This window comes from Talpa europaea (genome assembly GCF_964194135.1).
Source record: "Talpa europaea genome assembly, chromosome: 9".
NCBI lineage: Eukaryota > Metazoa > Chordata > Mammalia > Eulipotyphla > Talpidae > Talpa > Talpa europaea.
This window is the reverse complement of record NC_140076.1, coordinates 14,952,585-15,023,647: the sequence shown is the minus strand read 5'-3', so window position 1 is coordinate 15,023,647 and position 71,063 is coordinate 14,952,585. Positions and strand designations below refer to the sequence as shown.

General features: G+C 48.1%; 3 protein-coding genes across 6 annotated transcripts; all 3 read right to left on the bottom strand.

Annotated features, from left to right (window-relative positions):
- Window positions 1-15,957: 15,957 nt before the first annotated feature.
- Window positions 15,958-18,947, bottom strand: HMGN2 (high mobility group nucleosomal binding domain 2; the record flags this gene model as incomplete). The annotated part of the gene is made up of 6 exons (XM_084243421.1): window positions 15,958-16,186; window positions 16,621-16,716; window positions 17,144-17,194; window positions 17,811-17,840; window positions 18,014-18,058; window positions 18,933-18,947. 6 exons carry the CDS (start codon window positions 18,945-18,947, stop codon window positions 16,151-16,153), a joined length of 273 nt encoding a protein of 90 aa, XP_084099547.1. The 3' UTR covers window positions 15,958-16,150.
- A 3,218-nt stretch (window positions 18,948-22,165) lies between these two features.
- DHDDS (dehydrodolichyl diphosphate synthase subunit) lies at window positions 22,166-49,594 on the bottom strand (the record flags this gene model as incomplete). Of its 4 annotated transcripts, none has more annotated exons than XM_084243009.1 (8): window positions 22,166-22,572; window positions 28,684-28,791; window positions 31,951-32,065; window positions 41,175-41,276; window positions 41,837-41,953; window positions 44,635-44,777; window positions 47,111-47,227; window positions 49,532-49,594. In XM_084243009.1, the coding sequence occupies 8 exons, from the start codon at window positions 49,592-49,594 to the stop codon at window positions 22,333-22,335; spliced, it is 1,005 nt and encodes a 334-aa protein (XP_084099135.1). In that variant the 3' UTR covers window positions 22,166-22,332. The 4 variants fall into 4 exon arrangements, with proteins under 4 accessions (XP_084099135.1, XP_084099136.1, XP_084099137.1 ...); XM_084243010.1 differs by having other exon boundaries at window positions 22,166-22,569; XM_084243011.1 differs by lacking the exon at window positions 41,175-41,276 and having other exon boundaries at window positions 22,166-22,569.
- A 4,880-nt stretch (window positions 49,595-54,474) lies between these two features.
- Window positions 54,475-66,801, bottom strand: LIN28A (lin-28 homolog A; the record flags this gene model as incomplete). Its single annotated transcript, XM_084243008.1, has 4 exons — window positions 66,550-66,801; window positions 65,894-66,078; window positions 55,364-55,548; window positions 54,475-54,691 (listed from the first exon to the last, which is right to left on the bottom strand). Exons 1-4 carry the CDS (start codon window positions 66,578-66,580, stop codon window positions 54,475-54,477), a joined length of 618 nt encoding a protein of 205 aa, XP_084099134.1. The 5' UTR covers window positions 66,581-66,801.
- Window positions 66,802-71,063: the final 4,262 nt, after the last annotated feature.

Below are 71,063 nucleotides of genomic sequence, written 5' to 3'. Positions count from 1 at the left end.
TATACTGAAGAGAGCTAGCCAAGAGTCCAGAACCCACAGATCAGTCTGTAAAAATGTTTCAATTAAGTAGTATGTGACATGGGCCTCCCTGGTGGCGCAGCGGTTGAGCCCGCAGCCTCTGCAGCGCCAGTTCGATCCCTGGCTGCTCCCCGGCCACCGAAGGTGGGTCCCACATGGCGCGCAGACCTCTCCTGCCGCCCGCTGCTCCCCTCAGCAGTGTACTTCGGTCCTTCTGCCTGCTCTGCTCCCCGCTCTGGCTCTGGTGAATTCCCTCACCCTCCCGCGCTTCTGACTATACCCAGTGCTTGTATAAATAAATAAATAAATATTTAAAAATAAATAAATAAATAAATAGTATGTGACATATTAAAAAGAATACAGCAATCCTGCCAAAAAATATTAAACTTGAATTTGATCTAACTTTCAGTTTACTGGAAAGACAAGGGACAGAAGAACAAGTGAAGCTACACGACCAGCATTAATAGAATAAATGCTCTGGTTCTTTTACAAATAAATGACATGAGAAAAGAAAGAGAAAAAAAGAAAACGAGAAAGAAAGGAAAGAGGAACTGGTACAGATTAAAAGTCATTTAAGAGCTATGTCAACCAAATGATCTTATCTGAATCCTGATTGGAACAAACCAACTATTAAAGAAATTTGAACATGAACAAGAAATTAAGTGACTTTAGGGAACTTGTGTTAAGTTTATTAGTGTCATTGTGGTTTGCAAAAGTCCTAACTGTTAGAGATGTAGGCTGATATGATTTGCTTTATAATACTCCAGAGGGAGGACCAAGTCAGGACACAAAATGGGCAAAATGGTGATCCCTGAAGATGGGTGGTAGGGACATGGCAATTTATGACATTCTCTCTACTCTTATGTATCTTTGAAAGTTTCTACAATAAAGCTTCTAAGGCTAAAAGGAAATAATTGGAAAAATTAGAAAAAGTAAAAAATTGGGACAAAGAGAAAATACAAATCAAGAAATAGAAAAGTTTTGAGATTCTTAGTAGCCAAAGCAAAGAGGGAAACCGGTCATTCTAGCCAAGTGCTGAAAAAGGCAATCTCTTTTGACCCCCTCACTCAGCTAAATAAGGATGGAACCCAGGCCTGGAACACTCCCTAACCAAGAGCTAAAGAGCCTGTGCCAGCCTTGTTACCATCTTTTCTTGTTTCAGGCCCAGTGAGTTCTCTTTGTCTCTGCTTAAAGCACATGTGTTGTAAGCCATCTGGCCCACCCAATTCCTCCAGGGGAGATGGTATATTTTCACTGGGGCAAGAGAAGGGTGAGCACAGGCAAACTGTCCTGCACTGGCCACTGGGACAAATGGACTGGCCCCGAGGGAGCCACACGCACTGGTGGAGCTATCTTACTGTCTTTTCTGTGTTAGGAATGTCTTGTTCCATCCAGTGCTTGACTATAGCTGTTTTCTCTAGTAACTTAGATTCTGGGATGCTATGGGTAGACATGTTTAAGAGTCCCCCCACCCACCTCCCCACCCCAGGACCAGTAACCCGTGCAAGGTGCTCTATTCCCTTGAGGTTGAGAATTGGCACACAGTACTCTGATCGACACCAAGAGATTTTTAAAACCAACAGCACAGTTTCTCACAAAGCAATCCCCATGGCCATGGTAACAATATTTTACCTACCAGGTCACAGTAAGGGGGGTGGGGGTCACCTGTCCCGATTTGGGCTATAATGAGGGGCTTGCAAAGAGTTAGGACCAAGAGGAGGGGAAAGAGAAAGATGGGAGTAATGGAGAAGGACAGGGGAGAGGCAGGCATTCTAGGTGGTGGGGACCTACTCAGCCAGGGCAAAGAGGTGACCATTTTCATAAAAGAAAAATTATATAACATTTATATGAACCCAAATAAAGCCAGTCTTTTTTGTTCCCTCCTTGTCCAAAAGAACCAATCCAACTCCAAAAAGCACCGGCAGGAAACAAGTCTTACCACGGGTCTCTGAAGGACCCCACGAAGGGGTTACATCGCAAAACGTCCTTTCAAAACCCTCCTAAATTTTCCCTCTTCCTCAAAGTTTCGCACTGTCAGTGTAGCTCCCCAAATCTCTCCTTTCTTTCTCTTTTTGTCCAAACACCTGACCACCTAACCTCTGCCAGCTCCTGCTCTCCTTTCACCTAGTAGCAAATTCTCCTGAGTGGGACAGGGAGGAAATCCTTCCAGGTCCTTCCACGCTTTTGCTTAGTCCTATCCTCTCCCTCTGCCCTCTTTACAAAGACTCCTTAGAACTAAGTCTGGGGAGGAGGAAAAGCTATGAATATTTACATGTGAGTATTTTTGTCCTGCTGCATAGAAAAAAAGATGGGAAGGAAATGCTCCCAAGTGGTAACAGCAGAGCTCTGGCCTATGAGTTGGGCCCAACTGGCTCTGCCTCTTTCTAGCTTTGTGACCTTGAGCAAATCTCAGACTGCTGTTCTTTCAATAACTTAGCATGGCATATAGTAAGCATTCCATACAGCATAGCTTACAAAATAAAGACGTTATCTCTAACTGGTAGGAATGTGGTAGACTTTGTCTTTATCAATATTCTATTTAAAATTTTAACAGTAAACAACTACTTGTCATTTAAAGCAAAAACACCCACAAAAAAGATTAAAAACACAGGCAAAAACAAAATCGCTGAGATTATCAAATGTTTATCAGTAGAGGACTAAATGAATTATGAGATTCCCATATTCTGGAATATGACTTGTTAAAAATCAGGTATCTCATGACATGAAAAGATGCTGAAAGCTGTAAAGCTATGTGTCACCCTTCTATATACATACAGATTGATAATCTTGTGTGTAAGTAAACAGAAAAAGAGTTGGAACTAACGCCCTATTTCAGAAGTGAAATGAGTGTTCTGCATTGAAAAAAATCTGTATTTTGGGCCTCCCGGGTGGTGCAGCGGTTGAGTGCTGAGTTGCGAAGCTGCCCGCAGCCTCTGCTGTGCCAGTTCAATCCCCCGCCGCTGGAGAGAATCCCACATGGCGCGACAGACCTCTCCTGCCACCAGCTGCTCCCCTCAGCAGTGTATTTCGTTGGTCTGCCTGTTCTGCTCGCTGCTCTGGCTCTGGTGAATTCTCTCACCCTTCCATGCTTCTGACTGTACCCAGTGCTTGTATAAATAAACAAACAAACAAACAAACAAACAAATCTGTTTAAAAAAAATCTGTATTTCACAAAAACCAACTCAAAATGGATTAAAGAACTAGACATAAGACCTGAAACATAAAATACATAGAAGGAAATATAGGCAAAACACTACATGACATGCACCTCAAAGACATCTTTAGACACATCACCCAAAGCAGTGATAGTGAAGGCAAAGATAAACAGCTGGGACTACATCAAATTAAAGAGCTTCTGCACAGCAAAAGAGACAATAACAAAAACAAAGAGAAACCCAACCGACTGGGAGAACATTTTTGCGCACAACACTAATAATGAAGGACTAATCACAAAAATCTACAAAGAGCTGATGAGACTCAACAAAAACAAAGAAAATAATCCAGTCAAAAAATGGGCAGAAGAGCTAAAAAGAAACTTATCCAAAGAGGAAATGCAAATGGCCAACAGGCATATGAAAAAATGTTCAACATCACTTGTCATCAGGGAAATGCAAATCAAAACTACCATGAGATACCATCTCACACCAGTGAGAATGGCACATATTAAAAAAACTAGCAACAACAAATGTTGGCGAGAATGTGGAGAGAAAGGAACTCTTCTGCACTGTTGGTGGGAGTGCAAACTGGTCCAACCACTGTGGAAAGCTGTGTGGAGATTTCTGGACCTACTAAACATAGAGCTTCCATATGATCCAGCAATTCCATTCCTAGGTATTCACCGGAAGGACACAGAAACATTAATTCCAAAGAGCACCTGCACCCCTATGTTTATAGCAGCACAATTTACAATAGCTAAGTTTTGGAAACAACCCAAATGCCCAAAAATAGATGACTGGATCAAGAAGATGGGGTACATATACACCATGGAATATACTCAGCCTTCAAAAAAGATAAACACATGCAATTTGCAGCAACATGGATGGAGCTGGAAGGGATCATGCTCAGCGAAATAAGCCAGAAAGAAAAAGAAAAATACCAAAAAGAAATAGAAAAAGAATAAGAAAGAAAAAGAAAAAATGCTATGGTCTCACTCATAGCAGGAATCTAGAAAACCTAAATAAGGGACCAGGAAAAAGAATAACTATAAGAAAGAAAATATCAAAATCAACAAATAACTATGAACGAGAGACACACTATGGGGGGGAGAGATGGGGGGATTGGGGTCAAAATAAGGGGGTTGCAATTGTATGGGGAATATAAAAATAAAAAAATTTAAAATTCATAAATCAAAAAAATTAAAAATCTGTACTTTTGTAAGGTTTAAATTTTTTTTTTTTTTTCAATAAGAGGCAGGAGCTACTTTTACCTCAAACAAAACATTGAGGTGGGGGGTTATGGGAGGACAGGCAGGGAAGGTTTCCTGGTGTGTCCAGGTCAGACAGCAAAACAGAGCATGGCACAGAGCACAGGACTCAGAGGCGCTGCTCCCCAACCCTACGTGCAGTTTGAATTCCAGCCCCCTATCGGCTTGGAGGCTAAGGGTTAACAGCCGCACCCCATCTTTAGCACTCAAGGTCCCCCCATTCCCTCTGTCCTCTTCTGCTGAAAGAGCAACTCAGAAAGGTACCAGTCGCAGCTGCTCCCGCCCGCCCCCGGGGGGGGGGGGCTCCACTAAGGAGTTTAGGGCTTGCCAGAACCGCGCCGAGGGTAGGGAGAGCAGGCCCTGGGGCCCAGAGATTTTTCTAGTGGCGTGCGGCCCCAAGATTGCCTGCCTCCCCCAATCTTGAAACTGTGGAGTTGGAACAGCAGCGCCAGGCCAGTTCACAGGGCCGGCCCACTCGCAGTAGGTGGAGGGAGACAGGCGTTGAGCCCCCAAACACTTGGGGGGCCAGCCCAAGCAGTTCCTGAAATGTGGGGGAATTGAGTGCGAGGACACAGTGGGAACCCCTATCAATCTATCTCTAGAAAAACCATCGCCTCCAGATCGAGCCCCCAGATGGCGTCCCAGGATTTCCTGGCGGGTTCCAAGAACCCGGCCCGGAGAGTGGGCGGGGCACTGATGCCGAGTTCTCCCACCACCCCTCTGAACCCCGAATGCCAAGCGCAAGGCAGCCCTCCCGCTGCCAGGTGTCGCGGCCCAGCTCCCTCCAGCTCCCCACCCAGCCGCCCGTCCCGCCGGACCCCAGCCTCGGCCCCGCCGCGCACCCCGCTTCCGCAGAGCCCCGCTCCCGGCACCCCGCGCGCGCCCGCGCCCCCGCCCTCGAGGCCCCGCCCCCGCCCTCGAGGCCCCGCCCCCGCCCGCGAGGCCCCGCCCCCGCCCGCGAGGCCCCGCCCCCGCCCGGCACGTGCCCGCGCGTGCTCCGTTCGCCTCCGGGGCCCCCGGCCCCCCCCCCGAGGGTCTCCCCGGGCCCCGTCCGCCCCGGGGCCGTCGGCAGGCCGGGGACGTGCGGTCCGGACGCGGAGGCTGCGGCGCGCCCGGGGCGGGGGTGATGGCCGCGGGGCCCGCGCCGCCCCCGTCCTCCGCGAGGGGCGGGCCGCGGCCGCTGCTCCGAGCCCGAGTCCGGCCGGGCGGCGCGGGGCCCGGGGGCGGCGGTCGGGGGAGGGCGGGTCGCGCGCGCCGGGAGCCCGGGGCCCGGCGGGAGCCCGAGCTGGCCCCGGGGGCCGGCCGAGCCCAGGCGGGTGCGTGGCCCGCCCTGGCAGGTGGCGGGAGCCGGCCCGGCCCGGCCGCCGCGCGCTGCCGCCCAGGGGGGCGCGGGCTCGGCTCTGCGCCGCCGCCGTGTGGCCGGAGGGAGCGGCGCGCGCCGGCGTCCGAGACTCGCGGCGGGGCGGGCCCCGGGACTCCGAGATCGCCTCTCTGGCCACACCGGCTCGCGGGGTGCGTGGAGGTTGCCATGGAGACCGCGGACCCGGCCTTGCCCGGCCGCTGTGACTCCTGTTAAGGGGCGCGGGTAGCGGGCAGGGACACCCAGCGTCGCCCCGTCCTGCCCCCAGAATAACGTTAAGAATGATCATCTCGGGCCTCCCTGGTGGCGCAAGGGGTTAAGCACCGCACTATGAAGCAATCTGAAGCCTCTGCAGCACGAGTTCGATCCCCGGAAGGCCAGGGAGCTACCCTCTTGGCGCAGGAGCCCTCCCTACCTCGCCCGCTGCTCCCCTCAGCAGTGCATTTCAGTCACTCTGCCTGTTCTGCTCCCCGCTCTGTCTCTGGTGGATCCTCTCACCCCCCCACCCCCCACCCCAGCATTTCTGGCTTGTACCCAGCTTTTGTATGCATAAATAAATAAATCTTTAAAAAAAAAAAAAAGAATGATAATCTCGGGCCTCCTTGGTGGCGCAAGGGGTTAGGTCGCAACACTATGAAGCTAAGCGCAGCCACTGCAGCACCCCAGGAGTTACATCCGGGCCAGGGAGCTGACCCACATGGCGAGCAGACCTCTCCTGTCTCCCCGCTGCTCCCCTCAGCAGTGTATTTCAGTAGATCCGCCTGTTCTGTTCCCCACTCTGTCTCTGGTGAATCCTCTCATCCTCCACACCTCTGGCCTATACCCCACTTTGCATGCATAAATAAATCTTTCCTAAAAAAAAAAATTTATGCAATCTGGGGATCCTTGGGAAAAAAAAAAAGAAAGACTAGAAAGTTAGGGGTAATTTATTTAGAGTGATAAAAGAAATCAATAAATTACTGAAGCGTCAGATCCCTTGGAGACTCAAGAGAGTTTTCTTCTGAGAACTCATGAGGCAGTCCGGCACTTTCTGATTGCCACCTGGCTCCTGCTGCCCACCTAGAACCCCTATAACTCCCAGATCACTGGGGCCTGCAAAGTGCGGAGACCTGAAGCTTCTCAGTATGTTCATCCCCTTGCTGGGATTGTCTTCACGACTTTTCTAGGGTCACCCTTTGCCTTGCATTTCCCTGCATTTGCTTCTTTCCTTACTCTTCCCGGCGCAGCACCTACTGCAATAGTTTCTTGGGGAAATTTTGGTAGGTGAATGCCTAAGGCCTTGCACGTTTGCAAATATCTTCATTGTACCTTCATCCTTAATAGCTTGGCTGGGTACAGAATATATGGAAAGTCTAGACCTCCCCGGTGGCACAGTGGGTTGAACACTGCACTGTGAAGCTGTCCGCAGCCTCTGCAGCGCGGGTTCAATTCCCAGCCCGCCAGGGAGAAACCCATATGGTGTGGCAAATCTCTCCTGCCTCACCCGTTGCTCCCCTCACCAGTGTCTTCAGTCTGTTTGTTCTGCTCCCCACTCTCTCTGGTGAAGTCTCTCCACCCCTCCCACACCTCTGACCTGTACCCCAGTTCTTATATAAATAAATAAATCTTTAAAAACAGAAAGAAAAATACCTCTTCTTAAAAAATAAATAAATTTTTTTTAAAGATTTATTTAATGTATACAAGAACTGGGACAGAGGCCAGAGGTGTGGAGGGTGAGAGGATTCACAGAGACAGAGAGGGGAGCAGATCAGGTGGATTGACTGAAATACACTGCTGAGGGGAGCAGCAGGCGAGTCAGGAGAGGTCTGCTGCGCCATGTGGGTTTCTTCCTGGCTGGGGATCAAACTCATGCTGCAGAGGCTGCTGACAGCTTTGTAGGTTGCATCTTAACCCCTTGCGCCACCAGGGAGGCCTCTAATTTCCTTTCTTTAAAAAGAAAAAAAAAATGTTCTTTCCTCTTTTCCATCTGTTTTACTCTCTGGAATATTTCCTCAAATTAATCTTCCAATCCCTTCCACTGAATTTTAACTTGCAGGGCCTTTTTGTTGTTGATGTTTGTTTCTGCTTAAAATAACATCCTGTTCTGGCATCCTTGACTGGGTTCGTTCCCTTATCTCCCTGAGGAGGTTAACGGTAGGTCCTTCCTCTGGGCCTGGTGAGCTCACCTTTGAGAAAATCTTTACTGATCCCCTACCTGGGGAGCAGCGCTTTGGCTGCCGGCTTTCAGGGACCTGCTTGGGAAACGGGGGCAGGGAGCCCCTGTGCCTGAGCACTCCAGGGGGTGTCACGTCACTTCATCGCCTATTTTGGGAGGACACCCCTGCTCGCCACCTTCCATTCCAGTGAGTCTGTTGTGTCCTCTCCAGAGAATCCATCCCCAGTCTTCTGCCAGGACTGACGAAGGGACCCAGGGATCTCACATGATCCCTAAATAGCCTTTCCCCCTGCTCTTAATTTTATCCCCCCAATTATTATTTGTGAATACTCCCCCCATTTAAAGAGGAACCTGAGTCTTTGGGGGCGGGGGGAACCCTGAGACCTCAATTGGGTTGGTTCTCCTCCTTCCCTGCATCCAGCTCAGGCTACTGTTTTCCTGGGTTTGCTGTTTCGTTCCCCCACAACCATCTGTTTTCCAGCTTCCCAACGCTCCACTCTCGTCTCGTCCCTCAGGCTCCTTCTCTGAGTGGGTTTGGACCTTAAACAAAAGCTCTTTACTGTACTTTAGTGGCTTTTGGGTAAGGAGTGAAATTAGATGCGTAAATTCAATTTTCCATAGTTTTTAGAGCTTCCATTTTCACCTAAACCAGTCGGCAGAGTAATAATGTCGACTCATGAGAGCTCCAGAGGACGCGGCCAGGGGCCAAGACCATAACCACACACAGGAAGACTCGGGCTCCAGAAACGCAGGCTCCGACTGCTGCGAGGCAGGAGGCTGACCAGGAACATGCCTGGGGGCCGAGGGTGAGAAGCCTCCGAGGAAAAGATGAATGTGGGGTGGTGGGGGGAGACCCAGGAGATGGCTGTGGAGATGGAAGAAGTGACTTAGGACTCAGACTATAACCTGCAAGAGGGCAGGCGCCGGGCCTGTCTGTTCCTTGCTGTGTCTGTACCCACAGCTGTGGACGTTCCTGGCCTCCAGAGACTTTAGAAAATGTTAGTGAAAAAAAAGAGAAGAAAATGTTAGTGAATGGACATGGCGGTGGAAGGAGCGGTTAAGAGGGAGGATGACCTTGGTCTTCTCCGAGTGTAGACCATGGAGACCACCTAAGAGCTGTGGAGTACTGTGCTCGCTTCGGCAGCACACATACTAAAATTGGAAGAGCTGTGGAGTATTGCCAAAGGGAGCCGCGCAAGGCCTGGGGGTGGTGAGTGCAGGTCTGCCCTGAGCCAGACTTCATGGTCCAGGTTGTCCTCTGCCTCTTTCCACTGGGCTGCTCCTGGAGCTCTTGCTGCCTGGGCCCCTCCCCATACACCTAGCAGGCCTCAGGAGGCCACATTCTTTTCTGCAGAAAACTCTTACCTCAGTTTGCAATTGTGTGGCCACTGGTGGGTTTCTGTGTTTAATGTTGGACACCCCCTGAAGGAGGGAACCCTGCCTTTGTAGCTGAGGCACCTAGACTCCCCTGGCTTACAGAGCGGGGGTCCATAAATAATTAAAAAATTTACATTTATTTTTTATTGAGATATCATTGACATATAATATTGTATTAGTTTTAGATAGTTTTAATAGATGTATGTTGTGAAATGATCACCACCCTAAGTTAACATCTTTCACCTCGCAGTTACACTTTTTCTTTCTTGCCATGAGAACTGTTAACATTACTGTTCATAACTTTCAAATATACAATATAGTATTGTAATTAAACACACTTGTACCAGTAATTGTTGAATGAACCAAAAGTAGGTGCCAGCTTGCGAAGATGGTGATAAAGAGGTTGAAGAGAAGATCCTGGAAGAGGCAGTGTTAACAGACACCTGGGAGGGAGAGGGCACGGGTACATGTGAATGTCTGTAACTCCAGGCTTGATGAGATAAACTATGAACTATGCTGTGGGCAGATCATGTGAAGACATCAGGGAAGGCTTCCTGGAGGAGGGTGCCATGGAGATGGACTTTGAAACTTGAAGGGGCCATGTCAGGAACACAGGAGTGAGGGAAAGATTCTGACTCTGGGTGAATCATTCAATATTGGGGCATAGGCAGAGGTAAGGGGGCTTGTTTTTAGCTACCCTAATCAGTGTCCAGGGTGGGCAGGGCCTGTGAGGGGGCCCAGGATAAGAGGTAGAGCTAAAGTATGTGTCTCAGTCTCACCACCCCCACTGCAGATTTTGTTTGCTGCCTGGATTTGACCTCACCCCAACTCTGCCAGCACCCCACCATGCAGCTTCCTGAGTTCCAGGCCACTGAGGCCAGGCTGTGTCCTGGCCCCATTCCTTACTGCATTTGTGTAACTTCTCCCCAACTGAGCCTGTCCTTGTCTTCCAAACAGCAACCTTTTTCCTTTACTTCACCTCCCCCAGAGAGTCCTCTAGGATTTGTTGTCATGGGTTCTTTTATAGACCTCTCTCTTAATCCCTTGCATTCATTTGTGTACTCCACATTATAAAAATGGAAAAACTGGGGCTCATGAGGTGAAGTGGCTGCCCCCAGCCACAGAGCTGATGAAGGAGTTTGGGCTGGCTCTGCAGACTGTGAAGCCTCCCCTCCTCAAAGGCTAAGCAGGCTGGGAGGGCGCCTGGGGAATCCCAGCTGCTTCTAGCCAAAGCTCTCTCCTGGGTGCCCTGGGGAGTACTAAACAGGAGACATGGGAGTTATAAGTTTAATGGTGTCAATGTAACACAGTGGTTAGAGATTCAAAAATGAGAGCCAGAACACCTGGATTCAAGCCAGCTCCGCAGCCTCTTATGCCTGAATTTTCCTGTCTGCAGAATGGGATGATAGCGCTTACTTACCTTGTAGGGTTATTTGGGGAATGAACTGAGGCACACAGGAAGCACTGTGCAAGTTATTACTTCCTTTCCTGAAGCCCCTCTGCTCAGCAATTCCTCTGACTCTGGTCAGTGGTGGACACCAGGGAGATGGGGTTCCTCTCTGCTCTAGCCTGGGGATTGAAGACAGAGGAGGTATAATTTCCTACTCTCCAGATGAGCCAGCCAGGCCTCAGAGAAGAGAGGTCTCTCGCGTAAGGCCACCAGGTGAGGAACAGAGCCAGGATTAGAGAATGGCTTTCCCCAGTGCTGGCGTCTTCCTTGGCACTGGCACTCGCTGCTCCTCCAGCATCTTGTAGACCCGTCTGTGGGCAGGACAGAAACAATTCCTTTCCTTTACCAGGAGACCCAGGATGCTCTTTTTCAGGGTCTAAGGTGTGCACACAGCCCTTTCTGTTTAGGAATGAGGCTCAACCCCTCTCCCAGGGCCTACAGCTGAGCATAACTCAGGAGCTGTGACAGACTCGTCCCCACCCCGCCCCACAAGCTGACTGGGTCCCTCTGAGTAAATGCCCCGCAAGTGTCTGCACCAACAGGTGGTGGCTGCCAGTGGGAAGACTGTTTGGAGTGGCGGAGGGGTTTTCATTTGCTCTCAATACGTCGGTCTTGCCTGAATGATGCCAAAAAACATTCATAATTCATTTATGCTTAGAAAATGAAGGCCTCCCTGGATGCGCAAGGGGTTAAGCACAGCACTATGGAGCAATCCGCAGCCTCTGCAGCATGAGTTCCATCCCCCGGCAGCCAGGGAGCAACCATATGCCGCGGCAGACCTCTCCTGTCTTGTCCGCTGCTGCTCTCAGCAGTGTATTTTGGTCAGTCTGCCTGTTCTGCTCCCCATTCTGTCTCTGGTGAATCCTCTCACCTTCCCGCACCTCTGGCCTATACCCCATTTCTTGTATGCATAAATAAATCTTTAAAAAAATGCCTTTATAGGGCCTCCCCTGGTGGCGCAGCGGTTGAGCACTGGGTTGCGAGGCTGCCCGCAGCCTCTGCAGCACCAGTTCGATCCCCGGCCACCGGCGAGGGTCCCACAAAAAAAAAAAAAAAAAAAAAAAGCCTTTATAAAATGCATAGTATTTTTTTTAAAAAGATTTATTTTTATACAAGAACTGGGGTACAGGCCAGATGCGCAGGAGGGTGAGAGGATTCACCAGAGACAGAGTGGGGAACAGAACAGGCAGAGTGACTGAAGTACACTGCTGAGAGGAGCAGCAGGTGAGACGGGAGAGGTCTGCCGTGCCATGTGGGTTTCTCGCAGGCCGGCCGGCCAGGATGGAACCAGCACTGCAGAGGCTGCGGACAGCTTCACAATGCAGCGCTCAACCGCCTGTGCCACCAGGGGAGGCCCAAGGCATATATTTCTTGGATTTTTTTTTTTTTTAATCATCATTAGAGAAGCCCAATGGAGAAATGTGCTAGTTGTGGACTAGTTTGTTGGCACTAAGGCCAGCAAAGGTAAGACAGATAGGACTCAGATAATTTTGTGTTCATCCATTAATAAGAAAAATAAAAGTTGAAACAATTACCATGACCCAGCAATTCCACTCTAAGCAATGTGCCTGAAGAATCGAAAACATGTGCACGCAAAAATTTGTATACAAATTCAGAGCACACATTCAGGGTAGCATTATTCTTAACAGCTTAAGTGGAAACCCCAATGTCCATCAACTGACTAATGAATTGCTGTATGTCTACTCCGTGGAACCTCTGGCAACAGCAATGAAGTACATATATGGCTGAACCTGAAAAATGAAAATCACTCACAAGACACATTGTATGAACCCATTTACTCAGCACGTTTATAACAAGCCAGCCTATGGAGGGAGTAAGGCAGGTTAGCCTACTAATAGAGGGTGACTGCTAACATGTAGCATGGGTCTTTTTTGGATGTAAATATTCTTGATTTAGTGATTATTATACAACCTTGTAAATATACTGAAAACCACTGTATTGCATGCTTTAAAATAGTCTATTTTTTGGGCCTCCCCGGTGGCGCAGTGGGTTGTCCATAGCGTCTGCAGTGCGGATTCAATTCCTGGCCAGCCAGGGAGAAACCCACATGACACAGCAGACCTCTCCTGCCTCGCCCACTGCTCCCCTCAGCAGTGTACTTCGGTCCTTCTGCCTGCTCTGTCTCTGGCGAATTCTCTCACCCTCCCGCTCCTCTGACCTGTACCCCAGTTCTTCTATTAAAAAAATCTAATAAATAAATAAAATGGTCTGATTTTTAAAAGGTGGGGTTGTGCTCGGCAGTGTCGGTGTAGCAATGAAGCTAGGCCAGTTGAGGCCTGGAGGTCCCATGTGTGTGTGCAGCTGTAAGTTTGTCCAATCAGTAGCCCCCTTCTTTTCTCTTATCTCTGGCCCTCTTTCATTCCAATCATTCTGGCTGAATCCTAGACATTCTGTGGTTCCATCTCTTGCCATGATTGGCTCGAGTGGGCAGTTGATCCAGTTATGCCCAATCAAAGTCAGGCTGTGAGAAAGGAGTATGCTAAGTCTTTTCCCTACAAGAGTCCAAAGCATCCTATCATGGTTTACTGGTGCCTCAGCTGGGTTAGGCCTTGGAGACCAGGCTGAAAGGGACTCAACCTATGACGACTTGGTTCATGTTAGGGCTGTCTTGGATGGCCTTACCATGCTCCTTTGTTTTTACAACCTATTGAGGCATTACTGGTCAGTGCTGCTTGAGCATAGTTTCCCTCACAGCTCAACAAGTGCATAGGCCTGAGGTCCACACCCACGAGGGCCTAGTTACACCCACCAGTGGACTCCCTCTAGCCTGTCCTCCCTCTTTCCAACCATCCCCTCAGGAAACCACCATTTTGTTACGAAAAGACTGAGGGTTTTGTTCATTTGCCTAGTTTCTGGACGGTTGAGTGAAACTGTATGGTATTTATCTTATTCCATTGAGCATAATAACCTAAGGTCTATCCATGTTGTCCCAAACAGCAATTAAAAAAAAAGAAAAAAAAAAGGCTCAGCAGTTGGTATTCTACCATCTCGATCCAGTCACCCGTGGAGGGGCACTTGGGCTGTTTCCACATCTTGGCTATCATGAACGACGCTGTGACGACGGTGAGGAGACAGCCTTTTCAGCTCCTGTTCTATTCTTTGGATAAATACCTCGAAGTGGAACTGCTGGATCACAGGGTGGTTCTATTTTTAATTTGAGGAAACTCCACACTGCTTCCCACGGTGGCTGCACCAATTTACATTCCCTCCAACAGTGTTCGAGGTTTACCACATTTTCATGTCTGGTTTCTCTTTTTTTAAGCCCAGACACTCCCGTGGTCCACAGTCAGCCAAACACAATAAGCATTTTCCAGGGGAAAAAATAGTTCAAGCTCACCCTAATTTCTAGGCACAGAAATTTCTAGTATCAAGAGTTTTACCTCAGCCAGTCATGTCACCTATTTTCTAACTGTAAGGATCACATCTACACAGGACTGCTGCAAAGATCAAGAGCACGCTGCAGAGCTCCTGACACAGCCCAAGGTGCAGCGCCTTCTACTGCATCTAAGCTCCTGTTTTGATAAGGCTAAGCCCAAGTGTAGCTTTCTCAAATCCTCAACTTCTGCTCAAATACCAAGCTTTGTACTCCTAAAAGCTACAGTGGTTTCCTCAGGAGACTTCTCCCCTTGAATAAAAATTAAAAATCTTCAACCTAGAACTATATGTCAAATGGATGGAAATTGCTTAAGTAATAGACATTTTATCCAAAGGGTCTCCCCGAAGTTGAGGATTTAAACCGACTTTACTAACTACATGTCTCCATTACCTTGAACAAGTTTTTTCCTGAGATGTCATCCATAAAAAGGGTGTTAACACGTAACTGAAGATTGAAGAGATAATACACCTAATACTCATCAAGGAAGAGTCTAATTGATAGTTCATTTTGACTAAGGGGATACGCAAAGCAAGGTAAGGTCCTTAGTCTCCAATTTGCTTTATTCCCCTTAAACAATGGAGGTGATTTGTGAAAGCAAAATCAAATTCTAAACATCAATTAAGTTCTATTTTCTAACAGATAACATCTTATTTCACTGGAGGAAAAGAGTTCCCTGCAGGGTCTCCACATTAAGCAACCAGTGATGTCCCCACCATCATTGGTTTAGGAGCTAAAACGGTTTATCAACAAGAGCAAGTTTAATCAATTCTCAGAAGACTCGCTGGTCTGCAAGTCTACGAGCCATCTGCCTTACAGAGCTGCGCTCTGGATACAAGGATTTTAGCGAGAGCTACTAACTTGCTGACTGTACGGATCTCAAATGTGAACGGAGACTAGCTTGCTGTCAGTTACCATGCCAAAACCTTAGCTCCACCCAGAATCTGCACTTACAAATATACAGTCAGATAATGCCGCATAACTGAGTATAGAAACCACTTCTCTGCTCCAGCCTCTCACTTGCAAGCACGCTCCTGGGCTCTTTCCCAACTCCACCTGGCACTGTTATTCTACACTTCACACCAGAATGCATCCTGCCCCAAGACTTGGGGAAACCAGTCTCCCCCATTCCTGGGAAAAGATTAGAGGCAGCATTCCAAGCCAAACTGTATCCAGCTTTATTAAAGATACTTTCCATAAACAATCATGGTATTTCAGGCAGGATATGGGCAGACAATCATTAACAGTATACAACAACTTTCAAACTCCCCTCTTCAACGGACTACCAAAATCAGAAAGCCACTATAAAACCCAATGAAGTCTTCATTTGATGCTCTGAACAGGGAAAGTTTAGAGTGAGGGCTGACATTTCACATTTAGCATGTTGTTTAACAACTTTTTCACAAGCCGACCCTGACTTTCAGGTAATGAAATGAAAATGGCAGATTTCTCAATCTGAAGATCCACAATCTAAAAAAGGAACTGCTGCTCTTTAAGGGGTGCCGTCTCAGTGGTGACACTGGAAAGTCCAGATTGCCTGACATACCGGTAACCACTTTGCTGTTGTCAGGTCTCAGGGCGTGAGGGAGTTAAGTCTATGCTGAAGGCAGAGAGGGAGGACATAAAAATGAATTTTAGTTATTCCATATATGGCGTCTGTGCCAAGGTGGCTAATGTGTGTCAACATCGAGGAATTCCCTCCTCCTGGGAACCAAGAGGAAGTCTCTCAAAACTAGAAGGGAAAGGTTCTCTCTCCCGCATCAATCCAGCTTTGGAGACGTTCTATTAGTGACATATGCCCTTCCCCAAAAAACAACAATGAAGTGTTCTGTGTGCTAACAACATAGCTTAAAAAAAAAAAAAAAAAAAAAAAAAGTAAAACAAAATTCTGCATTTTTATAAAACTTGATAAAAAATAGTATTTCAAACTGTACAGTCACCAGAAGTACACAGTTATCAAAAATGCACACACTTCACTTGGCATCTCCAGCACCTTCAGCTTTTTGTGCCTAAAAAAAAAACAAACAAACACACACACAGATTAATACATGTCGATCGTAACACCACCTTTCCTCACATGCCATCTACAGGGTTACTTCGCTCAAAGTTAAGATTTGAGGTACTTCTGCTAAATCATTGCCCCTCAGGACCTTATTGTAAAGCTGAGAAGGGGGCACACACCAGCAGTGGAAGCTACCCAGCTACTCCCAGCTTGAAAACTATGGTGTGGCACGAGCGTGACTCAGGATAAGGATGTCACACCGCAGCCTTTCTCTGCGGACAGAATTCAAGAGTCCAAGATTCAAGCAAACAGGAAAACCATACGCAATCTCTGAACTGAGAGGCAAGCTTGGAATGATGTAAATACAGGAGAAAGACAATACAAGCTTCTGGAATCAGTTAACTGAGTAAGCAGATTCAACATTAAATGAACAAGTGATACCTGGTCTGTTTTGGCATCTCCATTTTCTGCAGGGTTATTCCCGTCCTTGCCAGCATCAGCTTTACCCTTTTTTCCTTTGGGTACCTTCTCTCCCTTCTACAAGGGGGGAAAGAAAAGAAAGAGATGCTTCTTATTTCGGATTACTTGGTGAAGGCTTACGAATTTCACTACATAGAATTATTGATAAACACGGCAAAACACAAGAACAACCCCCCGCCTCCCATGAAAACCCATCTAAACTAGACAAATCTACTATTTGGTGAGGTCTTCAGTATACCAAATTTATCTGAGTATAAATAATACAAAAAAGTGGCGGCTTAAACAACCAGGCATTAAATATCCAAGTGCCAAACTTTTGGGAAACTGATCACGGAGTTCTTGATGCAGGCCCAGACCTATCAGCTGTACTGTATCTCCACGCTGCCCACAGATGCAGTCGGGATATAGCACAGCTCCCTGGCAGCATCAGGGAGAAGATCAAGTTTACACGACTTGCAAACATGGCTGACTCAGTCCAGCTCACCTTTGCAGGGGCCTTTTTAGGCTTGGGCTCTGGCTTTGGAGGAGCAGGTTTCTTTTATTGTGGAGAGAAAGAGGACAGAACATTAGTGTAAGAACCAAAGACAACCTCCCACAGCCAGATCACAGCACCATAGAACAGAACTTTTTCCTACTTCAGAAAGCTCTTGCGGCTGATTTCCCACTAGACTTCCCCATCTTCAAAAAGACAGTCAAGGGCCTTACTGGTGGTGCAAGGGGTTAAGCACCACACCATGAAGCAATCGCAGCCTCTGCTGCACGAGTTCGATCCCCGGCTGGCCAGGGAGCTACCCACATGGCGCAGCAGACCTGTCCTGATGCCCCCGCTGCTCCCCTCAGCAGTGTATTTCAGTCAATCTGCCTGTTCTGCTCCCCACTCTGTCTCTGTGAGTCCTCTCACCCCGCCCCCCCCAGCTCTTGTATGCATAAACAAATCTTTAAAAAAAAAAAAAAATGCAGTCAACTAACCAAGTGCCCCACCTTAGCTACAGCCACCAGAACCAGTAAACCTCAACTGTGCCAAGAACCCACAGTCAAAAATGTCATTCAAAACCAGCCAATGACCATAATTCACCAAGAGCTGTAGAACAGTTTTCAATGATTTCTACTTTCAGGGACAAACATGAACATTTAAAGGCAGGCACACTTACAGCAGATAACCTTGCGGATCTTCTCTGTGGCTATTTTAAGGAAAAAAAAACAGAAACAGCACCGTTAACACACTTAAGAAAAACAAGAATTCTGGAGCCAACTTGTTCTGCTTATACAACGTTCAGGACTGTGCTTAATTACCAGCTAACCCTAGGGGTCTGGGGCTTTGCAAGACTCTAAAATAAGAACAAGGCAGACTTACTTCGTCCTTCACCTTGGCTTTATCTCCTTTAGCATCCCCTTCAGCCTGTAAAAAAACAAACGGAAACTAAGTCGTCCCTTCTGAAGCAAATCTACCGATGCACTAAGCTTAGTCGCTCTAAGCAAGAGCACGGAGGGACACACGAATGATCAGTTTTTGGCAGCCCCGGGTCGCACGCGGGCGCCCGAGGGCCCGACCTGCAGGCGAGCGCGGGGCGCGCTGGCCCGAAGCCCCACTCCGCGCGGGCAGAGCCGGGGCGCAGCGCAGAGGCGCGCAGGCCGCGCCAGGCAGAAGCAACAGCTGCAGATGGTGCAAACAAACCCCTCAGGGGGCGGGGCCCAAGCGCAGTTGCCATGGCAGCCGTCGCGGGCGGGGGGCGGGAGGCGCGCGCAGCCGGGCAACTCGTGGGCGGCAGCCGCGCGAAGCGGCGCGAGTCCCGTGCGCGGGGCCGTGGGCGGGCGGGGGCGGGGCCGTGGGCGGGGCCCGCCGCAGGCCCCGCCCCGGGAGGCGGCTCCCGCCCACCAACGGCGGCGGTTTTTTGGCGGCAGCGCGCTCCCCCGCCCGCCAGCCTGCGCGCCGCCTTCCCGCCCTTTCGGGTTTGAATCGCCCGCCCGCGGGGAGGGGAGGGGGCCGCGGTGGGGGAGGGGGCGCGGGCGGGCGGGCACGTCGGGCCCGAGGGGAGCGGGATAAACAGCCGCCAACATGGCTCCTCCCGCCGCGGCCGCCGCTCCTCCAATATGGCCTCTGGCGCCCGCGGGCAGCCGAGCAGCGCGGGGCCCGCCCGGGGCCGCCCGACGCCGCCCCGGAGCCCGCGCCCGGCGGCCGCGCCGCCCCAGCCCGGCGCCCCCCGCGCCCCCGCGGCGGGGGCGGCGGCAGCGGCGGGGGCGGCGGCCGGCGCCCGGGGCCTCGCGCCACGTACCTTTCTCTTGGGCATGGCGGCGGCGGCGCGGGGCGCGGGCGCGGGCGCGGGGTGCAGCGGCGGGCGGGCGCGGGTCGGTCCGGGGGTCGTCCTCGCCGCCTCTTCTTCACACTGCTCGGGCTCCGGGGGGTTTATAAAGTTTTTATAGCGCTGGGAGCCCCGGACCGGTTAGAACCGGATTTCACCTCCCGCCGCCGCTCATTGGCCCAGCTGGGGTCACGTGGGCGGGGTTTAAACTCACCTCCTCTGGAGGGAGTGAGGAGGGGGGTCCGGGGGGGAGGGCGCGCGAGACGGCGGCGCGCCTGGGGGTGGGGGCGCGGTGGGGGAGGCGCGCGGCGAGGGCCCTGAGCGCGGGGGGTGGCGCGAGTCGGGGCTCCGGCGTGCGGCCCGCGCCGCGCCGGCTCTTGCAAACTACCAAGTTCTCTCCACCTTATGCAACCGAGCTGCCCACTTCTCCAAGCCCTGCGACACTTGGGGCGCATCCCGGCCGCGCTCCTTCCTGTTCCCGCCGGGGCCCCCAGAAGCAGGGTTTGCGAAAGCGGGCCGAATGGCTCCGACCCGCCGCGGCTGGAGGAAGCGCGCGGCGGGAGGCGCAGGCAGCGGCTCCCAGGGCCCAGGCTGACACCGAAGTGGGAAAAGAGCGGGGCGGCCAGCCTGGCGCAGCCAGACGTGCATCCTCCCGAGCTGCCGCTCCGGGGAAGCCCTTCGTGCACCTCACCTGGAAGGCGGCCCGCTCGGGGCTGGGTGGGGATTCGAGGGGGAAGACTTCGCTCGCAGAGGTGCCTGGCGGGCGCAGTGGGGCAGGTAGGAGCTGTCCTTTCAGCACCCGCTGCTAAGCCGCCTCCCCAAATGCCAACGAAGCCCCCCCCCCCCAACCCCCCAGCCTGTCGGGCGACTCCTTCAGGTCTCTGTATCCCTGGACCTCGGGTCCCTGCCTCAGGATGGAGCGGCGGCCGCGAAGGCCTACCAGCACTCCCTTCCCCCTACGCTCCACCCGTTTTGGAGACATCTAGCTCAGCTGCCCCCACCCTACGTGGCCACCGAGCCTGGGCGCTGCAAACGCAGCTGGCGAAATCCCTCCTTCCACACTGGCAGGCTGACTTCCTTTCACTTGTGCAAAGAGGGTGGAGAAAAGCGCCCGGGGATTAGGAAACAAGTAGAGGAACAGGTGTTGCATGGGCAAAAAAGGGCTCTTCCTGTGCCCCCCTCCTCAACTCCCCAGCCAAGGTCCTGGAGCTAGCCTAGCACCTGAGGGAGGGCAGACAACCGCAGCGGCAAGACAAGGTGCTCTCCCCATGCACCGTTCACAAACAAGTTTTACATCTGAGTTTAAAAAATTCTATTTGACACCCAGGAGAACACAAGACCGTGATAAATATCCTCAAGTGGAGGCTTGGCTCCCGGGTGGGAGGACATTTAAATACACCTAGCTTCTTGAGGCAGGGGTCGAAGTGGGTTTGTACAAAACATACCAGTAGAAAGCAACCAGGATGAGTTCAAATAAGTTATTTGCAGGCCCTGCTCCTCGGCAGTCGTGGTCCCTCTGCCTCTTCTCCTTTCTACCCACTTCTGGTCCCTTCTGGGGCAGGGCAGCCCCACCCACCCCACTGTGTGTACCTTTCCCAGAATATAGGATCTCGGGCCAGAAAGAGATACCAGTCCTATTAATCACCTCTGCTATGCCCCAATCATATTGGGGAAAGTCAGACACAGAATAAGACAGGGCTCAACAGCCTTGCTCAGAGTAGATTCCGTTCACTGCCTCCAGCCCTTCATTCCCGCCTTAATTGTAGGGCTCTGCATTATGGCCGCATAATTCATGCCTCCCTAATTAAGGCTGTCAACAGTCCCATTGTAAAGCTGGAAAATGTACAGCACCTGCTCTCTGGGAACCCTGTGCCAGGGATTGGTAGTGGGGCATGCCAGGTGTGTGTGGGGGGCTTGCCAAAGGGTGCATTGATTGGCTTCTCAATCGCACTGTCTGGCATTCATGCTTGATTCTGGAAGTAGGGACGATGGCTCGGGGAGAGCGGGTCTCTTGTGCCAGGCAGCCAGGCACAGAAAGGAGCAGAGACTGGAGCATAGGAAAGTGAGGGGTTTGAAGGGTATGCTCTCAGCACTGCTTGCATGACCCTACTTCTCCCCTAGAGAGGTGCTGGGGAAACAGCTTGCAGAAAGTAAAATGGGACCACAAAACATAGTGCTTGGTTGGGATACCTGGCTGGTGCTTGCTGCTCTGAGGCACCTGAAACTTGGAGCTGCTCTGACAGAGAGCTCTTCAAAGGCACTAATCCTCTCAGCAGCTCTGCAGCGAAGCCTGGCAGGGAGATGGAAGGGGAAGGACATGGCCCTTGACTGCCTTCTTCCTGCTGGGCAGTCTTGGGCCTCACAAGCAGAGACTTCGCCATGCTGAGAATGAATCCTCTTGGGGCCTACTTAGAGGGCCAGGTCAAAAAAGCTGAGAGAAGCTCTAAAGATGAGGGGGTGGGAAGCAGAGTTTGAGATGGTGAGTGCAGAAGACAGAGTCAGTTGGGATAAGTGCTTGTTGCTGCGCTCTTGGTCCTGCTGTGTTACAGGGAAGGAGGCCTGTGCTGGATTGGATCCACCAGGGCCTCCAGGCCCTTCTGTTACCCCGTAGCCATGGAGGGGCCGGGTCTCACGGGGCAGTGGAGCCTGGCCCCATGCCCTGCAAGAGGAGGAGAAAAGCTTGTGTGGGCTGAGTCGACAATAGGTAATTGGATTGTAATCACCCGCCTGGCTTCCGCGCGCCATTGGGGGCGCTGAGCCTTTCAGTGAGCAATCAGCACTGTGTGGTGGGAGGGGGTAGAGATTCAATAGCAAATCCCAGGTGGAGAGCCAAGGGGAGGAGCAGCAGATGGGCAAATTTTCTTTCAGTCTCTCCCTCCCCTTCCTTGCCCAAATAACGCTGGCTGCCTATAAGCTATTTACCAGCAGATCCAAGGTGGAGCCAAATCTTTTGTGAAAGTCGGTTGGAAGGCTAAGATGGATGGGTTGGGGAGACCTAAATTTCCCGCAATTCTGCGTTAAAGGATGTGCTGGTGGAAAAGAAAGTGCATCCAGGAGCATCGTTGTGGTGACAAAGGCAGAAGGAGCAGGCACCAGCAGAGTTAGGGCCCCCTGCTCTCCAAACCTACTGGTGACCAGGGCTGGGTTTAGTGTACTGTTGGAGAGTCATCCTCAGCCCTCCCCAGGCGCCTCCCCACTGTCCCAGGCAGCCCAAAGGTATTGGTGGCCAGCAGATCTGGCCTCCAGGGCTCCCCTGCCAAGCAAAGGGAACACAATTCATCATCAGGAAGGAGTTGCCTTTCACCAAGAAAAGAAAGGGGAGTGGAGCCCTGGAGGCAGAGGGCAGGGCAAAGTGGCAGGAGGCCAGCCTCACTCAGGCTGATGCGGTGCCCAGACGTGCCAGCCAGTCAGCCCGCTTGAGTTCCAAAGCCTGCAGGAAGCCCTGGACCCGCTCTTCCCGTCTGGCCGAGAGTTTGTGCAAGCGTGTCCGTCGGAGCTGGGCGTCCCCACTGGCCTGGAGCCCCTCTTGCAGCAGCTGCTCTGTCACTGCAGCCTGGTCCCTCTCCAGCTGCTGCCTCTTCCGCTCCTCTGCATACATGTCTCGGGCCTTCTGCTAGAGAAAAGTGGGGATTGGGGTGGGGAGATCATTTTTAGGTGTGGGTGAACTGGGATGGGGGAGGCAGGGGGGTGGGACACAGTGTGGCCAGGAAGTGTCCCATGGGTGATGCCCATACTGTGCAGGCAGGACAGTGGCAGTTCTGGGCCCACCTTGGTTTGGGGCCGGAAATCTCTGCATTTCTTGATATTTGCCTCAGGTGAGCACTTGGAAGGGAACCCAGCAAATGTGGATCTGACTTCCAGCTCTCCTACCAACTAGCTTTGTGGCTTTGGGCAAATCCTCTCCTAACCTCATTTCTTCATCTGTAAAGTAGGGGCTGTGCCTACCTTGAAGAGTGGTTTTAAGGATTAGAGATAATATATGCAAAACCCCCTTCCAGCACATTAGCAGGCTCTCAGACAAACAGCAAATTTTCAAGTTAATTCTTTTCTCTGCAGCAAGGAAGGTCCTATTCCTGCCTGGGGCATGCCCATCAGGTCATTTCCTTTGGTTTCCCAGGTCACTCTGAAGGTGCCATCCTCCCAGCTGCCTAAGCTACTATCTGGAGTTTGACTCCATACTTGCCTCCCGTGTGAAGATCAGCCTGACACCTGCAGCAAATGACCCTCTAGTGAGCCCCCTGAGAAGCAGGTTCTGCTCTCTTAAGCCACTTACTGCATTCTGCCTGGTAGAACAGGTATTAGTGGCAAGTCCATGTTTTCTGTTAGAAAAATAAGCCCCTGAAGGCTCTCCGTAGAGCCCCCAGGGCGCCTGGAATCACCTCCGACACCAGTGAGCTGCTCCCTGGCAGCACTTACAACTGTGTGTCTCCAGACAAACTAGACTCCTAGAGGGCAGACTGGCGCTTGGGCACCCTGTCTGAGTGAAATAGTCAATTCATCTCACCCTGTGGTCCTAGGAGGAAAGGGAGGATATTCCTGGCACAGGAGAGGGGAAAATCCCTGGGGAGCAGAACTAAGGTCTCACTACGCCTCTCTGATGCTTTCCTTTCCTGCCTCTCTAACTGGCCTTTGTCCAGGGCACCTCCTGCCAAGCCTGTTTCCACGTGTGAGAAACTACGCTTTGCTGCTGACCTGGTATCCTATTCCTAACCACATTCTGCTTGCACTAACGGTCTCTGTGTACGGCTCTGTGTCCTACTCAGCCTGCAAATGCGTGGACTGCTCTGTCTTCGTCACTAAAGGAATACATTCCATGGGCACACATGAAGCACACAGAGCTTGCGAGAAATTTTCTATCCCTGGGAAACACACAGAGGCTCAGAGTAGGGGGGTGATTTGCAAGTGTCTCAAGTCCTCTACTACTTCGCCGAGGTCTGGACAGAGGCTTTAGGCCTTAGGTTTCAAAACAATTGTTAGCCAGTGACAAGTCCTGTCAGTCTCATCTGCCGCATCAACATGCCCAGCCAGGCCAGCAGCACTGCGTAAGACAGAGCGCCTCCTTCTGGAAACAAGATGCCCTGACGTGCCCCCAGAGCCTCCCTGCCTGGAGAGACATATTGGAGACAGAAAGAGCAGATGCCAAGTGTCTGTGGAGATAGCAGTCTGATGAAGAGCCCAGAGACAAATGGCATGAGTGACACTGACCACAGTTCTCTGAAAATGAGCCCCGTCCCAGCACTGCACTCCGCACCATGCCCGCACTGGCTCATCACAAACTGTGAGGCAGGTGTGCATCTCCTCATTACTCTTCATTTTACAGATGAGGAAAATGATACTCTGAAGGGTTAAGTAACTGTCCAGTCAATCATACGGCTAGTAGGCAGTGCCATGATTCAAAGCCAGGAATGTCTGATACAATAGCTCAAGCTTCTAACTTCTGAGAAGCTAGTGACTACCTGAAAAGCACTGGAAATGAAATGGTCGATTGATCCAGCCTGGTGTTTAATCTCTGACAGATGCATCAAAGTAGGTTTTAGGGGAACATGTATCTTCTCCCTCTATTATAGCAGCTTTACAGATTAGGTGGACTAAACACTACCCATCTCTGTCAATGACCTCGCATGGACCAGCCATCCACGCTGTCTGTAGCTGAGGGTCAGCTGCTCTGCACTGCCACCCTCCCCTTCACCACCCCGTTTTCCTACCTGCTGCATCATAATCTAGATCATCTCCCTTTGACAGTTCCTATTTTCTAAGAATGATGGGTGGCCACTGGGAGCCTGTCATGCTTCCTTCAGATAGCAAGGTCTCGCCCCCAGCAGCCTGCAGCTGAGTCCCCGCTCTCCTTAGCATCTGTCAGCTGCCCGGTCCAGCACCCAGCTTGCTGGCCTCTGCCCTGGCTTCTTCAAGAACAGGGAGACACAGGGCTGGACTTAGAGACAGAGAAGCTCAGATTCTAACAATGGGAATTGGGAAGATAGCGCCAGAGCACAGACATGAATGTAGGAGACCGGAGGGCATGGGAACAAGGAACCATGAAGAGTCCAGTACAATCATGAGACAGTAATGTAAAAAGGAGAAACTGGAAAGATCAACCTTCTTTTCTAAGGCCAGACTGGCTGGGATATTGTTAGTCTGGATTCTACCTTTAGTATTCTGCTAATATTCTAGATTTTCTAAAAAAAAGGGCTTTGAGAACTCCTGAGGAAAAAAGCCAGACAAAGACCCTGAAAAGGTTTAGGACAGTCAATAGCTCTATTTTAACTTTGGTTTCCTCACTCTAAAACAGGGGCCATAATCGTACCTACTTTGTAGCACCACACAGGGTCTACGGAAAGGGTGCCTGACACATGGTAAGAGCTCAATAACTGTCTGCAATATATTTGGTACCTAATATATTAATAGGTACCAAATGGAACTCCTAGCAGTTGTCTTTAAACACATTCTACCCCATTCCAGGAAATAGCAAAACTATTGACACACTGCCCAGGCCCAAACCTAAGTGTCTTGGTTCCTAATAACATTAATACCTGCATTCTTTTTCTTTTTCTTTTTTTTTGGCACTCATTTTTTCTTAATCCTACAACACATAAAAGGGGTTTCAGAACTGCAGCATTCACATCACTACTAGCAGTAAATCTCATCAGTAAGTTCTAAGTCTGCTTTCCCGTTTGTACCCTCCTTGTGCTGTATCCCACTAAAGATGTGTACTCACAGAAGCTGTGTTTGAGTAACTTAAATCAATTCCTTTCTCTGGGGGTTTCACTTGCTTCCCTTATATTTGTCTCTCGCCTCCCAGCCCATTCAGCCTCCCTTTTCCCTATAGCACCAGCCCACTGTCCATCTCTAGGCAGTCTGTCACCTGGACTCTGGTCTCGACTCCTGCCCCCTGAAAATCCTGAGTGATTTTGCAAAATGTAAATTAGATCCTGTCATTTTCCCAATGAAATTTCTTCAGACTTGTCGCCATGGCCTATAAGACCCGATTCCGATCGGAGACCCGCTCCCATGCAGCCTCACCACACATGCATCTCCCTTGGCACTCTGGTCTCTCCTTTTGTTCTTCCAAGACCCAAACATTACCACCTCAGTATTCTTGCATTCGCTGTTCCCTTTGCAGAAAATAAGTCTCTTCTCCCAGATATTCATGTTCAGCTACTCCTCATATTTTACATCATGGCTTAAAACCACGTCCTCAAGGAGTCCTTTCTTGATTGCTCAATTCAGTACCTCTTGCTCTCCGTTACTCTCCAGCACATTACTCCATCTTGATCACCTCATGATAACCTGGAGTTATACACCTATTTACTTGTTTATTACTTAACTCCTCAATTAAGAAGACATTCCATGAAGACAGGGATCTTTTCAGGCTGGCTTAGTGCTACATCTCCTGTGCCTGATATTCCAGTGCCTGAATCATGCTAGGTACCCAATAAATATTCACGGAATATATGAAACTTGAGGTAACTTCTTTGTCATGTGGGAAGATATTTAAAAAACCCTTCTGGGCAGACAAATAAGAGACAAGAAAACCCAAACACAAAAGCTCATGCACCATGATTCTCTGGTTTCATATGAGGCATGCACCAAGATTCTTTGGTTTCATGCAGTTTATTCTCACTTTACAGACATAATTCTAACAGCTTAACCAACTGCTTTCCTTGCCTGTAGCTGATTTAAACCAGTAAATAGGAAGAGAAGGGAGAGAAAAATGCTGTCAATTTTAGCCACTTACAGCAGTAGGAAAAGAAAGGAAGGACAAAGAAAAATATACCAGCGCCGAGTATTTTGGGATCATCTAGTCTAGTGTAAACAGTCTCACCCTTCAAGGGCATGGCTGTAAAGTGAAGTGATTAAAGATGGTAGTCTCCGTTACCATTATTAGCATCATTAGAATGTGATTATTCTAATCACCACCATTATTAGCAAGTGCCTGGTGTATAGTAGGTGTCAATGAATTCTGTACAAGACATTTCAGAAAGTTTTGTTACAAAAGGATGAAAAAGTTTTAGTTTTAAAAGAGAGCTTTGGTCATGTGGGAAAATGTGATACTCATTCCTCACTGTCGGTGGACAACCGAGGCTGCTGTTTTTCCTTTCACTTGTACTCAGTGTCCTCTTTCAATTTCTGCTTAGGCTAAATGATCAAATGCATGATTTCATGATTTTATTGACATTCCAGGAGCTTCAGACTTGGGATTCAGGGACAGATTTCAAGGGTATGTGAACTCCCTGTTTCAGTGATAAGTCCAAGCAAGATACCATGTGTCTGAGTGTTCAAATTCTCCAAGGGGACAGAGAAATCCAGACTTACATCAGTGTCTCCCCTTGGCCATTACACTCCAGACTTAAGAAGCAGCACCAGCTCTGGGTTTAAAATTCAGTGGCTTGGGAATAGTTACTCTGCCCTCTGTCCCCATATCTGATAAATGAGGACACAAAACCTGCTGGATTGTTGGGAGGGTTAAATAAGAAACGCACATAGAAACATCTAAGAGCCTGAGTAGAGCCTCAACATCTTAGCCATCACCACATGCACTGCTATTCTTAAGTCCTCATCAGATGCAGGAGACTCTGCCTCCTGATGAGACCTGTTTCAAGATGTAGTGATTAAAATTAAACATAGAGGGCCTCCCCCATGGCGCAGCGGTTGAGCGCTGGGTTGCAAAGCTGCCCGCAGCCTCTGCAGCACCGGTTCAATCCCTGGCCACTGGGCGAGGGTCCCACATGGTGCGCAGACCTCTCCTGCCGCCCGTAGCTCCCCTCAGCAGTGTACTTCGTCGGTCTGCCTGTTTTGCTCCCCCCTCTGGCTTTGGTGAATTCTCTCACCCTCCCGTGCTTCTGATTGTACCCAGTGCTTGTGTAAATAAATAAATCTTTAAAAAATAATAAATTAATTAATTAATTAAATTAAATTAAACATAGAAGTTCAAGTCTTGGCAAGCCTTTCTACATAGACAGTGTTATTTTTTCCTTAATCCCTTCTGGAAGAGGCTTGGATTTTGTATACTTCCAGTTCTATGATCTTTTAGTAGTCTAAAAGGGGAATAATGGCTCATTTCTCCGAGAAGTCTTTCCTGGGCTTCTGTAGTAAAGAGATTAAAGACTTTTAACTTGAATCCCAGTTATGTCTTTTATTGGCTATGTGTTTTTTTTTTTTAATAATTTTTTTTAATAGAGGCATGTTTTATTTATTTATTTTATTTGTTTGTTTGTTTTGTTTATACATGCACTGGGTACAGTCAGAAGCGCGGGAGGGTGAGAGAATTTACCAGAGCCAGAGTGGGGAGCAGAGCAGGCAGAAGGACTGAAGTACACTGCTGAGGGGAGCAGCGGGCGGCAGGAGAGGTCTGCGTGCCGTGTGGGACCCTCCTCTTGTGGCCGGGGAGCAGCCGGGGATCGAACCGGCGCCGCAGAGGCCGCGGGCAGCTTCGCAACCCAGCAGCGCTCAACCGCTGCACCACCGGGGAGGCCCTGGCTATGTGTTCTTAACGAAGTAATTTCTTTTTGATTTATTCATTTGTGTAAGTGGGGTTAACAATACCTTCCTCACTGGCTTCCTGGGCATATTAAATGAGACAGTGGATGACACACTAGTGGCGGTAACTATCACTATTAGCACCATCATTAACATGCTTATTAACAAGTGCCTGGAATAGCCGGTGGTCCAGCAATGCCACCCTTTTCTTCTACCCCATCCAGTTAGGTGAGCCCTGGACTCCTACCTGAAGCATGCTATGGTTCATCTGGAACTGCAGGATGGCTTCACAGAGGTTCCAAAATGTGTATTCTGGCCACAGAATGGGTTGGAACACCAGGCAGGAGTGGGAGGTCTAGGAAAGTTGGGGAGGAAGAGAGAATGATTTAGTAACATGTTGCTGGGACATCCTGGTCAGGCTTCCAAAGAAGGGGCAGGCTGAGCAGGATCCAGAGCCGAGATGAGATGGCACAGGCATCCTGCACTGCAGCTGCTGCTGCCAGCCTTGACTCACTCTCTAATGGGGCAGCGGTCATCTGAGGCAGTTAGATCACCTGCCTGTAGCAAGGCAGAACTAACATGAGACTAGATCAACATTTCCACCAGGATTTTTCTAAGAGCCAATTTTAGGACTATGAAATAACATCTGGATTATGTTATTGGCTGTTGGCCCTTAGAGGTCATCTGGGAGACACACTGATAAAAGTCAGCAACAAACAAATGGTAGTTGCCACTGTTATTTTTAAGTACAGAGTATGGCACAGTAGTTAAGAGCATGGGCCCCGGGGCCAGACTGCCTAACTCTGAATTCTGGCTCCACCATTTACTATCTATTTGGTCTCCCTGGGTCTGTTCCTGCAACTGTAAAATAGGGTAGTAAGAATAACTAGTTTTCAGGGGACTATGAAAATGAAACAAGCGAATGTACATAAACAGAGCACAGAGTCAGGTGAACTTTAATAATAAACACTGACGTAAGAACTCTTTTTGGAACATTCTTGACAGCCACTGTTTGATATCTATAGTGCTAGGGAATTCAGCATGCATGGGGGGGTAACTTGAGTTGTCAGATAGCTTGTTATGCTAAACCAGTGCCATCTTCCCCATTTTTAACCAAAGTTTCAGGTCTTTTCTCTGTAATGTTTGTTTCTTCTCCAAAGTGACATTCTTTTCAATGTTTGAAAGCTAGACTAGAACTGACACTTATCTGTTCCCAAGAATGTGTCTTTGTCTACTAGCTCTAAGTTTTAAGACTGTAGGGATCATTTCTGACATGGTCACTTCCATATTCCCCCCACAAAGGAGGAATCAACATTTTTTTTTTTTTAAAAGATTTATTTATTTACACAAGAACCAGGGTATAGGCCAGATTCGCGGGAGGGTGAGAGGATTTACCAGAGATAGAGCGGAGAACAGAACAGGCAGAAGGACCGAAGTACGCTGCTGAGAGGAGCAACGGGCACAACAGGAGAGTTCTGCTGTGCCATGTGGGACCCTCGCAGGCCGGCCAGGCATCAAACTTGCGCTGCAAAGGCTGCGGACAGCTTCACAGCGCTGTTCTCAACTGCCTGCAACACCAGGGGAGGCCCGGACCTCAACATTCTTTCCTGAAAGAATCAACTGTGACCATGCTTCCTTTTTTCAAACCACAATCCTTCACTCACTCCCTGTAGGCCATGATTTCCAGATTCCTTGCATATCCAGGTTGGGCACTTCTTGTTAGTGCTCCAGTTTACCAACTCAGTTTCTTAAAACTCAGTGCCCAGAAGCTAAACGACCGACATGTGATCTGACCAGCAGAGTGTGCTGCAGAATCACTAGCTGCACATTATACCTTTTTCAAATCTAGTAAAGACTGAAAGTATATTTAGTAGCTAAATCTTGTTCACTTTTAAGATTATGGTCCAGGGCTTCCCCAGTGGCACAGCAGGTTGAGCGCCACGCTGTGAAGCTGTCTGCAGACTCTGCAGCGCGGGTTCAATTCCCAGCTGGCCAGGGAGAAACCCACATGGCTAGGCGGATCTCTCCTGCCTCGCTGGCTGCTCCCCTCAGAAATGTCTTTGGTCTGTCTGCCTGTTCTGCTCCCCACCCTGTCTCTGGTGAATTCTCTCACCCTCCCGTGCCTCTGACTGTACCCCAGTTCTTGTATAAATAAACAAATCTTTTAAAAAATAATAAGCTTATGGTCCAGGGCCTCCATGGTGGTGCAAGGGGTTAAGCACCACACTGTGGAGCAATCTACAGCCTCTGTAGCACTAATTCAATCCCTGGCCGGCTAGGGAACAACCCACATGGTGCAGCAGACCTCTCCTGTCTCACCCTCTTGCTCCCCCTCAGCAGTTTGTTTTCAGTCAATCTGCCTGTTCTGTTCCCCACTCTATCTCTGGGGGATCCTCTCACCCCCCGCATCTCTGGCCTGTACCCCAGCTCTTGTATGCATTAATAAATAAATCTATAAAAAAAAATAGATTATGGTCCATTAAAATTTCTGGTGCTTTCATGCAATTTGCAGCAACATGGATGGTGCTGGAAGGGATCATGCTCAGTGAAATAAGCCAAAAAGAAAAAGAAAAATACCGATGATCTCACTCATAGCAGGAATCTAGAAAACTTAAATAAGGGACCAGGAAAATGAATAACTATAAGAAAGTGAAAATCAAAATCAACAAAAAACTATGAACCAGAGACACTTTTTGGGGGGTGGGGGGCGGGAGGGGAAGGATTGGGGTCAGAATGGGGGGGGTTGCAATTGTATGGGGAATATAAAAATAAAATTTATTATAAAAAAAAAAATTTCTGGTGCTTTATCATGTAACCTGCTTCCGAACTGAGTCTCTCTCCTCCAACCTCTGCCTGAACAAGGACGTCTCCTAGCCATGTGCTTTTCAGGGCCAAGTTAACAGGTGATGGAAATAAGCAAAACCAAACTTATTTGGATATAAGTGTTTGGGGACAACCTACAGCAGGGTAACTGAGTTGAGGCAATGGCTGGTCCCTGAGAAGGTGTCTGCATACAGTTTCTGTCCCTTGTGAACTGTGTTAGCATAGCTGGGGGCCTTTATTCTGAAGGAGAGAGACTAGTAACCTCAAGGTCAGGTTTTAGCCCTGAGATGCTGGGACACTGAGCAGATCACCAGCGCAGCAACTTATGCTCAGAGACATAAGGTGCAAGTTGCGTTTTCTGAACAAGGGCACACGTGAAGTTTTCAGTATGGCTGGATAGCCTTGATTCTTCCTCCAGGCTGGTGACCTTGCACTTTAAAGAGCAAGACCCACACAGGCTCACAAAGCCAGGGACTGATGAGAAAGGGAGAGAAAATGTTATCTGGTACAGCCCAGACACATTTCCCCAGATTTCAATCACGCCCTCCCTGCTCCCCAACGCCCCTGCCCCACCCATGTTCTCAGGTGCCCACATGGCTAGGAGTGGGGATGAGCTTCTCTAATCTATTCTGTGGGTGTGGTTGCAGTGTTCAGGCAGATGCAAACAGAATGGGAGTTGGAAACTACCTACTTGCCAGAGCAGGAAGTCACTGAGCCTCACTTCCCCAGAAGTCCGTATCAAGATGTCGGGGTGAGGAGAGTGGTTGGTGTAGAGGCACTTATCCAGCAGAGACTCAGAGACGTCACTAGAGTGGGGAGGAGACAAAGATAAGCACGCATCTCTTTTTGTGTTTCGCACGGTGATCGTCCTAACACCAGGCTCCCCAGTTTACAGAACACCATCAAATACGCGAGCCAACATTACTAGGTGGGCAGAGGGTCTCAACAAATGTTTCACAAATGAACGATTGTAATCCTTATCACCTCATAACATTTCTTTTTTTTTCTAATTAGTTTTTAAAATTTCTTTTACATCATTCATTTTTAAACAATATTTGCTTCCACCCACCCCCTTAGGACCTCATAACTTATTTCTATCCTCATTTTATAGATAAGGAAATAAAGGTTCAGAGGATGAATAATTTGCATAGTCATTTAGTTATAGACCTAAAATCAGATGTATACATTAGAATGTGCTGTCCTTCATTAAAACTATCTTATTTTTTAAAATGTACCCACCACATGACCCAGCAATCTGATAAAATGCTATACAACTGCTTTTTTTTTTTCCCAAGATTTTTAGAATTTTATTTATACAAGAACCGGGGTACAGGCCAGATGTGCGGGACAGTGAGAGGATTCACCAGAGACAGAGCGGGCAGCAGAACAGGCAGATGGACTGAAAACACTGCTGAGGGGAGCAGCGGGCAAGATAGGAGAGGTCTGCCGCACCATGTGGGTATCTCACCCGCTGGCCAGGATTGAACCCGCGCTGCAGAAGCTGTGGACAGCTTCACTGCGCCGTGCTCAACCACCTGCACCACCAGATGAGGCCCTATACAACTGCTTTTAATAAAAACAACTCTAGGGGCCTCTCTGGTGGTGCAGGGGTTAAAGTGTCAGTGTATTGAGCTATTCCTGGTCACTGAAGCATGAGTTCGATCCCTGGGCAGGGAGCTAACCCACATGGCACAGCAGACCTCTCACATCTCACCTGCTGCTCCCCTCAGCAGTGTATTTTAGTAGCTCCGCCTGCTCTGCTCCCTACTCTGTCTCTGGTGAATCCTCTCACCCTCCCACACCTCTGGCATACACCCCAGTTCTTGTATGCATAAATAAAAATAAATCTTTGGGAAAAAAAAAGACAAATCTAAATGCACTGATGTGGAAGGATGTCAAAGATCTAATATTAAGCGATAAAGGCATGTTTCTGAAAACATAAGTGTAGAAAACATATACAAATTCTATCTCTCAAACACACATGTAAACATGTATGCATGCATGCATGTATGTACATACATACAAAGAACAAAGTCTAGAAAATGAAAATGCATACACTGCAAAAATGAAAAATGATGTAAGAATTATATAAAGTAAAAATAAATTTAAAAAAAAGAAAGACACCACACAATGAATGGTGATTACTTCTGAAAGGTCAGATAAAAGGGAAGGGAAAGATCACCTCTTTTTACTTTATGTGTCTTTGTTATTGCTTGAATTTAGTATGAAGAACATTTTTTAAATTTTAAAAGTCATATGGACACTTGAAACACTGCAAAAAACCCACATTACTAAGGATTTTTCAAAACAACATAAGCGAGCTTCCTGTGTTTGATAAGTTTTCCCAAGTAGACATATTCAGAAAGGAGATGGGATTAGGAAACTGGGAATTGACAGCATTTATCTGAAGTAAGACTTTCCATGGAAAGAGGGTTTTTGCACAGCTGGTACCTGTTGACTCCAAGAACACTGTTTATCTGCCCTACCCAGAGCTACCCAGAGGCCAAATTAAGAATCTCCAAGTGGTAAGATTTGCATCTCAGGGAGGGTCCAGAAGATAATCTATTTCTTGGTGGGAACATGCTTGTGGGAGCATAACCAAAAAAGCAGAGATCTGGGCTGACTGTTCAAAATGAGACACTTCCCAGCTGTGTGCCTCTGGGTAAGTTACTCCATTTCTCAGGTATCCTTGTGCAGATGAGAGAGATTTACTTCTGTATTGTCACATGGGAAACAATATTCATTTATGACCAGGCAATAGGAAGATCTCTGGTTCAGTAACCAACAGCCTTCTCTCATAACATGGTCTTAATTCTCCAATTAAGATAGGAGAGATCCCGTATAAATGACAGAATTTCTCAGGTCTCGTATCTTTGAAATGGGCACATCTGTCATCATATTTACGTATCACCTTATAGGTAATTGTAAGGGTCAAACCAAATGAAGTAACAAATTTGAGGTTCCCTGAGAACTATAAAGGGCTATGTACAAAGAAGAAGAATAAAGAATATAACCAGTCCTAACTGGTATGTCTCAAATTGTCTGCTCTACCTGTTTCTACCAGTGGGCAGAATTCTTACCCAAAATGAAATAACTCTTAAGTAGGGAAAGATAAACTATCAAAATGAAAACAGAACATCTGTACTTCAGACAATAAAAGCCTACAACAAATGACATTATTGGTCTACATGGAGGCTTTTAAGAAATACTATTAATATTTATTTATATATTAAACATTAACATGAATTAATATAATGTAAAATCTAAAATAATGTCATGTAATAAATGTATAATGTAATGACTTATAAAATTCAATAAATATAAGTATATATTAAATATTAAGTTTGATTTATGACTATTAAATCAAAGTAAAACACCAATTTTTACCTCCAAAATTAGAATAGTTAACATAAAAATATATTGGTGGGCCTCCCCGGTGGCACAGCGGTTGAGCGCTGGGTTGCAAAGCTGCCCGCAGCCTCTGCAGCGCGGGTTCGATCCCCGGCTGCTCCCCGGCCACTGGAGGAGGGTCCCACATGGCGCGCAGACCTCTCCTGCTGCCCGTTGCTCCCCTCAGCAGTGTCCTTCGGTCCTTCTGCCTGCTCTGCTCCCCGCTCTGGCTCTGGTGAATTCTCTCACCCTCCCGCGCTTCTGACTGTACCCAGTGCTTGTATAAATAAATAAATAAACAAATCTTTAAAAAAGAAAAAAAAAAGAAAAAGAAACTTTATATAAAAAAAAAAACATAAAAATATATTGGCAAAAATAAAATGAAAGGGTAATATCCAGACCCAGACTCTGAGGAAACAATTCCAAAATGCATACAAGAGTTAAATTCACAGATTTCATTGTAGCATTATTTGTAATGATGAGAAACTGGAAATAGTCTATATGTTTTACTTAACAAGTAGCAGATTGGTTAAGTAAATTAAGACAAGATATATTCTACAGTCATTAAAAGTAATGACATGAGGCATTCTTAAAAACAAGACATGGTATAGTGATCTATTACAACATCAGCGAACAAAGCATCCTTCAGGGTGTAAACTGTTTACAGCATGATTTCTTCTGTTACAAATACTTATAACTGGATTTGTGTTGTAATAAGATGACTCTGGTAGCTGATCACTTCTGATCACTTCTCTTGTCAGAACCAGCTATGCCCTGCACAGAGGCATACAGCTGCAGAGAGGACTTACTTGTGCGTGCGAACTAATGTGACTGCTTATAGTTAAGTCCCTTGACACACTCATCTCTGAACCCGGTTCTTCCAGCACAGGGCCTTCCCCAGACAAAGGATGACTCAATACATGCTTGAATAAGTGAAGGAGCAAATCATTGAAAACAGATCTAAGAAATAATTATTACATATGGTTTCTCTGAATCTGAAGAGTTTATAGGTTAGTAAGTCCTTCATAATGTATTTTAAAACAACCTAGGACTCTTGCTTCCCACTCTGTCTCTGGTGAATCCTCTCAACCCTGCACCTCTGGCCTGTACCCCAGTTCTTGTATGCATAAATAAAACTTTAAAAAAAAAAAGAATATGCACAATAAACTCTTAGTGTAATGCCTACCTCACAGATCCAATAATTAATTTTTTTTAAGATTTATTTATTCATGCATACAAGAATCGGGGTATAGGCCAGAGATGTGGGGGGGAGAGGATTCACCAGAGACAGAGTAGGGAACAGAACAGGCAGACTGACTGAAATACACTGCTGAGGGGAGCAGCGAGGGAGACAGGAGAGGTGTGCCGTGCCATGTGGGTATCTCGCCGGGCAGCCAGGATCAAACCTGCGCTGCAGAGGCTGCGGACAGCTTCACAGCACTGCGTTCAACCGCCTGCACCACCAGGGGCGGCCCAAGATCCAATAATAATTATTACTTTTGCTTTTTTTTTTTTTTTTAAAAAGAGGCATGTATATTTATTTATTTGTTTGTTTGTACATGCACTGGGTACAGTCAGAAGCGCGGGAGGGTGAGAGAATTCACCAGAGCCAGAGCAGGGAGCAGAGCAGGCAGAAGGACCGAAGTACACTGCTGAGGGGAGCAGCGGGCAGCAGGAGAGGTCTGCGCGCCATGTGGGACCCTCCTCCGGTGGCTGGGGAGCAGTCGGGGATCGAACCGGCGCCGCTGAGGCTGCGGGCAGCTTTGCAACCCAGCGCTCAACCGCTGCGCCACCGGGGAGGCCCTACTTTTGCTTTTTTTATTGTGTTATTATTCATTTCAACCTTTCTATACAGCCGTCAGTGTAACAGTGAATGAGAGCACAAGCCCTGAAGCTAGGTTGAAATCATGGTCCCAAGGGTTACCAAGCATGTGAACTTGGACAAGTTACTTAACCTCGCTGTGCCTCAATATTCTAATCTTTAAAATGGGGATTAAGGGCTTACCCGGTGGGGCAGCGGGTTGAGCGCAGCACTGTGAAGCTGTGAGCAGCCTCTGTAGCACTGGTTCGATTCCCAGCCAGCCAGGGAGATTCCCACATAGCAAGGCAGACCTCTCCTGTCTTGCCCACTGCTCCCCTCAGCAGTGTACTTCAGTCCTTCGGCCTGTTCTACTCCTTCTTCTGTCTGTGGTGAATTCTCTCACCCTCCCATGCCTCTGGCCTGTACCCCAGTGTTTGTATAACTACAAAAATCTTTAAAAATAAAATCAAATGGGGATTAAAAAAGTGAAAGAAAAAAAATGAGATTAAAACCAGTACTTCACAGGGTCTGTTTAGGAATTAAACGAAATAATACACACAGAATACTTAGTAAATACCTGACAGAGGATGTTAGCAATTATTATCATCACAATTATTTTAAGAGGAAGACAGGGGATACGGGGCGGGGGGGGGGGGCAAGTCATCAGCAAGGTAATTCAGTGAGTTTATAAACTATCCTCTATGCTCAATCTAATTCCTTCTTTTATAATGTTAGACTCAAAAAATAATGTACTAATATGACCTGGAAATTGTATTCCCTGGAAGAAAGGAAAGTGAGTAGATGGATGGGAGAGATAAGAGAATAGAAAAAGTCCAGCTAGGGCCTCCCTGGTGGCACAGATGGTTGGGCATCACACTGTGAGGCTGTCCGCAGCCTCTGTAGCACAGGTTCAATCCTGGCCGGCCGGGGAGAAACCCACATGGCGCAGCAGACCTCTCCTGCCTTGCCCGCTGCTCCCCTCAGCAGTGTATTTAGTCAGTCTGCCTGTTTTGTTTCCCCTCTGTCTCTGGTGAATCCTCTCACCCTCCCACACATCTGGCCTGTACCCTGGTTCTTGTATATGTAAAAATAAATAAAAAAAAAAAAGTCCAGTTACTGGAATGGTAGTGTCTAACTAGTTAACTCATCGACAAATCCCTAATAAATGCGGATTTGTCTACAGTCGACTGATGCAAAGAGCAGTCTCAGATTCTCATTAGCCCAGTGCAAGCTGAACATGAAGCCCCATGAGCTGGTGGGTTGAGATGAAAGTCTCCTTGCCTTGGTTATCCTACCCAGGCCACTCCATGACTACATAACTGACCCCACGTAGGAAGTATTAAACCATGCAGGGCCAAGAAAATCTTGCTGGGCAAGAAGCCAGAGCTAAAGGTCAGTGGTTACTACAATGTGGTATGAGAATAAAGCATCCTGACTTGGGGTCAAGATCAGATTTCTAGTCCTGGGCACGAAGGCATGTTAAATCTGCTTGCTTAAAAGAGCTTGCTTGCTTGATTTCTAGCATAAACACTTATCCCTTGTCATTATTTTAACATACTATTGAATTCATAGAAAAGGACTCCATGAAACATTAATTGTAAAATACAGTAATATCATAATTATGAACTCGCCCCCCAGACAATTAGAAAATTACCAGTAGCTTGCATCTATTTACATGTCCCTCATCTACTTATGTATTTCATCTCTCTGCCAGGCCCCACTTAAATCTGCTCCTCTTAGCCCCCTGCAACAGTCCATTTTCACCCCACATCTTGACTGGTTCGCTATAGACACTGTTGCTCCAACCGGGGTCCCGTCCCCTCCACACACCAACAAGTTCCCTTTTCTTGCCTTCTGAAATGCTGGCAGCCCTGTTTTCCATCTTGTCTGTCTGGCTGCTCATTCTCTTTTTAATCTTCAGGCTCATTTTTCGTTAACCAGCTGCAGAGAGTTCTCAGAACGCCATCCAAGGTGCTCTCTTCTTCTCACTCACCCCTCAGCTTCCTCTCAGTCTCTCTGTCTCCATTATAGCTGACAAGCAGCTGATCTCCACGCTGACATCTCCATCCCTCTCTCTCAACGGCACATCTCTGCTCAAAATCTGCAGTACAGCCAAAGCCAACTCCTGATCTTCTTCCTCTAACTGGATCCATTTACAGAGTTCCCTAGGCCTTGAAGGGCACCATCTCCCACTGCTTCATAAGTCCAAAACCCTGGCATCACCTTTAACATATCCTTTTCCCAGAGTCTGTCCTTGTCCTTTCAGCTACCCCTACTTCTCTGCTCTTGACAGAATCTGCTGGATCTCTTCTATCATCACCTTAATCCAAGCCCCCTCCCAGGTACTCGCTACTATCGGGCTGTTGGAAAAGTCATGATGCATTATTTCTATGTTTTTCAAATAAAAAACACATCATGACTTTTCCAACAACTCAACAGAATGATTCCAATAGTTTTTCTGCAACCAACAAGCTCCTCAAGCTGTTGCCTTTCTCCAGTTATTGCTTATTCTCTCTTCTTAGGTCAGTTTTCATTTCCTTGGGAGAGCCTTTCTTACCAAGCCGAGCACTCTTAATATAAGTTCTTGTACTATATCGTTATAGCATTTATCACAATTATATTTTGATGCTAATTTGTAAAATCTTTATTAATGTTGGCTTCCCTTACCAGAGCACCACAAGAGCAGGAAATAAGTATTTTTGTTCTTTCTACTGCATTCCCTATGCATAGCAACATGACATGCCTTTAGTTTCACTTAAAAAATTGTATTTGTTGAATGAGCAAGTGACATGTCACAGAAAGACCGCCCAGCCGTTGGGGAAGAGAGGGATCCATAAAATAGCCTTTACAACAGTCTCTTTTTCTTCTTATTTAATCCATTCTTACTGAGCATCGTCTTGATTTTTTATTTTGTTTGCCAGATAAATCAAATTATAAGTAATGCAATCAGAAAAAATCCTGTGTCCCAAGGTCCCGTATAATAGAGATAAAGGACAAGCAGCCTGGAATCAGGCAGCTTTAGATACGAGTTCCAGCTCTGGCACTGATCAACGGAATGACCTTGGGAAAGTCACCTTAATGCTGAGCTCAATTTTCTTATTTACAAAATGGAGAAAAGACCTTGAACATCTAACACATGAGACTAATGACTTAGTAAAATACAAAACACAACACACTGCCTGGGTTGCTTTCCGTTACTATTATTTTAACTATTGCTATTCTTAGTTTACTAATACCATTACCACCAAAGATTACACTAATAATAAGAGAGCTCTAATAATTAGGATTCCACTATTCTGCTAATGATAACAAGTTTCTTTCTGAAAAATACGCTATCGAGCCTCCCTGGTGGTGCAAGGTGTTTAGCACAGCGCCCTGAAGCTGTCCACAGCCTCTGCAGTGTGAGGTTGATCCCCGGCCAAGGAGCTACCCGCATGGCTCAGCAGACCTCTCCTGACACGCCTGCTGCTCCCCTCAGCAATGTGCTTTGGTCTATGTGCCTGTTCTGTTCCCCACTCTGTCTCTGGTCAATCCTCTCACCTCCTGTGCCTCTGGCCTATACCCCAGTTCTGTAATCATAAACAAATTGAAAGAGGGAGGGAGGGAGGAAGGAAGGGAGGGAGGGAGGGAGGGAGGGAGGGAGGGAGGGAGGGAGGGAGGGTGGGAGGGAGGGAGGGAGGGAGGGAGGGAGGGAGGGAGGGAGGAAGGAAGGAAGGAAGGAAGGAAGGAAGGAAGGAAGGAAGGAAGGAAGGAAGGAAGGAAGAAAAATAGCCTCTCTTGGGCCTCCCCTGGTGGAGCAGTGGTTGAGCATTGGGCTGCGGAGCTGCCCGCAGCCTTTGCAACACCTGTTTGATCCCCGGCCACCAGCAAGGGTCCCACATGGCACGCAGACCTCTCCCGCCACCCACTGCTCCCCTCAGCAGTGTATTTCGTTGGTTTGCCTGCTCTGTTCCCCACTCTGGCTCTGGTGAATTCTCTCACCATCCCGCACTTCTGACCGTACCCAGTGCTTGTATAAATAAATAAATAAATAGGGCCTCCCCGGTGGCGCAGCGGTTAAGCGCTGGGTTGCGAAGCTGCCCGCGGCCTCTGCGCCGCCGGTTCAATCCCCGGCTGCTCCCCAGCCACCGGAGGAGGGTCCCATATGGCGCGCAGACCTCTCCTGCTGCCCGCTGCTGCCCTCAGCAGTGTACTTCAGTCCCTCTGCCTGCTCTGCTCCCTGCTCTGGCTCTGGTGAATTCTCTCAACCTCCCGCGCTTCTGACTGTACCCAGTGCATGTATAAACAAACAAAAAACAAACAAACAAATAAATAAAACATGCCTCTATTAAAAAAAAAAGAAAAATGAATGAATGAATAAATAAATCTTTAAAAAAAAAAGAAAGAAAGAAAAATACCCTCTCTCATGAAACTGCACCACGAGAACCCTAAGGGCCAATGCCGCCAAGAAGCTGCATTCCTGAAAAAGCATTCTTAGAACATGGTCAAAGGGCCTGGAGGGCATTGTTTTTTATTGATGTCACACCTTTGCCACCTGCTGTGCCATTTTTTCAAGGCTTCTTGGTGTGTGGAGAACTTCTGAAGCCAAATTTACTAAGCTAATCCCACCCCAACCTTTCTGCATGCACCTCTGATTTGACTTCTGGCCCAAATACATGGCTTAGGAGGGATTTTACAGTTTGGTGCGCTCCTGTCTTCCTGACAAGGCTGAACAACTGGGCTACCTGGGGTCCAGGAGGCCTTGTTCCACTCCCCATGCCATCTCTCTCACGGCGTTGCTGATCTCATGGCGAGATGTGTATGCGAAGCAGACGTTCAGGAAACACCTGCGAGTGGAAGAACCACAAGGGGGCAGGTTACGAATAGCATCACTAACTGGATTACAGAGCACCCTTCCCTGGAAGAGCAAGCACATACCAAAATGCTGACTGTGGATTCCTCTGAAAAGAAAGACGATGAATTTCTTATGTTTTCCAAAAATAAACATGGTATTAGTTTTGATTAAGAAAAATATTAAATGACCCTTATTACCCTCCTAACCTTCTCCTCCCTGCCAATCAGCTTTCAGAGGATGCAAATCACTGTGAAATTTGCACAAATGAAAATAGTGAGGTAATTTGGTGAGAAGTAAATCCACTGCCAAACCTACATTATCTTCAAGAGCCACATATAATGCAGTCTGGATTACTGAACTCTGCTCCCTCTCTATCCATAACTCAAGGTCAGCCCACCCACGGGTTAAAGGTAGGACAGAAAAATAATTTCTTGAAAGCCTACTGCAATTCCCATCCCCTTCCCTGTCAAGCCTCTTGCATCAAATGCATACTATGCCTCCCTAAAGCTAGCACGGCATCAAAGGACCCTAAGGAGAAATCTGAAAACTTACTTGTTATAGTTCCTGGTAGCCCGCACAGCTTGGGCAATCAGCTCCTGGAGATCCAAGGGCAGCAAGTGGAGATCACCGAGGACTCGGATACATACCCCATGCTTCTGCAGTTTCTCCCTGATTGGGGGGAAGGAGGCAGGGTTGGGACAGAGCACCTGCTGAGCTGGAGAGAGCAAGCAGCTGAGAGGACACTCCACTGCCAGCTGGTGAGCGCTTTCCTGTGTGCCAGGCATGGCCCTACATGTATTCTTCCACTACGTTCCCTTCGACAGCTCTGAAAGGAGTTTCCTACATTCCTCCTTTTATGGCAGGCAACCGAGGCTCACTCAGGATAGTCAGAGGGGATTGCCCAAGGTCATGCAGCCATCAGGTGCAGTGTCAGGACTGAAAGCCATGTCGTCTGATTTGAGAACCCAAACTCTGCCATGCACTGTAACGTATCACGTGTGTTATACACTGGCGAGTTGCATTTAAATGTTCTGTAATATGTTTGTCCCATTTTGACAAATGAATAAACTCCTCAGGGCAGGAGCTGTATTATTAGTTACTTCTGTATCTTCTGGTTAAATGTCATAACGGTGACATCTAAGTGCCAGACACTGGTCTATCACCCCCCTTTCATAGATGGGGAAACTAAGGCACAGGGAGGTTAGGTAATTTGCTCAAGATCAGGCTACTAGAGAGTGGAAAGCCAGAATTTGAAGCTAGGAGTCTGGTCCCCAGAGCCTATCTCCTTAATCACAGCATCACACCACCTGGGTATTATTCCCAAACTTTACCCAGCATGCTAGAATTCACTGTTACCCAACTGTTTCAATGCAAAGGCTATGGAGAAACGGAATGACCAGTACTAGAAAATAGGAGTGTAATATCAAGAGGTATACTGTGGGTTTGGGGTGTCCAGCAGGCCCCAAACACATTTCTTCTCAAGCACATTTCTTCAAGGGTGAATAAAGATCTCATCACCTATTTTTGAGAACCCACTGGAGCTAGTATACAAATGTCTAGTCAAATCAAGGCTAACTTTGAAAAATACCTAGATTCAAGTCCTAGTGCAACCACTTACTGGCTGCCTGACCATGCAGGGTGGCTTGTGCTGAGAGAAGATATGTGAAGATGCTCATTGTCAGCATCAGGCACATGACCTGAGCAAGTCTATAGAGGAGGAGACCTGGTGGGCAGGCAGGAGAATTGGGTTCCTGACCTGGCTTTGCCACCAGTTTGCCATGTGACCCTGGGCAAGCCTTTCTCTTCTTGATGTTAGGCTCCAGTTTTCCAACACATGAAAATGAACAAGGCCAGTGGTTTTCCAACTTTCTTTTAGCCAAAAAACCATTTCTTCAAAGCAAATCTTAAACAAACAGAAGCCAAGTGCAGGAAATAGGTAAATGCACACCAGTATCCTATATCACACTTGCTCTGGGTTCTTTGCACACCCACTCCTCAGAACTGTGGGGTTCTGTGTTGCACTGCTGGAAAACCACTGCTAAAATTTCGTCTCACTCCATCCATGACTTCATGATAACCTCAGACCACTTTCTCTATTACTGACAGATTAGAGCGATCTCAGCAACACCTTTAGGGACATGCATTTTGATCTTTCGGGAACTCTGAGACTACAGAGTAGAAGACAGCTCAGCTCTGGAGTCAGAAAGATCTAGGTGTGCAAGTTACCCCTGCTTAACTGACAGCTATGTGACACAAGGTGTATGCCTAGACTTCTCTAGATTTTTCTTTCCTCCTCTCTACACTAGGCTAATATCTTTCTCATGAGATAAATGAGAATACATGTTAGGTCCAGGGCCTGGCACACGGTATAAGCACTTATAGGAGGTGATAGTCGTGTGAAGTACAGAAGAATTTGAACACCTGGAATATGTCCCATGTCTCCACCCTTCCCCTTGAGTGGGAACTCTGAGTCACATAGGCTTATTGCCAAAGGGAAAAAAAAAAGTAATGTAGTTATGTCCGGGGCAGAGAGTTTCACCATGCTAATGTAGACAAAGAGAAGGCTGCCTAACCTGCCCCCACCCTGACCTGCACAGAGACAGAAGTGCCAGAAGTATTCTAGGCCCAGCTCTGCTAGAACTCTAGGCTCTCTTTCAATCATCTTCCTGGCCTAGTAGGAGGAGAAGCTGGGCAGAGAACCGCTGGAATGAAGCCTTGGACAGTCCTGGCTGCAGACAGTTCTACTGTGAAGCTAACACCCTCCATCCAACTTCCTCTTTGCCCCTTTCTAGATTTGCGACCAAAGCTAAACTAACTGACACCTAAGAGTGTCACTGAAGCTATAGCTAATACTGGGCCTGACGCTTCCCCATAAAGGCCTTTCGTGCATCATCCTGCCCCTTCCGAGAGAATACGCAGGGACTATAGTTAAACTTTAGGGATGAGTGCACAGCAGAAAATGACTTCTTCAACATTTCTTTCACTCTATTCCCCTGGCCACAATTTATTGGCCCTGGGGTAGAAACTGGTTGGTCAATTAAGGCATATGGTTCATTCTGGGGTGCTCTCTTGAAGCAGAGAAATCTGGTCCATAGAGGAAAGGAAGGAAGTGTACGAAGAGAATACACCTAATGGATTTCAAATCTTGGTTTCAGTTTTTCTTGAGGCTGGCTCTACTTGTCCTCAAATTCTGTAAAATACCTCTATTAAAAAATGAGTAAAACCAGCTTAATAATGAGATCAGTGCTAGAATACAGAGTTCCTGAAAGAAGCCTCAGATAAGAAAGTTGAGGGTCAGGGGAAGGATGGAGTGGTGGAAGAACATGCTCTGCCCTCTGACAGCATCTTACTGTTCCTCCATCAAGCGGCTGAACTTCTGCCGGGCCAGATCCATTAGCCCGTCTACCTCACTCTTGGATCGTTTGAAGTTCTCAATGCTGAACGCGTAGACCGTCACCTCTAGGATGCCCAGGTTCAAACACCAGCGCAGAGTCTGAGAGGGGAGAAGGCAAGGAGCTAGGGTACGAGGAAGAGTGGGAAGGGAAATAAGAGATGCCTCGACTCCCACTCAGTGATGAAGGGAGGAGACAGACTTTTCTCCTCCCCAAACCTGGGTAAAGCTAGAATACCAACAGTGCTTCTTTCAGGATAATAAGCCAAACATGCAGAAAGCCATCACTTGAGAAACTAAAAAACATGAACTTAGCGCATCTACTATGCCGACACCACTTTCTTCTGGAAAGAACTCTTTGTCCAGAGAATCAGGATTTTGGTTCTAGTCCCTGTTGCCATCATGCACTTGCTATGTGACTGTCGGCAAATCATTTAATTTCTTTGGGCCTAAGGCTGCTTATCTGTAAAATGGGATCATAATCCATACCTCACAAGGTGGCAAACAAACAATATAAAAACACAAGGTATTATTACTCACAGCATAACTTTGCTATTCAGTAGACTGAGAGGTTGATGAATTATAAGAATAAAAGCAACAAGTACACAGCTGTGTAGAACTTCAGTCTGCAAAGGGTTTTCACATACATTTCATGAGTTCTTCAACAACCACTTGAAAATGACATTATTGTTTCCATACCTATATAAAACTCAGGTGTGGAGAGTAGAAGAAATGTGTCAAAAGTCCACAATGCTACATTCTGAATTCATTATATGAAACTCTAGAATAGCGAAAACTCATCTCTAGTGATTCAGAACTGTGGTTGCCTAGAGAATGAGAAAGAGTTGGTTCAGGGTTTGACTGGAAAGGGACACAAGGGAACTTTCTAGAGAGAGGAAACAGGTGAATGCCACTGTAAAAACTCAAAATCTGTGCATTTCACTATGAAATTTTATCTCGATGTAAAAAAAGGTAAAACTCAGACTTGGTCCTTTGGGGCTGTTCCAACTCACAATCGCTAAAGGTGGAGAACAAAATGGATCTAAGGATAACAGTTTTGAGATGGGGAATCTGGGTGTTAAAGATAGGGGACAGAAGAAAATCCAGCAGAACAGAACAGAGCTAAACAACTGCCTTGCTAATCTTTCAACACACACAGACACACCCTGATTCACTGCTACCTCAGGAAAATTACCAATGAGAAGCTGACACCTGAACGGGTTCTGGCCCTACAGATCTTCCACACATAGAGAGAGACCTCAGCTGGCTCTGATCCAGTGACCTCAGTCGACACGGCTGCTAGCAACAGCTTCGTTCTTTGAGCACTTACTTTATGCCAAGTCCTGTGCCAAAGCTTTCCACTGGGTTGTCTTGTTTAATCCTCAAGTAATCTCCTAAGGTAGACACTATCATTATCTCCTTTTACAGATGAAGAAACTGAGGCAAAGGGAAGTCACATAACTCGCTGGAAGTCACAGAGCCAGGAAGTGGCAGAGTAATAGTACAATGAGTTCTGAGGGACTCCAGAGCTTACATTCCTAAGCACAAGGCAACACTGCCTCTGACCCAGTCACACAGAGCAGCTGCGGGCAACAAGTCTAAAGGCAACCGCTGTGGAGAGAACCCCAACAAGCCTAAAGGCCTCCCCCTATGGAGGGAACCCCACAACTGCTCAAGGCAAAGAACATCACTGCCCTGGCATCGGGCTGTGCTCTTGTGTTAGGGAGCTGAGATATGGGGGCTATAGGCCATATTTCCATTCATGTTGTTAAATGTAATGTTTCCCAATTTGCAATATGCATTAAAATCACAGAATGTTCATGACCTTTGCTTACAGTGATGTCCTGGTTTATCTGGCATATCCCCCAGTTTAAGCACTGAAAGGCCTGTGTCCTGAGAAGTTAGTTGGCCTCAGGCAAACTAGGAAGGAGAGTCACGCTTTGTTTTGCATCACAAATACCACTTCTGAGAACTTATTCTGCAATAATACTATATATAAATGTTTATTTATAAATATCCAATGGAGCAGCTAAACAAATTATGTCACATCCGCATGATAAAATATTTCAAAGTCATACAGTCAAAGTTAAAACACACAGTTAGAAAGGCTATATATCTATCTTGCCAAAATGTCAGGTAAAAATAAGGTTATCAAATTGTAGATGCAACTGTATCAATGCTAAGTCATGTCAGGTCATATCACAAAGACTGGCACAAGGCCCAGAAAACTATAAACTGTGATAGAAAAGACAATTTTGGTGGTAGAAAAGACAATTTTGTTCTTTTTTCTAATATTTAATTTTCTGTTAATGCCAAATGAGATCTACAGTTAGCAAGCAAGCAATAAAACACAAGAAGCTATAAACAACAACACTCACAAACCACAGCAAACACAGGGCCTAGTCTTCCCCTGGGGTTCTGCTACCTATACCCACCTCAGCCAGCTTGTTGAAGCCCTGTGAGTGGCCCTCCTGCCGTTCCACTTGGCACTTCTTGGCATAGCGGCGGTTTCCATCCATTATAAATGCAATGTGTTTGGGCATTGGCCCTGCCTGTGAAGCAAGGTGACAAGGGATGAGCAATCACATACTCTCCAGGGACAAAGGAGACATCACACCCAAGCCAACAGGATTGAGCTAAAACAAAAGCCTTGAGGAAGAGAATTGGGTATTTTGTAATTTTAGTTCAATAAATGGGTAGTAAGCACTTTTACTTATATGTTTATTGAACACTTAGTACCTGCCAGGAACTATACTCCACTTCTTATACTTCATCTTACTTGTTTTTATTATACAACATGTAAAGCAAACAGTATTATCTTCATTTTATAGGTTAAAAAAAGCCTGAGTCTTTGAAAGGTCAAGTGACTTGCACGAGTCATACCACTAAGAAGCAGTAAAGTGGAGATTCAAACTGAGGTCTGTGTGCTTTTAGACTTACTTTTTTTTTTTTTTTTTTTTTTTTTTTTTTTTTTTTTTTTTTTAAATAGAGGCATGTTTTATTTATTTATTTATTTGTTTGTTTGTTTTGTTTATACATGCACTGGGTACAGTCAGAAGCACGGGAGGGTGAGAGAATTCACCAGAGCCAGAGCGGGGAGCAGAGCAGGCAGAAGGACCGAAGTACACTGCTGAGGGGAGCAGCGGGCGGCAGGAGAGGTCTGCGCGCCATGTGGGACCCTCCTCCGGTGGGGGAGCAGCCGGGGATCGAACCGGCGCCGCGGAGGCCGCGCGGTTTCGCAACCCAGCGCTCAACCACTGCGCCACCGGGGAGGCCCCCTAGACTTACTTTTTTTTTTTTTAAAGGTTTTTTTTTTTTTATTTTTTTAACAGAGGCATGTTTTATTTATTTGTTTGTTTGTTTATACAAGCACTGGGTACAGTCAGAAGTGCGGGAGGGTGAGAGAATTCACCAGAGCCAGAGCGGGGAACAGAGCAGGCAGAAGGACCGAAGGACACTGCTGAGGGGAGCAGTGGGCGGCAGGAGAGGTCTGCGCGCCATGTGGGACCCTCCTCCGGAGGCCGGGGAGCAGCCGGGGATCGAACCGGTACTGCAGAGGCTGCGGGCAGCTTCGCAACCCAGAGCTCAACCGCTGCGCCACCGGGGAGGCCCTAGACTTACTTTTAATGACAGGCTCTTTACCACTGCCTTGGTTTCATTCGTCCCCAACTGGAAGGCACAGGCAGGAAACTGATGGGGCAGTGGGATGCAGAGGGCACCTTCCACATGAAAGAGGCACCTGCTCCTCAGTTCTCCCCAACTGCTCTCATAGGAACAGGGACTAGTATTGTTCGAATTTTTTGGTCTAACATCAGAATTTTTACAAAAACTTAAATATCAAGAGCCACTTCACAGCAAATAAAAAAGATATTTTGGGGCCCAAAATATCTTTCCTACCTGCTGTAGGAAAGTGCGCCCACCACAGCAAAAATTCATCCCTTATCTCATTTTCCCTCCACAGAGGGGCTCTTCACTGCTGCTTCCTCCACACCTCCCCAACATTTTCTACTTGCATCCCCTACATGTTGTCTTTAAAAAAAAAAGTCCCAGTCAAGTCATGCAGCATGTTCTTCCCAACACATAACTATAGTGGTTCCCCGAGGAGTTATTGTCCATTTCTAGCTTCCTGAGATCATTTGACATTTGGATGTGTGAGTAAGTGGGTAAGTATAAGGTTTGCTGCCTCATAAATTCACTGCTACCTGCTGTTTGACAACTTGTGGTTGAAAAGCAAAACTGAGCTGAATGGCAAAGATCTCAAATCTGTCATATGCAGAGGATACAACACTGTCATGATTCCCAGAGAAAGAACTAAGGGAATATTTGGGAAAGCAAGGGGCATGTAGGAAATACAGTGACTACAGTCTTTGAATGGCTTAAAGACAGCCCCAACAATACTAAAAACACATGAGACACTTTGCTTAGTGTTTTCTCTGTATGCTTCACTTAACCCTTGAAAATAATAGGGCTTTCATTCATGATTGTATGCCTCCAGGGCCAAAACTCTCTAGCAATATGCTCTACTACCACATCAAATAAAGTTAATTATTCTATCTAAATTCAGAGGTTATTAATAAGAACAATAGATCAAAATTCCAGGGAAACAAATTTCAATTTCTATAAGGAAGATCTAACAATTTATGCTGCTCAGGAGGTCTGGGGCTTCCTGAAAATGTGAGAATTAGAAAAATAAACTGCCAGAGAGGCAGACCTGGAAGTTACCTCCCAATTCCAAGATTCCTTAGTTGCATCACTAAATTTCACTCAACATCATAGCCTGCTCATCTTTAATAAGTTTTGATACAAGATTACCCAAGCGACCAGAAGGCCAACTGATGCTGTGGGTCTCTCCTCACCTTTATGATGTTGGCACAGAAGCGCTCCCAAAATGATAGCTCTCCTTCCTTGATCCATGACATAGTTCTCGCTCTGGCAGAAGAACAAGACAAGCTCTGAACAAGACGCCAGCCAGGTAACCCTCGACAAGCAAGAAAGAATCAGGCGTCACCAGACCAGAGACTGCAAACCGCTAAGGCTGATTTCGTCTCCCAGTTTATAAGGAACCCAATGGGACTGTGGGGACAGAGGCAAAGCTTTCCTCGGTTCTCCTGGCCCGGTGGACCTTGCTCCCATCCCCTTTTCCCCAGAATATACACCGACTTCTCCTGCACGTCAACACAGGCTTCCTGCCACATCACGGAGCCAAGATACAGACCCTGCTCCGCTGCTTCCTCCTCCCCCAGGACGTTTCCCACGGCGCTCGGGGTCACTTACCTCTTCAGATGTCGCCCCCGATACCTGCTACCTCAGGGTCTTCCAATCACTTATCCCCTCACGAGTCCCTTCCACTGCCCCCTCTGCGTCTCCCACTGCTGCCTCCTCTCCCAGTCACCTCTGTCTCCCCCCCTTCTCGCCCTGGGCCCCGCAACCGATCGGCTCGAGCGGGCAGCCTCCAACTGCTCCGGCGGGCCGACTCTTCCTCACGACGTGGCGCTGGAAGAACACGTCATCGCTGGGCGCTGGGACACGCCCCCTCCCGTCAGCCAATGGGTGGGGCCTCGCTTGCGCCCGCGGGCTCGGGGGCGGAGCTGCGCTGGAGGTGCCAGCGCGAGTTCCCGCTCCGGGGTCCGAGCGCGGCCGAGGGGTCGCGGGGAGGGCGGGAGCGAGTCACGTGACCGGGGGATTGGGGTTCCCCCACGTGCTGGGGACGCGGCTGGAGCCAGACCACCCGGGGATGCGGAGAGGTGCGTAGACTCTGTTTGGGCGGCCTCAGGCAGATTCCGCTACAGGGCGTGAATTCGGGGAGCCCCGTCAGAAATGCCGCCCGTGGTGGCCAGGCGCGGTCCTGCTAGCCGGAAGGCCCTGGAGGGCCGCAGAGCTGGGGCTTAAAGCCCTGCTAAGAATCTTTAAAATTGTGCTTTTGCTGTTTGCTGTCCGATTTAGTGTATTTAACCGATTGCTGAGGTCCTAGCCCTAGTCAGTCTCAGAGATGCACTTAATAGTAATCTATTTCATGCTAAAGGAAGGCACTCAGATTTTAGGCTTTGCAGATTCTCAGCTCTACCCAAAGGGCATAAAATGGTTAAGGCCAGAAAGAGTGCTGCCCAAGGAATGACAGAAGGGCCCTTGGTTAACACTGATAGAAAAATAAAGGGCATTAGTTCTGTACCAATCTTTAAGGAAAAGCTGCAGAAATATGAGGTAGTCTTAAGAAAATGGGGGCTTAATATTCTCAGAAGTGCAGTAAAAAAAAAACCCTTTACAGTTCTCTAAGAATCGTCTAATAGTTTCTCTTTGCAGTCTCATTAAGGCAAGGAGAGTTACAGCACTGGTGACTCCCAGTTGATTGTCTTCCACCCTCTGATGAAAGGGTTCCACCAGATCAAAGGGCCTAGAGATGAGTAACCCACCCATGAATAGTCTTAAGCTTTTCCAGCCTTCCTGTTTTACATCCTGGGAAGTTCAATTTGCCCCTTGTGATTACTTCGATTTTGCAGGAAGACCATTTGCAGAATCCCGGTAGCTCTTTGCTGCTTTTAGTACTCCCAAGGTCACCACTGACTTTATGGTATAAAACTCCTGAAGTGGATATAAGAAACTTTTACCCGGGTTCCGCGGATTTCCTTGCACTTTTGAGTAGTGGTGGGTATGCGTCCAAGTTTTTCCTTTCTAAGCCCTCCGTTAGGGGGAGCTAGATGTTTAAAACGACAGTGTTCATTAAGACTAGCAAACTTGGGCTTAAATAAAATGTTGATGTTTGTAGCTATTCAGTGTATCCCTCTGGCCTCGATTTCCCCAGTTCCACATATTTCCCTCCCTGGGGTGCCACAGGGGGTTAATTAATTAAGATTTGTAAAGGGCTTTGTGGACCAGGGAATAATGTATTATTAGGGTCTCATGCCCCAAACCATGGCCCCATCCTTTCATCCCAGCCAGTGGCACAGGCAACCCCATTCTTATGCATGCCAAGCTCCTAATCCCCTCTTGAATGTGGCAGCTTCCAAGGAAAGGACAAGAGGCCTTAACTAGAAACAAAAATCCACTGTAAAGAGGTGCTAAGAGGACTGAACTTTCAAGAGTGATTCCTAACAAAATGTCTGAACAGAAACTTAATGGTTCTCCTGTGACTCCTGAGTCTCAATCCAACAAGGTAGAATTAGGGGAGAAGAAAGCACCCTAAATATCTAACAAGGAGATGACAGTTTCAGTACCAATAAGTATTTATTCATTGTATTTTCCCAGGGGAAGAGAGGGGATGGGAAAAGTGTCAGCATGTGTTTTACAAAATGATAGCAAATGGGAAAGTACCCAGCAGAGCAAAATCAACCATCAAATAAACATTTCCCAGTGATGGGGTCACCAAAGCCCAGGGGGGGGCTCAGTCTCCTCAGTTCAGGAACAAGGAAAAGGGGTCAGGTAAAGAACAGACAGGTACATGCTTTCCTACCCTCCCTCCCCATAAATTCAAGATTTCACACAAAGCTTTGGTTTCTAGCAGTAAACATGGGAGTTACATTCGTCCGTCTCCTATTAAACAATCTTGTGGCCACTTTGACATAAGTTTCTTGCACCTGCATAAAAGTTCCTGAGTAACTTGGATATACATTCATCTTCCCTTTCTTGGTCTCCCTACCCCACTTTCTGCGTGGAAGGCCCCCTCATTGCTTCCCTACCCTAGGATTAGAGATGAAAGTGACACCGCATTGTGTATTTGGCATGAATCACATCAAGGGTCTTCACTCAGGAGGCTGGGAACAAGGGATAGTGTCCTTAGCTTCAAGTTTTTTGCACAAATCATTTGAGTTGTGGAAACAATGCAAATTTAATGTGTATAGGTTCTTTTGGGGGGGTGGGGTTGGGGTAGGTGGACAGAGTTTGGGGGATGGAAGATCTGCTCCAAAATAGGAAACAGGGGAAGGGCAACACAAAAGAAAGGCTGGTTCATGACCCCAAGGGCCCCCCAAGCTTGCTTCAGATCTTTTTGCCTGGTGCAGAAGCTTTTGTCAAAGATGCTTTGGCTATTTTTCTTGTACAAAAAAGTTTGTAAACAATAAAACCCCAAAAGAACATGGAGAAGACCAACACATTATATTTACACAAACGAGGCCACCTGGAAATCACCAAATCAGCTATTCATGAAGCCCTACCAGCCCAAATACAACTAGAGGGGGCAGCAGCTGGGGGAGGTCAGAACCCAGGCTCAGACACACAGCACCCAATGTGTTCTATTGCATTTGCCCTGATTCAGCACAGTGAGGTAGGTCTGCAGTGATCTTACAGCATGTAAACGAACCCCCTTGGCTTAACCCCAGTTCTAATCACTGCTGTCACAGGGCAGGACACCCACTCTGGGCAGCCACAAAGAAGCCATCCCTTATGAAAGCCCAGAAGGAAAAGCCCAGATTGTTCAAGTGTAAAGGATTTTAGTCCCTGCTTCCTATATCCATCCCTGGGCAGCTCAAGATGGATACAGAGGTATCGTTCTTAAAACCTATCCCTAACAACTCACTCTTTTTCAATCACACACACGCACTCATGCCCCGCTGTGCATGGTAGGCCTCGCCCAACCCAGTGAAGGATGGAGCTGGCATGTAGAGGGAGCCCTGTGCCCGGGAATTAGAGATCTGGAACAGGAATCCTTTCTCACCCTTCTAGACAACCCTCACCTAAACTTGGTGGCTTTTCAGTGCCTTTCCCCTGCCCCAGCCTCTCCTAACTTCTCTGCACTACCTTTGCTGTTCAAACCAATTTGCAATCTTCCAGTAAAAGGAGGTCAATTACAGGGCAATCCAGCAAAGACCTAGTCTCCCATGAAAACATGATCGGTGGAAGGGTATTAAGAGGACACTGTGGCAGAAAAGCCAGCTTTAATTGGCAAAAATGAGGTAGTTCAGTAGGCTATACACTCCAAATAGTTGTTCTCCCTGATGATAAAACAACAAAAGTATTCCTGCTGTGCAGACCTGGAGCTGCTGCCAGCTTATCCCTGAGATTGCTCATGTACCTGAGAACACAGTGCAGGAATGAGGGCCTTAGATTAAAATACACAAAAATACAAAACCAGAATATTTATATTACGAAAAAAAAAAAAAAAGTTAAATGCACAAGATACGTCATTCGCACACAGCTAGTGCAGTTGGCATCCTGGAGAAAGTGGGGCCCAACGTGCAGCTATCCAGGGGAGCAAATAAATAAAATCCTATTGGCCCAGAATGGGGAATGAGCTTTTAACAGCAATTCTGCAGCTGCTCCCCCAGTCACCCCTTTTACTTCTCATCACAACCCACTGCTTGGGACAGTTCTCAAACACCCTATCCCAAGAGTGGGTTACAAGGAAACAAGATGTGGAAAACCCTGCCTTAGCCCTGAGAGTCCTTCCCACAGGCTCTAGAGGCTTGTGGGTCGGGTCCACCAATCTGGTCTCGTACTTAACCTTCGCACTGTGGCACGGGAAAACAGTCACAGATCCTTCTTTAAAAGGAAAACCACTCCCCTATGCAGGCCAATTTCAAAATCTTCAGATCCTAGGGGTGGAGACTCAGATTAAGCAAGCAGAGAGGGATTTTCCCCCAAAGCCTTCTTGTGCATCTGGAAAGAGCATGGTTAGAGTTCCTTTGCCTCACCCCTTCCCCCCACCAAGAGGGAAGAGGGGGTGATGCTATGGATGGACCCCGGCCTGAGTTACATGGCAGTACCAGCTGCCCCCTACCCACCCTCCTATCCCCACTTTCTCCACTCTGCCGATTGATGCCTGCTCCTCCAACTTCCTGATCACAGCATAGCCCCCACCCACTCCGGCTCAATTCTGGGCCTCTGGGAGCAGGGCAGGGGAGTGGATCTCTTCTTCATCCTCTCGAAAGTAGGCTGGCTTCCCCTGTGAGCTGGGGGCCTGCTGGGCCTTCAGTGGGCATGAGGCCACCATATGGCTGATGCTTTGGCAAAAGTGGCACTTCTTGGGCTGGGGTGGCAGCTTGCATTCCTTGGCATGATGGTCTAGACCTCCGCAGTTGTAGCACCTAGTACAAAGCCAGATGGTCAAGTTGAGAGAAGAGAGATCAGAAGCCTTCAACAGAGTAAGGGCACCCAGACTGGCCTAGGTGCTCTTGCTATACTCACTTCCCTTCTTGGAGACTAAGTTCCCTATTTTCATAAAAGGAGAATTATGACTAGATGATCTAATAAGATCCTCCAAATCTATTGTCTAGAAGATTTCTCCAGTTTCATGTAACTTAAGACTCTGAGATACCAAGAATACAATCATGGGCTCTCTCCCTCTACCTGCACTGCGGGACACACTAGATTCTACCATAACCTTAAAAATCAGTACTTGCCATTCATTAAAAATATAGACGAAATTAAAGGAGTCAAACTGTGTTATCCACTGAATATAGAGCTAAGGTGACAGAAACCTGGAGACCTGGTGAAGAAGCAACAGGTACAGGTACCATTTCAACTCTTCCACTTTACATTTTCATACCCATGATGATCTCCTTTTGCTCTACAACCCTGCCTGTCCCAGGGAGAAGGAGCTAGTCACAAGTGCCCTCCTCTGGGCATCACCAACAAGTACCCTAAGCATCCACATGTTGCTAGTGACCACAGGCTTCATTTTATCTTTGGCAACCTGGTCCAAGTAATGGGCCAGATGGGGAAAGCACCCCATCCTCAGCATGTCTCTCCAGCCCCACCTGTCGCCCTTTGATCTGCGCTTCTGCAGGTTCTTCCCTTTGGGGCGCCTCTCACTCCCAATGCAGAACACCCCACCAGGACCGGTGACTCGGATGGATTCCAGGCCTTTGGCAGACTTCTTAAAGGTGAATTCCACCGCCTCACCCTCCTTCAGGCTCCGGAAGCCCTCCATGTGCAGCTTGCTCTGGGGGAAGGGAAACACGGTGGATTTTTAAGGACCATCAAGATAATGTTTCCATTTATCAGTGAAGAAATTGGGACTTGAAGATCACTGCAATTATGAATGAGAGACCTACCTGACGTCAGCAAAGAGCAATTACATGAACAGATGCTGGAACATCTTTATTCTTAAACACACCACTTATATAAAATAATAAAAAAAAAACTGTAAAATATAAAACAGGCCCATCTACTTCCAAATGTCAAGATCAGGAAAAAACAAAGACTGAAGAAACCAAACAATTACAGTAATGTCTGATCCAGGCCTCCCTGGTGGTACAGGGGTTAGTGTCTCAGCACTATCAAGCTATCCCCAGCCACTGCAGCATGAGTTCGATTCCCCACCAGAGAGCTGACACATGGCACAGCAGACCTCTCCTGTCTAGCCTACTGCTCCCTTTCAGCAGTGTATCTCAGTCCATCTGCCTGTCTTGCTCCCCACTCTACCCCTGGTGAATCTTTACCCCCTTGCACTTCTGGCCAATACCCCAGTTCTTGTATGCATAAAAAAAAAAAAAAATCTTTCAAAAAAAGAAGCAATGCCTGATCCTGGATTGATAGTGCACCAGGAAAATATAGCTACTGACACAATTTGCATGTGGAACATAAACACATCAATGCTCAATTTTCAGAATTTGATCACTGTACTGAGGATTATGTAAGAAAATGGTCTGTTTTAGAAAATATACACTAACACACTTAGGGGTAAGGATATTTGATGTAACTTATGGTTAGGAGAAAAACAGAGTAAAATGTTAAGAACTGAGGAAACTGGAAAGGCTATACTGGATTTTTCAGTACTATTCTTGCAACCTTCTTCCCAATTTAAAATTACATTACTAAGTGATTTTACCGCTCTTTCTACACCACCATATTGGTGCCATGAACCCCCAAAAGCATGAACAGGGTGAAGAGGCAAAGGCCAAATTCTGCTAGGTCGTGCTCCAAAGTCGTCATCTAGTTTCTGACTGTGAAGACGAAGCGTGGCTACCCTGGAGAATCTGTGATCATCAATGACTACAGAGCTGGGGACATTGTTGTGAAGCTCACAGGCGGGTTTAAACCAGCGTGGAGTCATCAGCTCCAGACTGGATGTGCAACGCAAAGATGTAGAAACATCACACTAGCCTGCTCCTGCCCCTTGGTTTGGTTTCATTGTACTGACAACTTCATGAAGTTGACCATGAAGGAACAAGAAAAAAACAAGAAGGAAGGGATGTTAATACATATGCAAATAAAATGCCTCAGTGGACAAAAATAAAACAAAAAGGTTACTGAAAGTTGAAGGAAAAAGACAATGTCTTGCAAGCAGACAGATCAGTGGTTTAAAAGAGAAAAACTCAGATCCAAGTACATGGAGAAATCAACAGGTGAGGAAAACAATGCAACATTGTCAAGAAAATTATTTGCTTAGAAGTAAAACCAGTATACACTTTTTATGTGTACGGAAAATACAGTCCAGAGGAATTAAATATCTCAGTTAAGAAAATAAACTATAAGACTTAAATTAAACTGATAAGACTACAAAAGGCCACTACTATAAATCTTAAGCAAAAAAAAAAAAAATTAAACCAACTCCATTTTAACTCCATATGTTGATACACCAAGATTTTAAAAAATTATCACTTGCAAAGTACCTGCAAATAAAAGGGGAGGGAGAGTCCTTAACACAACAAGTGGCAAAACTGAGGTCAGAAGAATCCTGGGTTCCTAATTTGAAGCCCACACCCCCATTCCACCTGGCCACTCACTGCATCAGAATGTCAGCAGAGGCCCTAGCCAGATAGGCTCCATTATGGCCTATTAAGACACCCTAGGAGCTTGTTAAATATGTCAACGAGGTGTAGTAATCATAGAAAATGAAGCTCAGAGGAGGAAAAGGAACTCCAAGCCCTGGCTGAAGAGAACACAAATAAATAGCATTCAATATTTTAAGCTGGATAGAGAGTGAATATTGCAAACTGGGGCTCGGGTGTGTAACATCCTCTTTAGCAAGAAGGAACCCCCAATTCCTCAACCATTAAATTTATTTTCATTTAGTTGGTATTGGTTAAGAACACAGGCTCAGGTGCCAGACACATCTTGGCTCACAATTTCTGGCTACGGGGTCTTGACTCATGATTCACATGTAGGCCCAAGATCCTTCTTTCTGGGAAGGGTAACGTCTATCCAAGGAAGATCTTGTGGCCACGGGATATCAAGAATGTGTACTCTGGGCCTCCCTGGTGGCACAAGGAGTTAAACACAGCAATATGAAGCTATCTGAAGCCTCTGTTTGATCCCCGGGCAGGGAGCTACCCACATGGCGCAGCAGACCTCTTCTGTCTCACTTGCTGCTCCCCTCAGCAGTGTATTTCAGTCAGTCTGCCTGTTCTGCTCCCCACTCTGGTGAATCCTCTCACCCCCACACCTCCCCCTGCACCTCTGGCCTGTACCCCAGTTCTTGCATGCATAAATAAATAAATCTTAAAAAAAAGTGTGCTCAGTAACTATTTGATGTACTATTATTTGTTGCTTTTGTCCTCTAGTTCTCCATAGAACCATTGCAAAGTAGATCCTATCGATACTTTCTATTCCCACAGGATCAGCCAGGGAGGGAGGTGATTGCTCACCCCATCCACTATTCTGATGTAGGGGAAGGGAAAGAGCTTTAAAGCAGGAAACAGAACGAGGGGAAAGGTGAAAAGACCCATCCTTCCTGATGTACAGACACAACCTGAAGTTGATGTTAGATCGGTCATTTCATGAGCTGGGACAGGAGATGGGAGAAGCTGGCAGCAGGAGATGCTGGAGGATCCAGACCGAGAGTATCCACCGTGGAGGGAACCCCAGCTTCTCTCACCTGCCTGGTGACCTGAGACTGGGACACTGCTAGTTCTGTGTCACTGTAGACAAGGGCTTGGAGTCTGGGGCACGAGTCCTTTCTCTGCTAGCTGGCAAAACAGAGTGAAGCCAGGGTTTATGGTGGTGGTGTGAGTTGCATGCATGAAGCATAGTTAACACACTGCCTGCCACACACACAAATCCTCCGAGTATGGCCATGATCGACCTCTTCACACTGGATCAGGGGAGGCTAATGAACAGAACATGGGTCCAGAAACTGGTCGTAATCACTGACTAGCTGTGGAAATTCAGAAAAATGTCCCCTTTTCGAATTCACACGCTCCTCCGTGCAGAGGCGCACAGTGCCTCTATACATGGGGAGAGTTTGAAGCGGACTAATCCTCTCAGGTCATCCACTCCATCACTGAAGGATTTAAGGTCTGTAAAGGCTTTCAAAGAGTTTACCCCCCCCTCCCCTGCAGTCACCTCACCATAACCGGTCAAGAGTTAGACTGGTGGTCTCCAGGGTGGCTCCCTGCCCCCCAAACCCGCCCCTTTCTGAGCACATACTTTGAATTCCTCTCTTATCAGATAGGTAATCAGCCTGCAGCCCCTGAGAGTCAGCCTCACAGGCCTGCATCAGAAAAGAGCCTGAAATTCTTGCCACCACCCCCACCCTACCCCCAACCACACAAAGCAGAGCCCCGCCCCTCTCCCCATCCCCTCCAAAAAAGAAAAGGCCTGGGGGGGAGGGGCAAGGCTTGAACTCCCCCAATAGAGCCCAGCCCCAGGAAACAAAGAGTTGACACTGGTTGGTTCTGGTGGTCAGATTCCTGGAGTTCCAGAGGCTGTAGAATCCACCTCCCACCCCCCAACCATTCACTATATTCATCAGTTCCTTCCTTCCTCTTCCCTTTGGGGTTATGGTCACGGTGAGAGAAATGGATAGACACCTTTCTTCCCCGGCCAAGCTTGCAGGGTCCGCCAAAGTCACCACCAGCAGCCATCTTCCCTTCCCTGCAACCTGCTGTCCTGTCCTGTCCATCCAGGGGCGGGCACATAGGCCTGCACCCCTCCACTGCCTGCCTCCAAATCCCTTAAGCGGGAACCTGATTTAAGGTCATTTATTTAGATAAATTATTTTAAAGATCTTGTCCCAATTTATTCAAACAAGGAGGTTAGGCAGCCTGTAGAGTCCCCATCTTGTAAGGGAAAATGGCATTTAATTAGACAAAACAGTTGCAGAAGACACTTTTGGGGGGATGGCAGGGAGGAATGGGGCCAGTTAAAGTACTTAAGCCTTCTGCTCTCTGAATACCTTACCAGTTCCTAGTCCTGCCTTTCCCCCCCTGTCCCCCACCAGCATCTCATTCCAGCACCAGCTCAGCCCTTTATACATGTAGACAGGTGTTACGGAGCAGCCCCGATATAAAACGGGTTGCCTGGCTGTGGGTCCTCCTTTAGGACATCCTTTTCCCCCTAACAAAGGGACCTTGGGGGCTACTCAGGAAATGTGGTCAAGTAAAAAAGCACACTGGAAGCTGAATTTCCTCTGCTTGCACCATGAAAGTTGGGCAAACTTCTCATTTGCAATAGCAGGGGATCAGATTCATGGTAACTGGGTCCCTTCCAGCTCCAAGGTAGCCCACTTTTAGCCACGTCACCCCTTTGTAACAGGGTGGTCCCCAGGAAAGGGGGAGGTTCCCTGCCCCATCCAAGGGAAGGTGGAGCTGAGCAGGAAGAAGAGAAGCTGCAGAAGAGACTGAGGAAGGAAGCAGGATGGAGCCAGGAGACCTGGAGGAGGTGCATGGAGCCTAGAGACATGTGAAGAAACTGCGCTTGTCTTTTGGTCGTGGACTGGGTGACACAGATGTGGGTGAGACCCATGGGGAGGTGACAATGGCAGCTTTTATCTTGATGTTGGTTTTGCTCTTTTCCTTCCAGGCTTGTCTGGTTGTTTCTGGCCCTTTTCTGCGGGTCCCCACTGGAAGATGCTTTAGACTTGTGGCAGGCTTTGGGGCCTTGCTCTGGGCCGATCCCATTTGGATGGACTTTTACCCACGAGGGGACGGGTAACTTTGGGTGCTTCATTTAGAAACTAGACTCTGCCTTACCTGTATTGTTTCCTAGTTTTATTAAAGTTCCTTCCCCTTAAAGTCTCCTATGTTTTCTGTTGATGCGGCGGATGGCAGAATCCATTTAGAATAGGCAGGTTTGCGGGGTTTGGGCTGCCCCTCTCCCTGTCCTATAACACCTTTATGCAGAAGGTGACAAGAATTAGAATTTCAGGATACTGTTTTGGTCACAGGAAGGACCATAAAATGTCCATGTTTCAGCTGTTCCACAACACCCAGTCATTATCTTTCAAGATTACCCAATGCATGCCTATATCCTCAAGGTCTAGGTGCCCAGCAGTGCTAAGTTCTCTACCACCCCAAATTACTCCACATTTTGGAAAGTATCTAACTCACACCAAGCATGTAAGCCTGTAGACATTATAATCCCCATGTCATAGCTGAGGTCATGGAGACTGAGGAGTTAAGCGCTTTGCCAGTCACATGTGGGGCAATGCTGTGCTGACTGCAACTAATCTGACCTTTTGCGCTATCCTGAGTCCATAACCAGCCCTGTGCAACATAATGTGTGTTGCATAGACTTTTAAAAACTTTCTAGTAGCTACATTAAAAAAGATGAAATTTTAATGACTCAGTCCCAAGGCAACCTGAACTTCATTCCTGAAGGTAAGGTTTAGTAGGGGTTAGGGAACTAACTGGTTTTCCCAGAACCATATTATTTGATGATGTGGGAGGGTGGAGAAATATGTCCAGAACCAACCACTACAGTCAGACCACCCCTTCTGCCCGCTCCGTCACCTCTGCTGAGCCCATCACCTCCTGCCTGAAGTTGCCCGCCAGGTGGCGCTGCTCACCAGCCTGTGGACAAAGGCAGCCAGAGGGAGCCTGGAACAGAAGGATGTTTGCTGCCTGGTCCTGAACTGTGAACACGAATATTGACATAAATTTATGTCTCCAGCTCATTAAGGGTGGGCATCTTTATTCCAGGCTGCCGGAAAATGGAGTTTCAAAAGCCATTTACTTACTTGCCTTGGGCTTTGGAGTCCAGTCTGAATTAAATAACACTAAGCTGAGATAATTTCCAACCCCCTGACCTCCCATACAGACTTAATGTAGGTATGCCTGCAGGAAGAAGGGAGGGGTGGTTTTCCCAAAAATTTGGAATTCCAGTAGAGTGGGATAATTTGATTAGGAATGTTCTAGTAACAACCCTGCCCTCAGGAAAGTCACTGAAAACCATTTATGGGGCAAGCAATAGTGTTACCAGCTGCAAGGTAACTGGTAACAGTTACTCGCGAGGGTGCCACAGACTATTTTGTGACAGTCTTCAAAGCACATCTTCTCATTAAGAGAAGGTTCTAAGGTTCTAAGAAGATCCCACAATATTCAAACGAACTCATGTGTGTTTCTACCAGCTCCCTGGAAATCAAAAGTGGTTCACTTATTTTTTTCAATCTGCTTTTCCTTATTAAGATGGAATGAAATAACTCATGAATGACGTAAGTGTCATGGATTCCAGTCCATGAAAAAGAACACGAGGATCCTATCTGTGGCTTAAAATCCAGGCCCAGACACTCACTCCAAACTTTCAGGAGGTGTCTACTAAGTGCCAGGTCCTATTCCAGGTACCAGGTCCAGAAACAGTTAACATAACATTCCCTCCCTATCTTGGGTCCTTTTCTCTGACGTAAAATCTGACAAAAAACCCAAAAGTATACCCGATGCCTCAGGAGTTGCTTCACAGTCATTCCTTCGATCTATCAAGTTCACATGAACTAGAAAAAGTAACCAGGCTAGTCCCTCTCTTCCAAGTTTAGGGGAGGGGATAAGACAAGCACATTCCTAACTAGACATGGGAGGATAAAGGAGAGGTCCCAGATAAGGCTAGATCCCTTTACATTCCCAAACCCAAGGGTCCTATTCTAGACCCCCCTGCCTTGGTTGCTCCCACCACTCCCAATCTTTAAAAAAACAAAAATGGGGCCTCCATGGTGGCCTAAAGGTCAAGTCTCAGCTCTATCACAGCTAAGACCTGAGCTAGAGCCCAGGGACAGCAGGACCTGTCCTGTCCTGACCTGTCCCCCTGCTGCTCCCCTCAGCAGTGTATTTCAGTCAATCCTTCTGTTCTGCTCTCCACTGTCTCTGGTGAATCCTCTCATAGCCCCCCCAACCACCAGAATAAATAAATCTTAAAAAAAGACAGGCTGCGTGTGAGTGGGTTCAGCAATTTCAACACTTCCTCAATATTCATTTTTCCCCTCATAACCAAAACTCAGTTCTGTGGTCAAATGTGGGCTCTCTTCTTGTGCCGTAAATTCCCTTAACACAGGAATTTAGCCAAAAAGGTCATTTTAAACAGATTTGAGTTATGAGCAGAGGCGGAAAGCAGGGGATCTTTTTCTCATTTTGAAGTTGCTACCATCACGGGGCTACTTGGGAACAGAACCACAGGAAATCTAAATTAAGCCAAAATGGGATTAGCTCAGAGCATCCTTTCTGCCTAACAAAAACTCTTCAAGTGGCCATGAAAAGTTAAGAAAATGGTCAATCCCTGAAAAACAGGAGACAAGATAAAGATTTCTTGCTCCAGCTTTCCCCACAGAACTCTTTCTGAAAGAGGGGTGATACTGGGGTGGAGACATTTTTGCTTGTCACAACTGAGATTGCCCAGAATGAGTGACAAACCTGGTCAAAATATAAGTTGTGAGTAGACTGAGAGCTCTGATTTAAGGGTTGGCCACCTTCCATATTCACTGTGATCCTTAAATTCCCCCCACACTCAGCAATACATAGAGTTCTAGAACCAAAGACCTGTGACTAAGTTATTGAAATCTCTTTATGGCTGTTTTTTTTTTTAATTGTTAAACATGCCCCCCCACTCCTGGGGCGGGGGGACAGAAAGTGTTTGAGGGAGGATGGGCATTATATTTGGGAACCAAATGGGCTCAGACTTAGGAGGGTAAGGAAAATGGTAAATTGCTCCCCAACCTTTTTCCTTGTAGAAAAGCTCCGTTTCCCTCTCCAGGCAAATGTCTCAGGACACTTATCCTTCTCACCACCCCCACGCCAGGGTGCCCACCAAAAGGGGGAAGTTTCTTGGGAAAAAACAGTATCTCACTCTTTCCATTTGAGCAACACTGACCTTCCCCTGGGCAATTTTTAGGGATCATTCTGACCTACTAAATTCCCCAGGGTTATTTCAGATTTCTCCATGTGCAGGAACTGGAACCACCAGTTAAGTTACTACTAAGGTAGGATTGGAGATCAACCCTAGCCCCAACAGCTACCAGGTAAGGCTCAGGAAATTTCCACCAGACATTGTTCTCTGTGACTGTTGGGGGGTGGGTGGTGGAGGCTGTTAGGGAGACAAATTCTTAATTCGTTATCCCAGCTCAATTCCCTCCTGATAACTTACTCAACTGTGGAATGTCCCTAGACATTCCACAGGACACTGAAGATTACTTCCCAGCTAATCCATCTGCAACAGCACCATCTGCGCCCTACTTCCCAAACCTGAAGGTCCCGGCTTCCTCTGTGCCACCCAATAGTTTGCTTTGGATCCAGTGGTTAAGTAGGCTGAAGCACAGGTGCGTTTGCTCAAGAAAATCTTTTGAGACTTGGAGATCACCAAGGAACCCCAGAAGATGAGGGGCCACATTCTCTTAAACCCCTCCTTATTTAGAAAAGGAAGGAAGACAAGAAAATGTTGGGTCTGACTCTTATTCTAAGCCGCCCAAAGTTGGGGAAGCTGTCCAGCCTGTCTCCAGACCAGAAAGATTTTAATCTCTTTGTGATCAGATAAATGGGAGAGTAGGGGAGCTGGCCACCCCGCTGAGGAGGGCCATTCAAAGCTGGTTCCTGTAATAAAGTGATTTAATAGATCTAAAGAGGCCAATTCCCTTCTTTCTCCCACAATTACTTCCTGTGGGTTATCATTCACATATGCAAATGAGACAGGGAGGGGGCAAAGCCACCAGTCGGAACCAGAGGTCTGGTGGGGGAAACAAGAGGTACGGGTTGGAAAGAGCACAGCAAGGGGGTAGCTAAGCATTCTGCTGCAGACCCTCCTGACCGAGGTTCTACTGGCCCAGTGATCCCCAAATTAATTGGCCAGTGCCCATCTCCCTGCATCCTCTATCTCCCTGGCTCCTCACTCAACCTCCTTCCCGAGGGTAGTGCTGGGACTTCCCCACTGCCTCCAACCAGTCTACCCAGCATCTCCCTTCTCCACCCCTCCCCCTCCAGAATACCATCCCTCAGGCTCCAACCCTTAATCCCCACATCCTCCCTTCCCCTCCCCCACTGCTCTAAAGCCAACCTCCACGAAGTAACCCCTCCCTGCCCGGCTTGGGTGTCAACAGACTGGGCCGGGGATTAGCAATTCTCTCGTCCTAGGTCCAGGCTCAAGTAGGCGGAGGTGGGAGGACAAGGGCAGCATCTTCCTTTCCTTGGTAGTTAGGGTGGCCGCAGTCCCAGGACCACTGGAATGTTTCTAAGACAATCAGGATGGAGTGAGGAAGGAGGCCAGGGAGGAGGGAAAGCTCAAGGCTCTGGCTCCTTGTTTAAGGTCGGGAATGTTAGGACAGCAATCAATGGCTGTCTGGGGGGCCATAAATGCCCAGCTGAGGAGACTGTGTCCAGGGGCCGTCTCCCTCCACCCCCTGCCCCGAGACACTGAATTTCACCAGCGGCGTGCTGCTTTAACTGAGAACTTGGGACTGTGGCCTAGCTCCCTCCCAGCTGGCCCAGGCATCTTAGACCTGGGCTTCTAGATTTTCTTTCCTGCTGGGACCTGGATAGCAGAAGCCGGGTCCGGGAGTTGTGGAACTTGAGATGGTCCTCTGGACTTTTCCCTGCACACTCCTCTGCCCCCACCCCACCCCCATCATTGTAAAATCTGCCAAACTCACCCAGAGTTTGGATGACCACCTGGGTGAAGAGTTGGCTGGCTTCTCAGCTCTACCCTCAGTGTCCCAGAGTCCATCCCGCCCTCTCCTCATCGGCAGCTCCAGTCATTTGGTGAAAGGAGCAGGAGGCTCAGGGCCCTGCTCTGGCCGGGCATGTGCTTGCCTGGCCGGCCTGCTCACCCTCCCCCCACAGGCAAGCACAATACAACCTTAGTTTCTGCCACATGGGGTCACCTCCCTGGCCCCTGCCCCCTTCCCAGGGGAAGGAGGTAACAGACACGTGGTAAGTCAGAGGGATTCCTGGAAGGGGGTGGGGGTGCTGATAAGAGACACTGCCCCCGACTCCCTCCTGTGGGAGTTAACAAGGACTCGGAACTGGGGTGCCACACAAAGATGGGAACGCACAATGAAGTCCTTCAGTCGAATAACCAAGTCCGTCCTCCCATCTTTGGATAAGCGCGCCAAGGTCCCCTGCCCCCGGCAAAGTTACCAGAATCGGTCTCACCTGGTGCACAAAGACATCCACCGGGGGGTCCAGCGCGACCCCGGCGCGGGCGGTCATGGACAGGAAGCCGAACCCCATGCGCACGTTGAACCACTTACAGATGCCGGCTCCGTGCAGCAGCTGCGGCTCCTCTGCCGCTCGGGCCGCGTCCTCCGGCGCCTCCTCCGGCGCCTTCGCGCAGCCACCTGGAGATTGGGAGGGCGCTCAGCTGGGGGGGCCACGGAACTGGAGGGCCCTCTCAGACACCCGGCAGGGACACCCGAGCGTCCAGCCCGCGGGTGCACACCCAGGAGCCTGCAACTACCGAACAGCGGGCGAGGAATAACCTGTCCAGGCCGCCTCCCGCGCTCCCCAAGCTTACACTGAGGCCAGTTGTGCCCCGAAAGTTTTGCTCCTCTTCCCACAACACGTTGCCCGGGGACAGATGACCGGGCAGGCCCCTCCTCTTCTCTCCCCCCACCCCCCGCCCCCGTAGCCTGGGCGAGCACACCGCTGGGACACCAGTGTTCTTTGCTCCAGAGCTGGCCCCCGGAAACAGAAGGCCGCACAGACTTGGGGTCCTTCGGCCAACCTGGGGACACTCCCCCACCTCCCTTTTATGTGGCTCCTGGGCGCCCCTGCAGCCTGAGGTGTCCCGATAAGTCCCGAGCTCAAACCTGCAAACTGCTGGTTTGACACCGAGCCCATGGTAGTCGGCTGAGCCCGCGGCCCCGGGCCCCTGGTCGGGCGGCTGCTGGCCCCAGAGAAGTCCGGAGGCAAAGGGGTGGCTCGGAGAAGAGGCTGCTACATCTTCCCCAGCACAATAGCGGTGGGAGGGCCCACGGCTTTTCAAAGGCTCCCAAATTCTAAAAGACAATGACCCAACCCCCCGCGGGCAGCCCCCTCCCCTCCCTCCCGCCTCTCCCCTCCCTTTCCCTCCAGTTCCAGCTCCCGCCCTCCCCCCACGCTGCCGTCTCTGACACCTCTGGGGTGTCCCTTCTCAGAACCTTGAGGTTTGACACCCCCACCCCCTACACACATCTGGAGCTGGGGGTCTCCCACCCTAGAATCTTGAGTACCCCAGAATTTGGGATAACGCACTTTAAGGACTCACTGGGGGTCCCCAAAGCAGCGTACAGGTGGGGGACCCGTGGGGGGGGTAGTTTTTAAACCACGTGACTGCTCCCACACACACTCACACACCACCCCCACCCCCCGCGCAGATAATTATACATTCCAGAGAGTTGGGGGAGGGAGGTGTGAGCCTGGCAGCGCCGGCCAATCAGAGTCACAAACCACCTGTCAAGGGAGAAATGGATGAGCCCTCCCCCTCCCCCATCCCCGAGCGCCCCTCCCCCCCTCTTCCCCTTCAGGCCTCTGAGCTGACCCGGCTGCTAGGCGCTGACCCGCTCTCGCCACCACTCCCTCCACCCCCCTGTGCTTAGATAGACCTGGAGTTCTGGAGTCCAGGAAGCCTGGGGTGGGGAAGCTGTGGGGGGAGACTGGGGCTCCAGCAGGGCTGATCCCCAATCCTGACCAGGGGTAGCCGGTCTCTGCCCTGTGAAGGTCTCTCCCTCCCTGAGTTTCTGAGTTTTCTGGATCTATCAAAGAGCTTCTGAGTTTGTGTGAAGAATTCTTTTTTTCCCCAAAGCTTTATTTCAAATTGGCCCCACGTGGAGCTTCCTAGAGAGGAACCCAAAGAGCCTTGAAGCGGGCTCCTCTCTCCCCTTCCCAGGCTGCGCCTTCCCCTGGCGGCCCCAGGCCTGGGCTGGGAGAGGGACTAGGTGGGTGGGTAGGTGGAGGCATTTCCTCCAGTGCTCGGGACACTGAAGTTTTTCAGACCCTCTTCGTTTCAGAGTCACCATCCTGAAGTTTACTCCCCTCCCCACAGCAGGGCTGGTGGGGCAACTGGACAAGGGGGGGTCCTCCTCATTTTGATGGTAGCCTCCCCTTCTAGCAGATAAAGGGGGCTGGCCAGGGGAGATGGCTAGTGCCCTGGTCGGAGATGGACAATGGCCCAGGGCTCAGTGCACAGCCCTGGCCCTGCCCCTTCACTTCCGGTGCTCAGTTCAAACTGGACAATGCCAGCTCCGGCCAGTTCCCCTCCCCCACGGCTACAACCCATTTAAAGGGCCAGAGCCTTCTTTCGGGGGCATCCGCTCGCGCTGAATTTAATTTTCTCCACCAAGTGTGCAGAACCTCTTGTGCGTCTCACCCTGCGTGTGCGTGCACGTGTGTATTTGAGAAGAAGACGGTCACGAATAAGGGGGGCAAGGAACGGGGAGATGGGGAGGAAGAGCAAGAGGTTGTGGGGAGATTCTTGTTCTCTTTCCTGCAGAAAGCGCTCTCCAAGACACCACAACCGGAAAGTAAGGGGATGTAAGGGGGAGGATTTGGGGTGATAAAAAGGACAACTGTGGGACCTTGGTACTAAACCTACAAAAACACATCATTAGTACAAATCACTAGCAATAGCCCACTCCCAACGGAGGACCCGAATTAGATCTTCCAAGAGTTCTCCGAGTACATCAGCCAAAGTCATTTTTGCTTATATAATCCTCCTCACCTTGGGGTCTTTTCACCCCCGCGTTACTAGAGCCCTTGAAGTATATTCGTTTGGCGTACCTCTGTTCTCAAGACTGAGGAGCAGGTGACGAAAGTCTGGCTGAAGAAAACAGAAGGAAGAGCGAGCTGCCCGCTCCGGCTTTGCCTGGGTCTGCTCTCCAGTGAGGTTTGCTTCCCCCGCTGGCGCGGCCGGTGTCTCTGTCCAGGGTCCTGAGGAAGCCCCGGGCTCTGTCCACGGTGCTGAATAAAACAGCGCTTACCTGGCTCCTGGTTCCCAGCTTGAGAATTCTTTCTTGAGTACCCACTTGCAAATTGTTCCCAGGAAACCTGATTCTTCTCAACCTCGCAGTGTCCCTGCCACGAAGGAACTTTCTTGAAATCCAAAAAGACAGTATTTGTACATGATTCTGTGTGAGAGCTGTGCTTGTATCTCAAACTCCCTTTCAAAAGACGGGTATAATTATGCATGTAGCTACTCAGGGTGGGAAATAAGAGATAATATTTTCTGATTTAAATAAGAACCAGAGGATGAGGGAGATTATTACATGTTTTCAAATTATTTTTCTTAATAATTAGCACTTTCATAGGATCACACACTTTGGAGTCAACTTACTCATGTTTGAATATCAGCTCTACTATTTACAACTGGGATAAAAATTTTGACCTCTCTCTGACTTGGGTTCCTCCTCTGCCCAATGGAGATGATAGAATATTTAACTATCAGAAGTTTTATAATGTTAAAGTTAGATCATGCAGGTAAAACTTTTTTTAAAAAAAGATATATTTATTTATGCATACAAGAACTGGGATGCAAGCCAGAGTTATGGGGGGGTGAGAGGAGTCACCAAAGAGAGCGGGGAGCAGAACAGGCAGATCTACTGGAATGCACTGCTGAGGGGAACAGCAGGTGAGACAGGAGAAGTCTGTTGAGCCATGTGGGTGAACTAGTGCTGCAGTGGTTGGGGGTAGCTTGTTAGCACTGTCTTTAACTCCTGAACACCAGGCCCAGGCAGGTAAAACGTTTTAAATAGTGTCTTAAATAGTGTCTGACATATAGTTAATTCTTAATAATATAAATTTTCGCTATTATTATAGCTAATATACACATGTGTGTCTCTATGATCTAGAACCTGCTGTATTATTTGCTCCTGGGGACTAGAGCCATACATATGTTGTTTCTTTCAGCATCTTCTCCTCAGTGCTTGACCCACAGAAGACACCCAAGAAGAGTGTCCTTACTTTAATGGAAATAATGAATGTTAAATACAGTAGCCATAATATTTACTCTTCTAGAATGTCTTTCTTAAGTCTAAACAATGCAAACCCAGGAAAGTTTCAGGACTTCATGAAGTCACATATGTCAAAGCAGAAGATGATTTGGAAAGGGACACATGGCTTTCAACATAATTGGTTCCTCACTGGGTTTTTCCATGTGAGAGGTGGAGACTCCTGAACAAACTTTCTTTTACTATTGGCTCCGCAACTTAGTGAAAAGTTATTAGATACCTACCATAATTCAGTCATTGTTCTAGCTCGCAAATTTGGTGGCAGGATCAGATAGATAATATGTACTAAGTGGCATAACAACCAAAAAAATTCCACCAAAAAGTGAAGAAATATTCCCTGCCTTCCAAGAAGTTAGTCTGGTTATGGAGACAAAATCTGATAGTAACTGCAAGTTTCTTTTTTTTTTTTTTTTTAAGATTCACTCATTTATGCATATAAGAGCGGGGGTGCAGGCCAGAGGTGTGAGGGTGGGGTGAGAGGATTCACCAGAGACACAGTGGGGACCAGAACAGGCAGATCTACTGAAATACACTGCTGAGGTGAGCAGCGGGTGAGGCAGGAGAAGTCTGCTGCGCCATGTGGGTCTCCTCCCTGGCCAGGGATCAAACTCGTCCTGCAGTAGTTGTGGATTGCTTCATAGTGCTGATGCTTAACCCCTTATGCCACCAGGGAGGCCCTACTGCAAGTTTCTTGAAACTGATTTTGTCTCAGTTTCTGGGAGGAATATACAGGGAAAAGTAAAAGGGGGTCTCTTTAGACAAAACAAGGGTGTCTAGTATCAGCACAAAGAAAATCATCCTTTCAAAATTCTTTTAAAAAAATACTTTATATTAGGGCCTCCCTCGTGGCACAGGGGTTAAAAACACAGAACTATCAAGCTCTAGCCAGCCACTTCCCTCCTTCCCCTGCAATTGGATCCCTGGCCTGGGAGCTAACCCACATGGCACAGCAGACCTCACCTGTCTCGCCTGCTGCTCCTCTCAGCAGTGTATTTCAGTAGATCCACCTGTTCTGCTCCCCACTCTGTCTCCGGTGAATCTCCTTACCCCCCACACCTCTGGCCTATACCCCAGTTCTTGTATGCATAAAATAAGTAAAAATAAATCTTTTTTTTTTTTTAATTCTCATAGCTGTCTAGGAAGTAGTGTTTTTTTTTTTAAAGATTTATTTATTTATGCATATAAGAGCTGGGGTACAGGCCAGAGATATGGGGGGTGGGTGAGAGGATTCACCAGAGACAAAGTGGGGAGCAGGGCAGGCAGGCGGACTGAAATGCACTGCTGAGGGGAGCAGTGGGAAAGACAAGAGAGGTCTGCTTTACCATGTGGGTTTCTCTCTG